Genomic DNA, 63312 nt, shown 5'->3' with positions numbered 1-63312 from the left:
GACATAATCAATATGGAAAAGACAGGTGCGTATCTTGTCAATTTTCATTCCCTCCCAAATGCTCTAAAACAGTGTTCCTCAACCTTGGCAACTTGAAGATGTCTGGACTTCAACTCCCAGAATTCCCCAGCCAGCATGGCTGGCTGGGGAATTCTGGGAGTTGAAGTCCAGACATCTTCAAGTTGCCAAGGTTGAGGAACACTGCTCTAAAATGCCAAGGGAGATCTCTCTGTTCTACTCGAGTGGTTCCTTCATCAGATCAATTCTGTCTCTGAATTTTCAGCTCTAAATGCAGATAAGCCAACCCTCAGATGTTTAACCAAAATACTATGAAAAGTGTGCCACTCATGAATAAGCTGACTTACTTTTTTCATGGTACTTTGGTTAAAAATTCAAGGGTCTACTTGTAGGTGGATGGCCTTATACGTGAGCATGTATGGGAAATACAGTACTTTAAAAAAGTACCATATATACCTGTGGATAAGCCTATCTACAGATAAGCCTAACCTAATTTTTGGGGTGTATTTTGGCACCTAAAATTCTTGGCTTATCTGCGAGTATAGACGGTAAGTGGACCTGTTAAATTTTATAGAATCTGATTCTCACTCAACCCATCTGAGGGTTCCAGGATGAGAAAGAATGTTCAATAATTGTAAGCAAGAGACAAAACCTGGATGTTATATTTTCATATTAGAGTGGGGAGGAATTTTTTTTAAATATTGCATCAAACCCCTTGGAAAGTTCTTGACAAAACACTCATTTCTGTTAGCCCTTTGAGATAGGCTAGGTCACGAAATAGACTGCAAAGACTACTGGAACTATACCTTATGTTAAAGGGTATGATTACAGAATCTTGAAAACCTGCCAGAGAGTCTCTCTCCACCTTCTTATACCAAAGAGAATCAAGGCAGAGCAATCTTGAGTTTCTTTCCCACTCCTTCCTCCCTTCCAGGGCTAAGGTGGTGTTTATGTAATGGTTGTTGAATCTCTTCTTCAGGGCCATCTCTGTACTCCTTTACAATTTCACCTGAAAGTCCCCTAAGTAATCCAATCTAAGGCTAGTTTGTACAACATACTAGACTGGGCTAAAATGAGGTTGATAATAAAATCATAGACTGATCACATCATTGAGTTGGAAGGGACTTCCTTAAATCACTGCAGGATTTACACTAAAATGAGATTGAGAGGCCAGGCAAAAACAAGCCTGGATCATCAGTGATTTATCATATTATAAGGAACCCAGCTATTTTTTTAGAACATATTGTGAATCAGATGATCACTTTAAGCCATCATATATTTGAGCAAAATATGTTATCAGGACACAGTAGTTCTGTTTTGTTGACTTGGGTTTAGTCTGTCAGAAACTAGATGAACTTCTACAGGAAAGGAAGCAGAAATGGAGGAAAGATTTGGAAGTTGAGGGTTTACCAGGTTATGTGAATCCAGCCAAGATATTTGCTGTCCGCTCTCCACTTCCTACAACCTAAATGCAAACTTGCTTCTGTTTTTCTCCTCCTATTACTTCTTAAAAATTATTTTAGTTTACATTCTTGATGAGTTCTTCTCATTCAAAAATTATCTCAATTCTTTTGTGCTCTCAAATCCACTTAGTAATAGCATTGTACTATCCTGAAGAGGATTGTGTTTTTTTCTGGTGAGCTTTTAACTATTTGGGCATTGCATATAAATTACATACTTGGAACTGACCTAGCATACAACCTTAATCTGTTGTGTTTTAATCATTAGCTTTGTATGGCCACCTAAAACTGTTCAGGTCAGAAGAAATGTGGTCGTGTTGGTCCCCATTTTATTGTCCTCCTTGTAGAAGAATACAGAGATAACCTTGAAGAAGGAATTCGAGAGTGGTTATATGAGCATCAGCTTAGCCTTGAAAGAGAGGAGGGGATGAAAGAGAAATTCAAGACTACCCTACTTTGATGCTCTTTGGGATAAGAAGGATAAAAGAGAAACTCTGTCAAGCTTTCAAGATTCTGTTATTATACCTTATAACAACCTTATCTCCCCATAACAGTGACCTGACCTTCTCAGCACAATCTAGATCATCCCATCAGCTTGAAGACCAGATGCTCCTTTGGCTCCTTGCCTTTGGATTAAGTGTTCCGCCAAGACAACCTCCATACTATCACCCTATACAGTGGCTTATCAATCAGCCCAAAGCAGCTAGTTAAGGCTGCAATGAAACTTGGCTGTATCTGATGAAGTAAAGCCTCCATAGGAGGCAAGCTTAGACCCTGATAAAGTTGTTTAGCCTTGAATGTGCGACCAGACTCCTCTATTTTGTGGCCAAAGACTAACATGGCTCTTTCCCTTCTAAGTCTTTCTGAGTTTCCCTTTAATGCTAATGGCCTACCGAACAAAATCAGTGCAATTGACTTCATCAGAAATTCTACAAGGGTATGATTTGAGATACAACTTGGAACAAGACTTTCTTTGTTCTCCTTGTTCTTCTCCTTATTGCACAGGTTGTCCTTTTGCAAATGCATAAGAATAGGAAACAGTTTGATAAACACTCTCCAGATAAATGTGTTTATCGTTGCTGTTTTTTGGCTCCAGAGCAATATCCTTTGCAATACAGAGAAAAAAGGTCTTTGGTGTTAACTTGAAAACTAAGAAGCAGAGAAAAATGACGCATACTTCCATGGGAAGGGAGTTCCAAAGATCTGCAGTCACTGCCAAATAAGCTCTTGATTTATAACTCTGGCCTTGTCTTCGCTAAGCTGAGCAGAACAAGAAATCCCCCTTCTGTCTCCTAATGCAAAGACGGAGTCATTTGTCATGGTAAACCAACAAACGGGTCACATTACAATATTCTGAGGGATGTTGCAATGCAAGAAATTGGGGGGAAGTAAAAAATTTCCTGCAAAGAAAATGTTTTGAAGAATTCTGGCTGCCTTCTCTTTCTTGTAGAGCTTCCAGTTTTGTGAGTGCACATTGCTAAATGCAGCTAATTAACCGAGGGATCTTTGGGAAGGGAGGAAAGTAATTAGCCATGTTTATTTACCGAAGATTCAATTCATACTGGAAAACAGGCATTCGTAGCTGCATTCCTGCTAATCTGGTGATGTGGTGCAAGAAGGCAATTTCCCCAAGATTAGGAGTCACAACTCCGAATTCCTTGGAGCAGGCCCTCACAGTAGCAAAGAGGTGCAATGCTCATGTGTGCAAAAAGTCCAAAGCATTTCCCCCCCCCCCAGCATTTCCAAACTATGCACCCCCCTAATCTGGGTCCTGTATGATACAGTCCTGGGGCTGCCAGTGAGGAGAGGCTGGAACTTTGTATTTTTTGGGGTTGCAATTCTATTAACAAGGTGCATTTGGCCAACCCAGATTGTGAAACCAATGATTTCATAGAACTCCATCCTCAAAATCAATTCACACACCTGCCTGGGATATGGGATGGAAGTGATCACAAATGCATGCCAAATTGAAAAGCTGTTCTTTAATAAAGGCATGTGGCTTTATCTCTGGTGCTTGAACACACACACACACAACACACACCACACACATTCTGTTGCCTGACTAATTAGGATTCTGCCTGCTTTAGTCTCCTTGCCAAGCAAATGACATTTGTTTGAGAATATTGCAAATCCACCCGCATTTCAATAAAGTTCTCTTTAAAAACTTCATTAATATTTATCCAGGGTTTATGGAAAGCTATTCTGCCAGTTAACCAAAGAGAGCTCAGCGTGAAAAAGCATAGCAACAGCAGGTTTGCTGGGGCTTATTCAGCAGTTAGCAACTAAGTCCCACCATGTATTTTTTTTAAAACATGGTCCTTAGTAGTGCCACTTGGTGGCAACTCCTAGTTGACCTTGGCTGAACTTGAAAACACTAAGTAGGGTCCAACCTGATTAGTCTTTGGAGGGACGACTACAAAGAAATGCCTAGAACTGTGCGCTAGACGTGAGCATTGAAAAAGCATCTTGAAAGGAAGCTTTTCTGTATTGTTTCCAAGCAAACTACTTGAAATATCCAAGAAGACACCAAGAATTGAGTTTAACTTGAAGGAGACGTTGTTTTACCTACTGGTCAACTTCTAGAGATAATGGTCAATATATACCCTTAATTGAATGTCATGTGGAAAAGGAGTTAGAGGCCTCATTCAGTTTTGGAAGTTATAGAGCAAAAAGAATTGATCATAATTCCATCTATAATCATAACAATTGCAGATAAGATTAGGCATCTAGTTTCTTTTCCCTAATATGTATTTATGTTCAGTCATAAACTCACAGCACATCTTGCTCCACATGATTCGTTTTTCTTCCTCGTTTTACTGAAATCTTCATCAGCTTATTATCTCTTCAATAAGGTGAATGGATACGGTGTTCTGTTAGACAATTCTGTGGAGGATAAACTTTGAACATAGGGGTATCAGCAGTGTCCTCCAAGGTCCTGGGAAACCTGCAGAGGAGGAACAGAATAATTCAAAATTGGCAGGTAGGAATGGCCAGATAGTTTAATTTTGGGCAAATCCAAGTGATACAAACATTTGAGACCACCATTCATGGCCTTTGCAGGGACATTTTGGGTCCCTCAATAATAATTCATTCTGAGGATCATCTGTCCAAGCAGCTGCATAATTTGGGGTCTTTGAGTCTTAATGTAACTGCAGAAGTTTTGTGTGCACCCCCTCCCCCAACTGTCTTATCCACAGCATGTACTTTTCAGTGCCAAAGGTTTAGCAAATTAGAACATCTGTGACCAGTAGAGCCACCTTATGAACTATTTAATTTTAATAAAATGTAAACTTGAACAGAATCACCAATGTCATTTTTGGCCCTGGCTCCACCCATCACTTCTTGAGCCTGCAACTCCAAGGCCAGTGGTGGCTTTTTAGCAGTCCTGTGCCAGAAAGAAGAGGTGAGAAGAAGTGCAATTGGATATCATCTCCATTTCTAGAGCCACCAGGTTTGGGCTGCACGATTCCAGATGGCCACTGGAGGCCACTAAAGAGATACAAACACATTCTTGACTCTTTGCTGACATCTAGAGGTTGACTGGAATTTGCAGCTCAGATCTGATAGCCCTTCTTGTGACCAGCTCTGGGTTTGAGAGAGATCCCAGCAAACTGGCCCGTAATGCAAGTCCACTTTATGGAAGTGATCCTCCTCGGGGAGTGGTAACCAAGGGCCCAGACCAACATCTAGAACAAGCCACTATTTTGATTTCCCATAGTGCCATGGACTATTGTGTGGTTTAAACACAGAGGTCAGCCTCTGCTATCCCTCATGACACATCCAGGAAGTGTTCTTCTCCAGTCACTGCTTTCAAGGCCCTAATTAAGACTCCAGCTACTGAGGGTCATCTGTCTAAGCAACTGCATAATGTGGGGGGTTTCAGTCAATGCAACTGCAGAAGTTTTGTGTGCACCCCCTCCCCCCGTTGTCTTTTCCACAGCAAAAAGCACAGCACATGTGCGAAAGATTAGAACATCAGCACATTAGAACATCTGTGACCAGCACTGCCTTCTCATCCTCTTCTGACTCAGAGGGACCGCTAAACAAATTCTGATTCACATTCTGCTTCAAAAAAGCCCACTCGGGTGCTCCATTTTGGCTTACAAAATCTGTTTTGGATGTACCCCTTTCATGTATAAGGCATCTATATATTGATTTTAAGCTTTGTGGGGAGGAGCAGTAGCGTCAATCCATCCTTCAAAGCAAATGAAATTAGGAAGTCAGACTCCCAGTGGCAGGGCCTGATTCCCAAATCCGCAAGAAAAAACAAGAAAATAAAATAAAGCCAGTTAACAGAGACCAGTGGACATTTTCTGTACTCTTTTATGATGCCCTTGGTTCATATGGCTGTTAGATGACCTAGCATACAATTCACTTTCCTGTATTCATCCCCCTCAACATTTCCTTTTGGCTTATCATTCTTTTCCATTGCTCCAGCCGCTCCACATTATTAACTAGACTTTTTTGATGCGCGGCTCAGAGTAAAACAAAGACAGCCACGTGGTGATGCCTGCTGCATGCTCAAAGATCTGCTTATACAAGCTTCGCTGCCGGGAATGTCTTGAAAGCAGAGCAACTGAGACTCCCTTTCACCTCTGGCAAGAGGTGGACAGAACATCTGTTTGTTTCAAGCACCCTTGAAAAAGACTCTTAGCAGTTTAGAAATGGGAGGAGGAGAGGTTGCTGGCCTTAGGCTGGAGTCACAGAGGCATGGCAAATGAAGAAAAGTTCTGTTTTTTTAAGCTACTCTTCTCAGTTAAGGTGGTTCCTACTCCAAAAAGGGAAAATGAGAGAGACAGACAGAGAGAGGGAGGGAGGAGAGAGGGGTGTGTTTAGCTAATGTAAAATAATTTTCCTATTTTAAATTGTTTGGGGAGAAAACATCTTTCTTTCAGGAAAAGATTGTAGTCATCTCTACTCAGCCATTCAACTGGCCCAAGGTTTTCTTTTTTCTTTCCACCTAATGTACTTTTCAGGTTTGTTCTCATCTCATTCAATGAGGCCAGGAGAAAAAACTTGCCAAGAAATTTCTCTCCCTGGCACTAATCTGATCTCCCCATGATCAACATACAACCATGGAATTGGGCTTCTGGGGACTTCTAGCCATAAACTTCTAGCTTAAGACTTTGGATCTCAGTTATATACACAGGGGCTCTTTTATCTGCTGTTTCCATCCTATCTTCTTTTCTGGCACATTGTGAAATATTGGGGATGAATTTATGGGTTCTGGTCCTTCATATTATTATCCCATGCAAGCACGCTAAGTAGAAATGCATGTATGATTAGGCAAGATGAAGAATTTATGACTTATGAACCTTAACCTAGCCTTACCTGGCCACGGGGATGGATGGCCATGTCAAGACATATGTCCATGTCCAGTGGTTATGATCAGAGAAAATTAATTTTAATTTGTTTCTCTCTAAAGACAGTCCCGTCAGCCAGACATAGCGTGTTACTATATGTAACATGGATTTCATTGGTCTTCAGGGAGGGGGGGCAGAATCAGTTCAACAATGGTTCAACAGAGTCCTGTGAATGGCTATGCTAAATTTTTGTGAGCAATGCTTCCTACAGCACAGAAGAGATGGGTCAGAGACGGGCTGGCCCCAGAACTCTGTTGTTCAGCAATTGTCAAGTCAAGTTTCCTTCAAGCCAAACTTGTGGGAACTAAATGGGCATAGTCTAAAGATCGGCTGGAATTCATTCTTGCTGAAATGTTGCAGGCCATTCTTTCAGGATTTCCCATTTAAGTCTAGAAGGGCAGTCCATCTTTTCTTAAGAACTCAGAGCAGAGAGATACAAGGGTTGCATGATGTCATGTCCCCATGTATGGGGTTTCATGTGACTTCCACACTCCCTCTTGTGCGGGTGGGGGTGGATTTCTCTAGTCTTACACAGTGTATGTCCTACAAGGCATTTTCAGTTGCACGGACCACCAGGAGGCACCACAGCACCGGTTTCATCCTTACTGGGATTCTTCAGAGATGGGTAGCCAGATGTTATTCTATGAGATTCAAACACTCTACCAGGAATGGAACATACAGACCTTCGTGTTTTAGATCAGTGTTTCTCAACTTCAGCAACTTTAAGATGTGTGGACTTCAGCTTCAAGTCCACACACCTTGAAGTTGCCGAGGTTGAGAAACACTGTTTTAGATTATTATATGTAGTGTATTAGTTTTAGCAGACATCCAGATCTTGGTGTTCCTCAACTGCAGAAAGAGATATCTTGAAACGCTATCAGAATGATACATAGAGTGCACCTTCCCTTAAGTATTCAGAGGTTAATGGTAAAGGTGCTACATCATGTCATGCCCCCATGTATGGGGTTGTATATGACTTCCACACAAAGAAATGCCTTTGGGGAGAGAAAATGCATTTAAAAGTATATCTCTGGAGAGAGAAAAAGTGTCTTCAGATGATTAAATACAAATGTTCATGCATATATTTTTTAATGCAGGTTCATAAAGAAAGTATGTAAGGATGAACTCCATTAGAACTTTGGTTCCCATCACCACCGTCTTCTCCCTTTCTTTGCAATGAAACTTTTATGTTTGACAGGTGTGTAGTAAACAATGGTTTGATGCACATTATGCTGGAACATTAAACTGACATGAACCACTTAAGATCATGTTGGTTTTTTTAGTAAATGATTGACTTAATTTATCAAATTCCTTTGCCATTCTTCAACTGCAGGGAGTTCTAATAAGAGCCTTTTTCTCCAAACCATCTTGACCATCTCCTTCAAAAGAGATGCCAGTGGGATTCTACAAAGCCAACTAGCAAATAATGATGCAAGTATTTCTTTTTTTAAAAAAAACTGCAAAAAATAGTGTTAATTTGCTAATGTCTCATAGGGGCAATGCAAATGGAACTTCCCAGCAAAGCAAAACAGCAGCAGCCTTGGAACACTGTGGATTTTTACAAGCAATTATTGATTCAATAGCACAATCAAAAATCGAAGATAATTGTATTTTAAGAAGTGGTAATAAATGGAATCAGCCAGCTGGACTCTTACATTATAGCTTTTGGAAATGGAAAGTCTCTGTCAATGATTGCTTCTGATTGTTTATTTCCCCATCTGTTTTTTATTTTTGTTTTAGTGTGTTCCCTGTTCTGCCCAGCGTGGAAATCACACATCTCATGAACTTTGAATCTGCAGAGGTGATCGTTCTAGGACCATCTTTTGAAGTCTGGAAATCAAATGTGACCCAGGGTTGGAGGCCTGAAAATATCATGAGGTCAGAATCCAAAAGAAGAAAGAGGAGTGATGTAGTCGCAACTCACAGAAAGTCTCTTCAGAAGTAGCTGATCTACCTGGGAGCAAGTCCTTGTTTGTAGCTGGTCCTTCAGGCTGATGAGCTCTTGATAGGCAGATCGTCAGCCTGAAGGTCCTCTGCAGATCACCTCTGCAGATTCAAAGTTCGTGGGATGTGTGATTTCCAAGCTGGACAGAATAGGGACAGCAGAGATAGGAAAGCTTTCATCTGGAAGCAGGCAAGTGCTGGAAGAAGATCTCCATGTGTTCTCCTGATGTGACCTCATTGTGCAGTGGTGGATCTTAGCCTACAAGTCTAGTTCAATAGCTTAGTATGGTTATCTAGTGATTGTCTTATGTCTGTTGCTATGGCTTGTTCCTGGCACTGGCGGCAATTGCCTGAAACCGATGGTCAATGCAATTGACCCCATTTGCGCTGAAACATAAGCTAACAAGGGAGGCTTCATCTGCACAGCATCCTCATTAAAAGGTGGTTGGCTAGTTTGTAGTTTGGTATTGTCAGCTCTTCAGGGTAGGCCAGGTCAAGAAACAGGCATAGCAGGAATGGTCTTTATTGTAGAAAAGTAGGACAGCAGCATCTTGAACACTGGTTCAAGTTTCTCTCTGTCCCATCTTATACTGAACAAAACCAAGGCAAGGTTATTCTGAATTTCTTTCTCATGCTTCCCCCTATAATGTCTTGTCCAAGTCCCTTCTTACTGGGTCACTCCTTCTTCCTCTCTTGATGACTTTCTCATGCCTTCCCCAAAGTCAGCCTTGCATTCCTTTATAAGAATGTTATACAAATACTGCTTGTGATTTATGGCGTGCAGCCTCCATAGGATAGGACATCAATCCAACCAGGCATTTGGATTGGGGTTAGTTTTTTCTCCCATAGCTTTAGGGATGACCCCCTCTCTTTTTGCTATGTTTAGTAAGACATCCTCTATGCACTGAGAGAGGAGTTTGGGCTAGCAACCGTGCCTATCAATCATCTGCCATGCTTCTTGACAACTCACACGGCTTTGGGACCCCTTTTATCCCCAAAAGTTCTTGCTGGGTTGATTTACAAGTTGATGGGATTGGGGTGAGGGCTTCCATGTGCTCAGGCCCAACTTCCTTTTTTTTTTGGTTCAGGTCCTTTTTTCCCCCCTTAAGGACTTGCTTCCTTCTTATCTACCTCCCTGAAGGGATCTCATAGATAAGTTTCCTGGCTTTTGTCCTCTCTGCTTACGTGTGCCTGCTTCATCTTTAGGTTATGGCAGCTTCAGATTAGCAGCATTGTGGCTTAGCATGAGGCATCCCGTTTATGACTGAGGGACCTAATACAACCATGGTGCTGTAATTCTTCCTGGTTGACTGGTAGTGATTGCAGGCCATCTATGGTATCATCGATGGTTTTTCTGGGACAATGGTTTTTCTTCAGCATCTTTTTCATCCCTCTCCTCACCATAAAGAACAAGACCTGGACAAGCCTTGGTGGTCTTCACAATTAGGATTTCTAGAAACTGAAATCTACCAAGAGCAATAAATCAAAACAAAAACATTCATTCCAAAAAGAAAGAAAAGAGCAGAGAAGTAGGTCAGCTGTGCATTTTCATGCCACCTAAATGCAAGAGATACTTGCTAGCTTTTTAGCAAGTTGGATAGGTCCACCCGTATGTCCACCCAGAGGACCTGCTTAAGAGATTAAATGAGGTGAAATGTCTCTGAAATAAGGTATGGGGAATGGGTAGGGGACAAAACCTGAGTAGTGTCTTAATTATGGAAGCATAGCACTGAATGAAATTATATGGTTCCAGAGGTGATGTTCTCCCTTCAGGTAGCTTGGCCATCCAAATGGTGGAAGATGTTCATTTGTTTCTATTTTTTCAATATTATTATTTTGTGGATCTCCTTTGTTAAAGCATATTTCTATCCTTTCAAAAAACCTCAGGAGAAACATGGACCTGATGGAAAGGCACATGGAAAGAAAGACTGTGACATCTTGCTGACCCCCCAAAATGTGAGACAAAGCACAGCAAGTATTGCTCCTCATCGTGCTAAAGTGAAACGTTTGAGAGTAAGCTGGAATTGTGGCTTGTGAAAAAGGTTCACTGTTCCAGCAGTGAACTACCTCAAGCGTCTTCTTTACCTACGAAAGATCCTTGATTCAAATTCCCTGAATCGAAATCTCTGTGTAGGAGGACCAGGGAGCAAGTATAAGAAACCCTAAACTAGATTGGGAAAACAGAATTGCAGTGTTCTTGCTATGCCCTACATCCAAGAAACCAGATTATGATTTAGCATCATGCCTTGGTTCATACAACATACCAAGACAAGAGCTGGACTTTTCCAACAGACTGAACCCCAAACTGCCCCACTCATTTCAGCCTAGTCTAGCAAAACCAACTCCTGTATAATTAATTGTTTTTCCCTCTGTCAGATTGAGTACAGATAATACTGCAGCAATTTCTGAGAAGCTCTGAAAGCCACATTCAAGATTTTCATGGACTTTCAAAGGAGCTTACAGGCCTCCTCGCTGTTAAATGAGGACACCATCGTTTTCCCCCACCACGATTTCTGTCGGCATGCCAAAGCGTTTGGCACCTGGATAATGCTATTCCCACGCTAATGCAATTTGCGGAATAACTCTTTCCAATGAAGACAAGAACAATGTTTTCTTCTCCCAGACCCCATGTCTTGGAATTGTACCATTCAAATTCAGCATGTCCAGCCCATTTTGAGAAACTGTTGATGAATGGGTGGGAGATTTTTAATCTTCTACTCGTGCTGATCAGTGCCACATCTCTGAAACATTGAATTTCATCATAATTATTGGAAGCTCTCCATCGATCATCCTTTAGCCAGCCTCTGCCACCAGCTGCTTAAAAATAATACCCCGCAACCTCCTTTTCACATTTAATTATCTCCTGTGAAGTTTTCCCGGGCATTCCATAGAGGGAAGAATTCAACTTTCATTCCTGCAGCAAAGACTTGCCAGACTGGAGTTTTTACCCAATTGGAATAGGGAAATGAAATATTCAGGGATTGGAGATGCTGTAAATGTGGGTGTTCACTAGGAAATACTAGGCTGGGGAAATAAAATAAAAAGGAAGTTGGTCTGCTAGAGAGAATTGAAAAAGAGGACTGGGTTAAGGTGAGTGCACTGAGAATTGCAGGCTTTTGGCTAAATTCCTTGGGTTAGAATGCTAAACTTATCTTCCCAGTATGCTATAGTATTCAAACAAGGACAGAAGGGAAACAGCTGATTTTTAGTTCCAGTAGTTATGGAAGATTCTGGGGGGTGTAAAAGAAACGCTTGAAAATCACATGAAGTTTTGGGGGTGATGTTTGCCCAATGGCAGCCACATCTAAGGTGCCATAGGTCGTCCTCCCCCTCCCCCTCCCCCTCCCTTCAACTGTTATGTGTGCCCTTAGAGACAGCAGCTGAGATGAACGATGGAGTCATCGACATCTTGGTCATTGCTCTGAACCAAGCAGGACTTTGCCTCACTGCTGTTGCACCATTCCCCTGATGGTCAGTTCACTCTTTCCCTTTTTCCCTTTAAAAAAACTCCAGCCCCTGGACACAGATCAGGATGAAAAGAGCACAGCTGAAAGTCTTGGGCAGCTGATGTGAGAAGACGAATCAACCCAAGTCTTCCCTTCCACTCCTAGAATTCTGGAGGCTGGTAAGTTCAAGAGAACGTTCTGCTTTTGTAGTAAAACCAGGATATTCTTCAAAACAGGCCTGGAGGTCATGCCAGCTTTCCCCTTGCCCTCAGTTCATGGACATTTGAGGGCATAAATTGAGTGAGATACTGTTTGGATTTTTTTCTCATTGCTCCTCAAGCTTCCTTTAAAGAAAAGGGACTGTCGCTCAGAGGTAATCTGTGGGTTTCAGGCAGAAAGGCCCCCGTTTTAATTCCTGGTAACTTCATTCCAAAAGATCAGCTAACAACTGATGGGAAAATCCTCTTTTTACAGCAACAGAAATCCACTCCTCGTGCAGTCAGCAATCCTGGAGTAGATGAACAAGTCAGGTGCTATAATGTATTGTCGAAGGCTTTCACGGCCGGCATATAACTTCCTAGATTTGGTGCTATAACTTCCTAGATTTGGTGGGCTAATCAGGCAACGGGGTTAAGACCCAGCAGTAGAGAACTGCAGTCCACCCGTGCCAGTGTCAACTGCTGCTTTGAAAGGAACCTCAAAAGCCACTTCTGTTTATCAAACTGAGTAAGAACCAGTAGGAGAAAGAATATATGTGTGTCTCAATTTCTTTGCTACACACTACCTTGCAAGGAGCTGAAATTTTCTGGAATTACAGAAGCAGTTATGAAAAGGTGCAAAAGCATGTTGAAGGGGGATATTAAATATGCATGGGGAGAAATACGCGCTGAATTTTTTTTTCTGAGTATGGATCCTTCCTAGAAACACAGGAAGCATTTCCCCAGAGTAAGCCTTTTTTTGGCCCAACCTGGAGGTGGGGAATCAAACTGACCTTCTCCATTCAGGATGGGAGCACCATCACCAAAGATGGACTGTCCCTAACTCCCTGTGTAATAGTTCTTGAGCTGCAGCCCTCATGCAAATTGCTCTTGTGCCTTTGTTCTTCCAGATTCTCCAGGAGACAGTTGGTTCTTCTAATCTAAAAGGAACAAAGAGGAGGAAATTCTGAGAAAAGGTAAAGCTGTTCCCTGCATTGGTTTCAGTATGGACCTGTGTGGCAAAGCGCCATCTAGTGGGGCCTTTAGGAAACAGCTTGACTTTTGAACCATCCTTCTGAATTTTTGGCCGCTAAGGGCTGCCGTGAATTTTGCCTGGGGGGATGAGGAACACAAACTGTACATTCCCATTTCTGGGGAGTTTGTTTTTCCCCTTTGTATTTAACCATGATACATTGAGGGTTTACTCTACCATTTGCATCATGATTACTGAAAAAATAATTTCACAGCTGCTTTCTTAAAGAGGGAAACAGATGCAAATGGTAGAGTAAACCCTCAATCTATCATGGTTAAAATACAAAGGGGAGCCCAAGTTGCTGGAGCACCCGTGGTGATTCCCATCCAAGTGCCAGCCCTGCAAGGTGGACCAGGTCAGGGAATTAACTCTTTCCCTGTTCCTCTTGCAGTGTTTCTCAACCTTGGCGTTTTTAAGAATTCTGGGCGTTGAAGTCCAACACATCTTAAATTTGCTGAGGTTGAGAAACAGTGGTCTATGGTTTAGAAACCCAGTCTCCCATTGTCCTAACCTGGATGATGAAGCAATAAAAATAAGAAAGACTATCTATTATGAAATTTCAGGTCCAGAGGAGTCATAAGATTGGGGGTAGTTGTGCAAGCTTTGTTCTGCTCCCTACAACTTCAGAGGTCTGTGTGTGAATGTGTGAATGCAGCTCTCCCAAAACCTTCATTATAGATTTCCAGTGGCTGTTACAAAATTGTAACCTTCACTGTGATGTGGGAAAATTAAGAACTATAGAAAGTTTTCAGTTACATCTCTGTGTAAATGTAAAGAAATGAATGGGTGTTTTTCTCCTGACTGTTTAAAGGCCTTTACCCCAGAAAGGTGTTGTGTAATAGGCTGGTATTTAGTACAAAATTCAGTTCAACATTTCATTGAATCCTCAGAAGAATTCATGTCATCAAATCAAATCGATCTATTTCAGGTCAATCTGACCATTTGCATACGAGTAATAGGCCATATTTCCCAATGGAATCAAACTGAAAGGGACTTCTTGCTCCCATTAATTGAGATAAGTTGTTGTTTATAATATACAGTAACGAATCAAAACAATTTGAATGGAAGTAGGGTTGCCCCTCTTGCTCTACGTGGACTCCAGTGAAGATGAACCCAGTAAATTTATTCCACCCACCCACTCAACTTCTCCCCTTGCCTAAAATTATGACTGTCACAGAATGGAAGCAAAAAATAGATTTGGGCAAAACGTACTAATAGGTATCAACCTCCATAGAGATGCTGAAGACCAGCATCAACCTATAAGCGGCAGAGATGGCGCGTTCACAGCGAAATAAGCTATTTTGTGTACAATGAAGCTGCAGGCTAAGAAACTGAGCTTTTCATCACTTTATCAGGAGCGTTTTTAAGACAAGCAATAAGTCAGTATGTTGGAGATCCCATTGAGCATCTTTGTTTTACTAAAACTCCTGTAGCTTTATAAAGATCTCAGGGTTCCCTCCCCTTCCCTGTTCTTTCAGGAAAACAAGCCATTGATCACTGATTCCCAAGCTGGTGTAATGAAGCACCTAGTGAAATGCTTTGGGGGTCTGCAGTCTCCTTGGGTGTTACTTCAACAAGCAAAGAGATGCACAGCTTCTTTGATCCCCTCATATTATGAAGCTGTTATTCGGGGCGAACAGGAAGTGCCCGAGTACTTCAACTTTGCAAGCGATGTGGTGGACAAGTGGAGCCAAGAGGAGAAGGTAACATTTTCCATTCCTTTGGGGAAAGGACCACAACTAGGTAGGAAATGAAGTTATTGTTGGAAGCATGCAAGCTTTGATGTCCTCTTTGGGTCACCGAGGGGTGGGTTGCTCCCCAGCTATGATAGTTTCTTTGCTTCCTGGTTAGCTGTTCTTTTCTTTTGTTAACAAGATGCCCTTTGCATTAGGGTACATTTCATCTACCCCTCCTTGTATTTTAACTCCTTGAGTTGTCCATTAGGATGGGAAGAGATCTCACAACCCAGCCTTCTGGTGGGTCAACAGTCAGAACAAAGAGGTGAAGTGGAGCTTTGAGGAGCTGGCTTTCTTGTCCCGAAAAGCTGCCAACGTCCTCTCTGGTCCGTGTGGCTTGCAAAGAGGTGACAGGATTATGGCAGTTCTGCCCCGTATTCCAGAGTGGTGGTTACTAATTCTGGCTTGTATACGAACAGGTTAGTAAATGTTACGGGAAGAAAATTCTCATCCTTTGCTTCCTAAGAGTGCCAACAGACATTCTTACCTATCTATCTCACAAGGATCCTGTAGGGTAGGGTAGGCTGAGTGACATTGGGAGGCTCAAATTCATCCCATGAGCTTAGCAATTAAGGATTTGCAACTAGTTTTTTCTGTATCGGCATTTCCCAACCAGAGAAAGGCCCAGTCACCTAGATACGTTGGACCAAACTCTCATCATCCCTGTCCGACATGGCCATGTTGGGAAATCCAGGACATTACCTGGCACCAGATAGAGCAGTGTTTCTCAACCTTGGCAGCTTTCAGATCTGTGCACTTCAACTCCTAGAATTCCCCAGCCAGCCTACATTAACTTCACTTTTGTATACTACCCATAGCATGGACCTTCCAGATTGGTTTCTCTGATCGCTTTCTTCCCTGCTTCTTTTCTAGGGGTTATTTTTATTCCCGGAACTTCTCAGTTAACAGCTAAAGACATTTCCTATAGAATGGAAGCTTCCAGAGCCAAATGCATTGTTGTCACTGATACTGCAGCTGTTGCAGTAGATTCGATCCTATCTGAATGCAAATTTCTGAAAACCAAACTCATTGTGTCCGACAGAGGCAGAGATGGCTGGCTGAACTTCAGTGACTTATTCCAGTACGTATTCCATTAGAAATCACAAATGCATCACCGCTTTATGGGTTGGAGTCTTATTTTATGAGCTATTTTTCATTGGACAATATAAGAACCAGGATTGGTTCCTTTATTAAGCAGCTGTCCCACATTTCTAAGTTCTGGTTGTAAATATCTGCATCGCATTCTTGGCTAAGATGCTCTGAATTTGTTGGAAGAGTTACAAACGCTGAACTCCAGATGTTGAGAAACTTCCCAAAATCCCATTTATGAGATATATAAATCACAATAGTGAAAGACACTCCTCCCCCCAAAAAATGTCCCACTCCAATCATTGCACATCAATACCAACCTGATTGTTTTTAAGAGCAGCCTCTGGTGACCATGACTGTGTCAAGACAAGAAGCGAGGAGTCAATGCTGATCTACTTTACAAGTGGAAGCACTGGGTCGCCCAAAATGGTGGAGCACTCCCACTCCAGTTATGGCATTGGATTTACCTCCAGTGGCAGGTAATATCATTGCATGTTTTTGAAGTCCTGGATGATTCCAGAACAAGGCTTTAATTGCACAGTTGCTCTGCTTAATGACAAAATTTTCCAAGGTTCCAGAGTCTTTTTCTTCTTTCACTTCTTTTCCCCCAAAAAGGCCTATGAAGAAAGATAAGATAGAAGGCCTTTTGGTCGGTGAAGTTAGGAAATCTCTCTATGGAAGCATCTTAGATGATAGCAAATATGGAGTTACATGAGAGATTCATTTGTATTAGGGTATGAAGAACCTTGAGGGATGGGAAAAACTGAACTGATATGAGACTAGGTCAAGGAGAAAGGATCTGGAACCCATGCTGCAACATTTAGCTGTCAATATCCAGTCTGTGAAGCAAAGTCTAACTGTATGGGTCTACAGAATGAAAATTGGAGATTGGGAGGATGGGATGAGGACAGGAAATGTAGGCCTAAAACTCTGGAGAAACAATCCAACCTATTTGAATCTGAAGGTCTGGACAGGGCTTTTGGTGAGCAGCAAATGGAGAGACGTTTGTCATACACAGAACGATACTTCTTTGCATTCAACTTCGAACTGTACTTTTATTACAGTGGTCCTATCTGTGGAGGAAGAATCTTTAATCTAACAACTTTCCAAGAGAATTCTGGCCCACAGAATTCTGGAGCTGTCATCCCAAGGTCTCTGGTGGGAACTAGATTGGGAGAATGCCAAATAACTGATACATTATTTTCTTTTGAGCAGGCACTGGATGAATTTGTCTCCTTCAGCTGTGTTCTGGAACACTTCAGATCCAGGATGGGTAAAGACTGTGTGGAGCAACTTATTTGCCCCATGGATTCATGGGTCATGTGCCTTTGTACATCATCTGCCACAGTTTGAACCTACGGTCATATTAAATGTAAGCACGCCCATTTATATGCAAATTACCTGGAAGTATATAGAAGTGATACAAAACCAGAGGTCCTCCAGATGTTGCTCAACCACAATTCATTACACTCCCAGCCATCATGGCCTATAGAGATGAATGCTGGGAACTGTAGTTCACCAATACCTGGAGGACAACAAATACCTTAACTCTGACGTTTATTGTATACACTTACCTGGGAGTATTAATCTCAATAGGAAAGTTGGCAAAAAAAAGTTCTGGAGTATTTATAGAGAAATATCCAAAAGAAACCTATGGTAGAAGACATCAAAATAAAAGATAAGTGCTTTACCTAACTTGGTCCCAACTTACTAGAAATAGCAAATTCATTGTTCCAGATTTGATTCTGTGTGATTCGCCCAGTTAAAGTCACCCTGACAGGGTTCACATCACATACTAGAAGGGGCTAGATAGTTTATGGTTCAGTGGGTTGTAGACATGTAGGCATTGTCTAAGCATCTTGTGTGAACCAGGCCAACATTGCTGGGTATAGAATTTTATGCAGATGTAGCAACTGTTCCTAAACCTGACTTTAGGATTTAGCATGTTGTATGAACCCAGCCTTGTCTATCTTAAACTTCAAGATGGGTCATTTCCATCTTGCAGTACCATGTGTCAAGGATATTAGCTTGACTGCATATTCATTTTCTCCATCTAGACACTGGTAAAGTATCCAATCACCACTTTCTGCACGGCTCCTACTGCATATAGGATGTTGGTTCAGCACAATGCCTCCAGGTATTTTTTTACACAACACTTGAAAAATGAGGGCAAGAATGTCAACCTGAAAATGAAAAGTCAGAAAATTTGATGGAATTGTATAGGTTTTTTCCCCCTGTTGCTCAGGGACAGTGTTCCTATTTCCATGACCTTGCATGGGACAGTCCTTATTTTCTCACTCATTTCCCAACTTTGAAGGATTGTGCTCTTAACATTTGGGTAGTATGATTTCCTAGCATTGCCTTCTTGCACAACGGAATGTGTGTCCCATGTAGTGGATATATCTTGAGTTATGAAGGAGGTGTAAATTTAAGGGTTATTTCCATTGCTGGACCCCTTTAACTGAGATGTGCATTTTAAAGCCAGATCAATAGGTGACATTCAAGCTATCTTTAGCTGCTCTCAGATAAATGTAAATCTTCATGTTGAGCTCCATTCCTGGTGATGCAGCAACAGTATGGAGATTGATGATTATCTTCTTCAGGCAGCAGAGGTCATATTTCCTTCCAAATCAACCCACTGGAGAAAAAAAAAAGGAATCCAAAGCTGAATTATTGATTGTCTTCATTTCTTATCAAGCTATAAATTCAGAAACCTGAAGCACTGTGTGACTGGTGGAGAACCTCTCAATCCTGAAGTGTTTCAGCAGTGGAAGAGTCAGACTGGGTTGGATCTCCATGAAGGATACGGACAAACTGAAACGGTATATTCATTTTCATTTCCTCAAAGGGTGGGTCTGATACCATCTCTTTGATGTGACCATGTTTGATGGTACGTGGGAAAGACCTTTGGAGATGGGGAAAGAGATGTTGCCAAGGGAACAGTCAGATAAGAGACAGCATAGCCTGCAGCTGGATAGTGGGGGGGACAAGAGGCTCAGAAGAGACCCTCCCTAATTCCTTGGGCTGTAAAGAATTGTACTTTCAGAATTGCAAGATTGATGTCAGCCTCTGTGATGGAATGGACTTATGAAGGCCAAGCTCAGGGAGATAAGCGTGTTCTTAGCCCCCAACAGGAGCGTGGGAAGTTCAAGAAGATGAGGCTGGCACCTCCCTAAGGAATTCACGGTGTTGTGGCTGGCTGGCTTGGGAACTAGGGTTCAATCTGGGGAGGTTTCTGTCTTGAGGTTGGAGCTAATAAATGCAACAGAACTGTATTTGCATTGTCTCTTGGAGTTCTTTGGGCTGAACCTGACAGCCTCGCGGTGCAAACCAGGTAGAAATCGTAACCAAATGAGCTAATTCTTCTTTATTGTAAAGCTACATTAATAGAACCTTGCAAGTCTGAAAGTACAATCCTCCCCCATCCCCATCTCCTTTACAGTCTGAGAGAGTAGGGAGGATCTCTTCTGAGCCTCTCGCTCCACCCACTATCAAGCTGTGGGCTATGCTGTCTCTTATCCAACCTTATCCTTGGCAGCATCTCTTGGCCCAGTCTCCCAAGGTCTTTCCCGCATACCATCATATCATGGTCCTGACAGGCTGTATTTCATCCTCCTCTCTCTTACAGGTAACAATCTGTGCTAATGCCAAAGGAATGAAAATTAAGCCAGGCTCAATGGGGAAAGCATCTTCACCCTATGATGTCCAGGTAGAAGGATGTTCAGTACAATACAATACCATTTTTAAACATAGGCTGTTTTTATGTTGTGGTTGTTAATGGTATGGGCTCTATGTTTTTACTTTATGATGGTCATAACCAAAGCAAAAATAATGGGCTGTGTTGCAAATGTCCTGGACTGGTGATACAGAGGATGGGTACATTCAGAGGATCTTGAGGGTACATCTTGAAGGGGTACAGATTCTTACCCCATGGTTATTTTTCTGATACCGGGAATACCATGGCTATAACGGGATTTCTTGTAGGTAGAAAAACGTGTATATATTCATTTAATTGATTCAATTTAGGCACCACCTAAGTCCACCCAACTCTGGGCGTGTTCAGTAAAACCAAACAAGAATATGAAGTATAGTACAAATATAATACAAAAGAATAAGAAAGGAAACAAATGTATACAGCACCCCCCTTTCCTCTAAGCCAATAATGCCCAAACTGAGCGCATCATTATTGTTATATCATAGAAGGTAACTGGAGCCTCCATAGAACTTAATGGGAGCCATTTAGTACTCAACGAACCTTCACTTGACTCATCCCATCTCCATCTCCATCTCCATTTTTAAGTTTTAGCTTCCATTTCTTAGAATAATACCGCATAGTTACAAAAACCTTGGAACAAGCTTATCTGTTTTGTTATATTATCTTTGTGTCCCAACAAGCTGCTGCGGACGATTCTAACCTCTAAAACATGATCGTTGGTTTCTATCATGAACGTATGGTGTGTTGGCCATAGCAATAAATGAATTTGAAAAAAAAAATCTTTGCTTTTGTTCCCGAAGATTGTGGATGAGCACGGAAATATTCAGCCACCAGGCAAAGAAGGAGATGTTGCTATCAGAATCAAACCCAAACAACCATTTTGTCTTTTCTCGAAGTACATAGTAAGTATTATTTGTAGTGCGCACTTCAGTAAACCTACTTAGTATGCATTTATTCAAAATTTTACTTTATACCTTTGCTGGTGAGGTTGGCTGGATTTCTCTCAAGGTTTTGATTTCTGCTATGAAAAAGGTTCTTCTGTGGCAGGCCGAATAATTTGTCCAGACTGTATTTAATTCTTGCTAATTTCTGATGGTCGCTTTTGAAAACAGAGGGTGGCATCAGAAATTGGAACTGTTGGGCTCTTTTTAACATTTGTATTCTTCAGGGAACCCAGCACCTTCCTATTTCAACTCTTTTGCTGTGACTTAGACTTAATGATCTTGAGGATTCCTTGGACGTATTATGTGTCCTGCTTCAAAATAGAGCAAGCCAACTGTGCTGTATTTGTAGAACTTCCTGTTCATTCTTCCAAGCAGAACTTTGGACGCTGGCCTCAGATTCCTCCTTTGACGTCAGTGGCTGTCCTCTTAGTTCTCCTGCCATTTTTTGGAACAAGTGGGCAGTGCCAGTCAATGTGGAAATAGAGCTGCAGAATCTTTCCTTTCTCCTGTCCTCTCCCTTTACAATGAGGGGGATTGGGCTGGGTGGACAGTACTGGTTAAAAGAAATAAAAATATCTAGTTTAATGTCCACCAGATGATGATGATGATAATGATGATGATGATGATTTATTCAATTTTATGGCTGCCCGTCTCATCTAAGTGACTCTGGGCAGCTCACAACAGGTAAAAACAGTCTGATAAAAGCAAGTTACAAACCAATATATAAACATGTAAAAACTATCCAAAATCAATTAAAAAAACAGAAAATCGTGATCAGCGGCAGAATTCATCCTACTTCAGCTCAACACAGCCATCATAAGAGCTCCCCACCATTGCCAGACTCCCAGGCACAGCAGGCAAGCCATGTCTTTGGGGCCTTCCTAATGGCTGGGTGGATCAGGCCCAATCTAAGGTCCAAGGGAATGATGTTCCACAGGGTGGGCACCATGGCAGAAAACGCTGTCTTCCTGCGTCCCGCCAGATGACACTCAAAGATGGGACCCATAATATGTCTCTTCTCCTGGTCCTGATGGAATGGGTAGATGTAACTGGGGAAAAAGTGGTCCCTCACATAACCTGGTCCCATGCCATATAGTATAATAATATATAAGTATAAGTATACAATATATCACCATCCTGAAGCAAGACACCTGCTATTGGAAAACCATTGTCCAAACAGAAGGATCAGCAGGGATACATTACGTGTTTCTCAACCTTGACAACTTTAAGATGTGTGGATTTCAACTCCCAGAATTCCCCAGCCAGCATAGAGTTAAAATTGCCTAGGTTGAGAAACACTGCATTAGATCAATCTTTCCATAACTCAGTGCCTTTCAGATACGAAAACTCTCCGAATTTTCAGCAATGGCCACACTAGCTGAGGAATTCTCAGAATTGTAGTCCCCAAACTGAAAATTGAAACTGGAAATGTTTGTTAGATGTTGTTGAATCATGGTTGGTTCTTTCCAGGATGACCCTGAGAAAACTGCAGCCACCATACGTGGGAATTTTTATATCACTGGAGACAGAGCGGTAAAAGATAAAGAAGGCTATTTTTGGTTTGTTGGGCGGGCAGATGATGTCATCAACTCTTCCGGGTAGGTTCCCTTCTCTCGGGCTTGGTTGGTTTCCTTCCTTGATATTTATTCACAGAAGGGTTAGGAACAACAACTTCTCTCTTAGATATCGCATCGGCCCTTTTGAAGTGGAGAGCGCTTTGATGGAACACCCAGCAGTAGTCGAATCAGCTGTTGTCAGTAGCCCAGATCCCATCAGGGGAGAGGTAAGCATTGCCCTTATTCAGCAAATTATGTTAGGCATGCAAAGAAATACTGTGGGAGGAGGGAGGGAGGGAGGGAGGAAGGAAGGAAGGAAGGAAGGAAGGAAGGAAGGAAGGAAGGAAGGAAGGAAGGAAGGAAGGAAGGAAGGAAGGAAAGATACATAAATTACAACCCAAAACTGCAAATTGCAACAAGATTGTACAAAACTTTACAAAAACATTAGAATGATTAATACATAGGCTAGGGTATAACCTTGAGACCTTGCACCTTGCAATAATTGATGCCTCATTTTCACTGCTGCTACACGATATTTGCGGATTCATTCCCACATACGTTTGTCCCCGTACAGGTGGTGAAAGCCTTTATCATCTTGTCTCCTGCTTTTTTATCCCGCGATCCCGAGGACTTAATCCGAGAACTCCAGGATCATGTGAAAAAATCTACAGCTCCCTACAAATATCCCAGGAAGGCAAGTCTGAGTGGGAAAGTGGCAGAAGAGAAGGATTGGACTTGGGGAATTGAGCACAGCTGAGGAGTGTTTACCTCTGAGTTGATGAGTTTATGCTTGGCTGTTTCGGAAAATGCAGCATGGGTGGGATGTCCGCAGGGTACGGTGTCAGCCTTCAAGGTAGACCAGACTAGGAAACCAGTCACATAGGCTAATACTACAGTACTTTTATTATAAGGTCATAGGAACAGAATCTTGCAAGTCTGAAAGTGCCTCCCCCCTTCCTCCCTTCATCTTCAAGTTAATAAGAGGTGTCCTGTCTGAGACGCTTTCTCAAATTACATTTCTGTCCCGGATTCAAATTGCTTTTATCTGACTCTTGTCTTGGTTGTGGCTCTTCCTCCTGTTCCTCAAGGTTATTCCTTCTGCCCATTGCATATGGTCAAAAAAGTCAAGATGGTGGCCGCAGTGGTGCAATCCAAGCTAGGAGCTTCAATCCACTGTTGAGGCCACCCTCTCGACTCTTTGACCACACCCTGCACACTCCTGCAGCATAGGATTACATAAGCCTATAGGGTGGTCCAGTTTGTAGGTTATGGGATTTGGGAGTCTGGTTTATAAGACTTTCCCTACAGTTGAAAGGCCACTCTTGCAATCTAGTTATGTCTCAGAATTGGTAAACCAAGATGCCCTCAAGTTGAGGATGATTTATGAGGACTGAATCTAGGCTGGTTTCTTGGCAGTGTTACCAAAGTAATTTCCCATTGCCATCTTCAATTTTTTTTTAACTTCCCTGTCAAGCCACCAGCCCTGGGATTTCCATGTGGTCCCCTACCCAAACATCACCAAGGTTCAGTGCTGCCACCAAGGGACAAAAAAAAAAGTTGTTTTTTTTTTTAATTTTCCCAAACAGATTGAGTTTGTCCAAGAACTGCCCAAAACAGCAGCTGGAAAAATTCAAAGGAATATCTTGCGGAAACGAGAATGGGGGAAAGTCAAGCATCCATATGACCTTCACAAATAAAACACATTTCCATCCTCCGCTGTTCCGTATTCATTCATTCATTCATTCATTCATTCATTCATTCATTCATTCACCCGCTCACTCACTCACTCACTCACTCACTCAATTATTCCAAGTAAAGCGATTCCATGCAAGAAGGTTTTAAGCCATCTCAAGGCTTGGGGGCCTTGGGGGGGGGGGTTAACATGTTGTCTGAACCCCACCCAGTTGATCCATGCATGCACTGGGCAAATGGAAGCCATTGGTGAATTCAGTGAAAGCAACAGCCACTCTTCGATGGCGTTCACACAATGACAGTCTGCATTAACGTCACTGATTGCAAACCTCCACGGTGAGGTGGGACGGGGGCAAATCTCCCAAGCCCTCTTTGGCAAACGGGGGAGAGGGGGCCGAGCTCTGGTTTTTCCAGCCCACCACTTGTTTGCCCTCCACTCTGCTTAGCCCGCTCCTCTTCAGCTTTGGGTATTAGGTCCCGTTGAGAAGCCGCACTGCCTCCCTTTCATACAGGAGCTCAAGGCACAGGAAGCTCTCCTCCCATTTTTCCCCAACAACAGCCTTGTGAGGTAGGCTGGGCAGAGAGGGAGGGGCTGGCCTAAAGTCCCCCAGGGATCTTCTGCGGCTGAGGGGGAACTAGAACTTGAGTCTTCCTGTTCCTCATCCAGCAGAGGTGGCTGGCTCAACTTCAATAACCTATTCCAGAAGGTATTCTCCTAGATGTACCTGTGGTATCAAAGAATGGTATGATTCTCCTCTTCCATGACCAAGACCTCCTTTTAGTACTATTAATCAGTAGCTGTTGATTATGGTCTAACAGTCACAGTAATACCCAATCCATCTTGTCATTAATGGGATATCTTGCAATGTTGCTGGGAAGATAAAGCTCACTGCATTCCCTCAATCTACAAGTTCACTAACTCTCTTTTTGAATAAGGGGGTAACAGTCAACCCTTGCTGGTTTCTAAAAATATGTGTGTTATCTTTTATACTACTTCAGTCCTTTTTAATGGGAGAAGAGGAGGAAATTATTAAATGCCCAACTGGACAGGAATTATATATATAGTTTTATTTAAATATAAATGTGAATAAAATGAAGTTAATTGAACTGAATGTTTTCTTGGCTCCGCCCACTATTCTCTGGCATGTCACTCAAAGGATCAGTGTGGCCCTCAGCCCTGGAAAAGTAATCCCCCTTTTTCTAGATACTCACAGTCTGACAATGTAATAATCTCTTTAAAAAGTGAATGTTGATCTTCCTTCCCACCTCCTTGTAAGATGTGGACAATGCTTCCTATTTCTAATCCTTTGAAAGTTTAGACCTGTCTTCTGAAATGGGATGCTGTCCAGTTGTGTGGGTTTCAACTCCCACAATTCTGTGCAATGGTTAAGTTGGCTGGGGAATTCTGGGAGTTGATATCCATCCTTCTTGATACTTCACCCTTGAATTGGAGAAGGCAGGTCTCATCCGCCATTCTGTGAACTAGTCTTTCTTGGTGGACCATACGGGAACCAGGTATGACCTGCTCATAACTCTGCATGATCCATCCATTGGGCAAGAAACTGTGATGACCATCAGCAGCTCTGTAGATTTTGGGCAACAACCACTACATTGGGATTTCAGCCACTGAAAAACTTGCCAGGGTCTAGTCTGGTGTTGTCAGTAGCCCAGATCCATCAGAGGAGAGGTACATACTACAGTTGTATGAACAACAGCCCAAGAGCAGGTCCAAAAAATCATTATGTTGCCCTAAAAGCCTATAGCTTCTCCCATCTTTTATCCAAAAGCAATGAGTTACAAATACCAGTTGTGAGATAGTCCCTACCCTTCAGGTCTACCAGATAAAAGATATAACCTACAAAGAAAAGGAAAGGAGGGAGAAGGAGAATGGTTTGTTCTTATGATAACTGGCTGAAACGGAAAGAGTGGCATGATTGATTGCTTTACATGACAGAGAACAGCAGCAGCGTCCAGCCCATTGTCTTTCTGGCAAGGGTTTAATTATTCATTTTTGACACTCCTTTTTCTCATGCGAAATCTATACGCTGAATAGTTTGATTCGCTACGGCCTGCCTAACAGCCAATACAAAATAAACGATTCATCTGTCTGAACTAAACACCATGTATTATCTTGGATACCCAACACTCCAAATGAGTGTCCTAGAAGAACTTGGAGATGCACAAAGTTCGTGGAAGTGGGACAAGTATTAGGAACGAGCCCAGCTCCACAAATACCTGAGTTTGTGTATTTAGAATGGGTGCTAATTAGGTGTTGGGAGACAAACATACTCACCCAAAGTGGAAGAGAGAATATCCTGGAAAAAGCTAGGCTACAACATTTTGTGCAAGACCCGTGCAAATCCTGCTCTATAGAAGCCTTTTTCCCTCTTTTCTGAATCTCTCTCTCTCTCTCTCTCTCTCTCTCTCACACACACACACACACACACACACACATATATTTGGCATTTTATAAGTGGTGAAAGCAGTTGTTACTTTGGCTCCTGCTTTTTTATCTCATGATTCAGAAAAATTAATCAAGGAACTCTAAATCACATGGAAAACTCCCCAGCTCCCCAGAAATACCCTAGAAAGTAAATTGCTTTTCAAGAATGAATCTGAGAATTGCAGTCAGTGAGTGTGAATCGTCAAAATCTTTGGAAATTAAGCCTGCTTGCGTATTGGATCGGTGATATCTGCAGCCCGGGAGCCTTTTTGTGCCAATGCCCTTAGATGCGAGGAGATGTTGTAGAAGAAAGGTGAGCAATATTGAGCCCAGGGATGGATCTCTGCGCCCCAGCCCCACCCTGAAGTCCTGAGTGCAGCCTTCCAGATCTTCCCAATGTTTCCATTGCGTTAATCACTTGACGTGACAGGAAAATTATTAAATCCTTGGGGAGGAATCGGTTTACTTTTAATTTAAAAACACATTTAAACACATTTATATTTGGAGCTGCCTTCCCATTTCTTTTTTCAACTGATCCCAGCTACTTTTCCTTCCTTCCTTCCTTCCTTCCTTCCTTCCTCCCTCCCTCCCTCCCTCCCTGCCTCCCTCTCTCCCTGCCTCCCTCTCATTTCCATCTCCTTCCTTCCTTCCTTCCGTCCTTCCTTCCTTCCTTCCTTCCTTCCTTCCTTCCTTCCTTCCTTCCTCCCTCCCTCTCTTTTCCATCTCCTTCCTTCCTTCCTTCCTTCCTTCCTTCCTTCCTTCCTTCCTTCCTCCCTTCCTCCCTTCCTCCCTTCCTCTCATTTCCATCTCCTTCCTCCCTCCCTCCCTCTCATTTCCATCTCCTTCCTTCCTTCCTTCCTTCCTTCCTTCCTTCCTTCCTTCCTTCCTTCCTTCCTTCCTTCCTTCCTTCCTTCCTTTCATTTCCATCTCCTTCCTCCCTCCCTCCCTCCCTCCCTCTCATTTCCATCTCCTTCCTTCCTTCCTTCCTTCCTTCCTTCCTTCCTTCCTTCCTTCCTTCCTTCCTTCCTTCCTTCCTTCCTTCCTTCCTTCCTTCCTCTCATTTCCATCTCCTTCCTCCCTCCCTCCCTCTCATTTCCATCTCCTTCCTTCCTTCCTTCCTTCCTTCCTTCCTTCCTTCCTTCCTTCCTTCCTTCCTTCCTTCCTTCCTTCCTTCCTTCCTTCCTCTGCCTTTCCACACCAAAGACAAATGTGCCCTTCCCCTGAAAAAAAGTTTTCACTCTCATTCTAGAATGGCAAACTCCAGCCATGGTGTCAATTTAGACTCTCTTGGAAGAAAATCACTTCAGATGCAAACAGTCGTCAATAATCCCAAGGGGCCCACAGTGGGCCAGATGTATGTTTCATCCAAGGGACCATATATTTATTTTTGAGGCTTGTTTGAAGATGTTTCCACGTGATAACTTATTCACCTTTGCTGTTAACTATAAGACCTGGCTGGGTGCTCTGTTAGCGTTAGGTGAACCAATAGTAACGCAATTGAATTCATACAAAGCTACAAAAAACTGATGAAAGAAATTCTTTTTATTCTTCCAACACAAATTGAGTTTGTTCAAGAATTGACAAAAACTGCTACTGGGACAATTCAATTAAATGTATTAAGACAAGTAGCTTCAGCTAAACATGCACAAATGTTTATCTCTCTTCAGCCTATCTCCCCTTCCATAATAATTGATTATTCTAGAATTTGAAACAAAATGATTCAGAAAACTAGACTTCCCAGATTTGGAACTTCTGAATTATTCATTCTTACTTCCAGAGAAGAACTAATCAGGCTGCCTTTTTAAAAATCTCTACGTAACTCTAAAATAATAATTATTGCATTCATATGAACACATTTTTTAAATTTCATGAATTTCTCCTACCAATTTTATCTCCTGTTCAATAGCTTTTGAATCATGAATGTCATCATCCATGTTTTGGGTTGTATTTTTAGTTCGTTTGGGTTTTTTTCACTGTATTGGGTTATATGCTAGTTTTAATTTTTTTTCCCCCCTGATTTTTATTGGCTTGTTTTAGTATAATTCCATGATATTGCAAACAGTTGTGACTTTTTTGACTGCAGCAGGTAGAAATGGAATAAATGAACTTTATATGCAGCTCTATAACAGAGTACTTTTTTTTTTAATTAAGCAACTGCTATTACTCCTACTGAACATATTGCTTGAGCAATAGACTGAACGCCTGTTTAACCTTCTGTCCTGCCACTACCTTATCTTCAATGTCTTGCTTGCAAAAATTTAACTTTTTTAGCAAGGATCAGATGTACTCAGATCAGAATAATCAGTCTTAGATGCAATGGGAGACTTCAATAAAGATTGAAGGGATCTTGTCCCACCATCCAGGTTATCAGTGCTATGGAAGACATCACCTTGAGGTGTCTGGATTAAATCATAGCTTAATTTAGTGTTCTGACCATAGCAATAAGAAAGCATGAAAGGGGCAGGAGGGAAGAGAAAGATCGGTTGAATGACTGTGAGACCCAAGATCCCAAATGACCTAGTTACATTGCTGAATAGGAAAATCAAGCTTCAAAGAAAGACGGTTGTCCAGTTTGTGGAGTCCACAGGACTAACTCAAATCCCAAAGACATATAACCCTTGGACGCAGGGGTTGGCGTAAGAAAAGAATCAAGATAATAATAAATCTGTGCACTGTTTGCCATGGTTATTCATATCCCAGAGTTCATAGTTTCCTCCTTTACAATGTGGCTGGATTAGAAGGAAGAGACAATTTTAGGGTAATCTTTTACAACCATGTCAGTTATTAAAGGAAAGAAACAGTCAACTGACTCAATGTATGTTTTGGTCTGCATCATATCCCTCAGCTATGGAAGCACACCTCAGGGGCACGTTGTCTGTATAGTTTTCTCCAGGGAAAGCTGACGTGCATTTTTGAACCACCAGACAACTTGAAAGGGCAACCAGCATAGCAACGAAGTTCTTTTTTCACCAGTTTTGGGTTCTTCATCCAGCTTCTTCACTAGCACAACTTGCAGGTCAGTCTATGTGCAGACCAGCCTCATGTTCCATTTTCAATTTGAACCAAACGTGTTCCATTTAGTATCATTTTCCAGCCTGTGATTTAAGTTACGGTGGGTTAGTAGAACTATTGCCTCTGGGGAGTACTAGCTTCCTGAGTTAGATGTTCATTCCCCAGATTGCTCCCAAATCATCAACAGGATATTGACAACTTTAGCTGAAATTGATTGATTACGTGCCATCAAGTTGTTGCTGACTCTTAGTGACCACATAGATAGATCTTTTCCAGATGATGTGTCCCTAACCTGGTTCTTCAGCTTTTCTAACAGTGCACTCGTTTAGCTGAAACGGTGAATATAAAAATTGCAACAAGAAATACATGTGAAGAACTTTGATTTCCCCCCTGATTTCTTTACTAATTATTTATGATCTTGCCATTTTTAATCTCCCCCATTCTTGTAGACTATGTCTCTAGAGGTTAATATTTACTAACTCCACTGCATTTTTTTTCTTTTTTCCCAGCCATGAGAACTTCACTTTCTTTCTTCACGATATGGAAACAAATCCCTAGATTATTTCCCAGATACTCGAGGCATCTCAGCTCTCCCATATGTGCACAGTATGAAGCTGTAAGCCATGGACAGCACCAGTTACCAGATTATTTCAACTTTGCAAGCGATGTACTGGACAGATGGTCACAAATGGAAAAGGTAAAGTGTTTTTCTTTAAAATTAGGACTCTGTCTTTCTTTGCTTCTAAAGTATCACCATCACTCTGAATGGGCTTTGTGACACCAACACTTAATCCTATCCTTTTGCTCTGTAATGGCACTTGATATAGCTATCCCACCTATGTGATTTCATGGTGAGTTGGGATCAAGCAGCAGCTCCAAGGAATCACATCCCCATTTGAAAAAGGGAAAGGGAACCTTGAATAAACCAAGCTAGCAGACCAGAGTCAGGTGCAGAACGATGCATGAGTTTCTGTCTGACAGGCTGTGCTCACATAAAAAAAATTAATTTACCCCCATATCATGAAGTTCCAAGAGAAGACCAAATATTTATCTCTCTCTTTTGTTGGATTCATTTTGTAGGATGGAAAAAGATCGTCCAACCCAGCCCTGTGGTGGATAAATGGAAGAGGAGGTGAGGTGAGGTGGAGCTTTGAAGAGCTGGGATTCCAATCCAGGAAAGTGGCCAACATACTCACAGACCGATGTGGACTACGCCAAGGCGACAGAATCCTGGTCATTCTATCCCGGATTCCAGAATGGTGGCTGGTGATGGCAGCTTGCATTAGGACAGGTCAATAAAAAAAAAGACATTACAATCAGCAAAGTAGGACAGAGAATGACCCAAGGAAGCAATTGTGGTCAGACCAACTTTTGAAGTCAGCTTTCAATTCTTGATCTGGCCAGGCTTCCACCTGCTTCCAAAACTTCCAAAACAAAAAGTGATAGAACTTCTAAAACAAGCATAGGCTCATCTCTGACAACCAATTAATATTATCAACCTTGCAGGAATTGTCATCATCCCTGCAACATCTCAATTAACTGCTAAGGACATAGAGTACAGACTCCAAGCTTCGGAAGCCAAATGTCTCATCACTACAGATGCCTTAATACCTGTGGTGGATTCCATTGCCCCAAAGTGTAACTTCCTGAGAACCAAACTGATGGTATCTTCTGAAGGCAAGCGAGAAGGATGGTTGAACTTTGGTGAATTGCTTAGGTGAGTAGCTTGGATAGCTTATTTTCCCAAGATGCATAGTTGCAAATTCATGAGAGATATCATTCCTCACACAGCGATCTTTCCTTGTGGTGGGACATGAAAGAAACACACCTTGAAGGCAGTTTGGTTTCAGCATTGCTGTCTAAACATTTTTCCCAAGCTTGATTCAAGATGCTGATTTTTAAGGTCAAATTAGATTCACACTGGAGTATATCAAGAACTGCATTCTCAGATGGAAATATACTGAAGGAGAGAAGCCAAAATTGGAACCCCTGTTTTCTATGCAGAAAGTTCAAGGTTCATCTCACAGCATCTCTAAATAAGATTCAGTAAGCCTTAGTTAGAAGAGATAATCTGTCTAAAAACAAACAGTATCTTCAAGCCAGAATACAAATAGGGGGATGGATGGATGAATACTGTGACCTGATATTAAGCAATATTAATGTCATATGGGGCTTGAACTTGATTGCTTCAATAATCTGTCTTTCTAACTTTTTCAACTGGTGGGATGTTGTTTATTGCACAGAGAAGCGCCTGACAACCACACTTGTGTGAAAACAAAGATGCATGATCCCATGATGGTTTATTTCACCAGTGGAACCACAGGGAATCCCAAGATGGTCGAACACACTCAAGGAAGTCTAGGGTTCAGACCCATCATTGGTAAAAGGTATAAAAGAAACCCCCTCAAAATACCAGTGAAAATTCATAATAGTGAATTCATTGTTAGACATGCTGGATATTAACATAAATAGGCAAATATATGGTCAGTATATTATTATTCTTTATAATTAAGTAATACTGTTATATTCAGAGGCTGTATGTTACCTGACTTAATATGACTGCTTAAAAAGCAAATGTTAAAATGTTGGCTTTAGATGTAAGGGTATGAAATCCAATGGGAAACATGGGCTGATCACTACCCGTCAACCTAACCCAGCATACAAGGTTATTGTGATGGTTAAGGTGGGGAAGCAAGCAACCACTGAACTCTCCAAAAGACAATCTAGAGAAAAATGTAATGCATGAAAAAAGTGCAAGTAGCTAAGACATCAACCATCAACATCCTTGAATACGACTTATCAATCATTGAGTCAAACTCATCACGTCGAATGTCTCTGAACTATTTAGTTGACTTTAATGCCAAATGTGTCTTAATTAAGTATAATTTATCAGTCAGTTCCATTCCATCAGTTCCATCAAACATTTCCATTTCATCCATTCCATTCAGGGTAATTTTCAATGATCAGCTTTGTGGACCATCAGATTGCTCATCGCAATTTAATGTTCTTTGTTTGATCAGATACTGGCTGGATGCAACCCCTTTGGACGTGGTATGGAGCACAGCAGATACTGGCTGGCTGGTTGCTATCTTGGGCTCATTTTTTGATCCATGGGTTTCTGGATCATGCGTCTTCATCCATAGCCTACCACAATTTGAGACAAAGACCATCCTAAGTGTAAGATGACATTTCTTGGGCAAATTTGCTCATGCTTATTTATTTATTGACGGAGCCAATATGGCTGCCTATCTCATATAATGAACCTAGGTGGCTCACAAGAAATATTTGAAGATTATTTATCATGTGACTCAATAAATATTTGGGTTTAAATGAAGTGTGGGCAAGAAATAACTAAGGAAAGTAAAGATTTGCTCTAACCTTCCTCAGTTCTTGAGTTGCTTGATATACCCATGTAATTTTACTTAGATGGTAGACCACCAGCAAATACCAGAACAATAGGCTAGATTAGGGAGTTAAAAAAAATAATAAAGGAAGATAATGGTAAGTCATTGTTGTACTGTACCACTGCCAAGAAAACTGCATGCTGCAGAAGTCAAGCTACACTCATGAGTGTCTTCCTATCTCTCCAGCAGAGAAGATGTACAGATACATCTTCTGGTAGGTTAGATGAAGAACCTTCAACCTCACCTTAGTGTCTTATCATTTCTGTGCATCAGCTCATTTGTGTCAGAGCCCAACACAATTAACCTAAAGCTGAATATATCAACCATTGGGTTAGTTCAGTGTGTAATTGATACACCACCTTTGCTTGGCTTCTTTTTATAATCTTGTATTTCTTTTTAGACCCTCTCCCAATTTCCAATCACCATTTTTGTGAGTCCTCCTACCTCGTTTCGCATGTTCTTGAAGGAAGATCTCACCAGGTACGCTGGGAAGCAACTTTAAAAAAAAAAAGGTTTTGTAAGGATTTACCTCCTTTCAGAATCCATTTTGAAGCTTGCAATTCTAACCTGCTCCGGAGGTTCTCAGAAAGGTTAAGCTTAGGTTGTCTTCTGTGTTAAGCCGTAGGTTGATTTTCTTGGTATTGGCTTAGTGTGTTCTACAAATCCAGCCATAGTTGCTTGTAAATCATGTTTTCTAGTTGAGCTTGAGGAGAAAACTCAGTTGGTTGTGATTTATTTAAAAAACAGTAATAAAAGATCCATGGCTTAACACAAAGTGAGCTTGGCTTAACACTCCAAATATGACCAAATAGAAGTTCAGTGAGAAGATGGCGATTTGAAGGTTCTATGTTGAAGCTTCCACCAAGAGTGGTTTCTTTCTTCACTGGTGCAGTTGTCCCCTCCTTATCCTTGTTAATGTTTCCTAGAATGAGCCTCATTCTTAATAATGGCTCTAGCAGAAATCTTTTGATGGTTTTTTTATAACCTGCCCCAGAATATTAGTGTCCTTTTCTCTTCTTTTATACATTCTCATTAAGATACAAATTCATGAGCCTGCAATACTGTATAAGTGGAGGAGAACCATTAAACCCTGAAGTGATGGAACAGTGGAAAAACAAGACAGGAGTGGACATCTATGAAATATATGGACAGACAGAAGCAGTAAGTTCTATTTAATTTATCATGACATTCTCACAATTATTTTAAAACACTGTAAAACTCCCAGATATGTCTAGAGCAGTGTTCCTCAACCTCAGCAACTTTAAGATATGTGGACTTCAACTCCCAGAATTCCTCAGCCAGCATTCTGGGAGTTGAAGTCCATACCACTTAAAATTGCTGAGGTTGAGAAACACTGGTTTAGAAAATGGATTACTGGTTTACTGTTAGAAGAAGGGAAAAGAAGAAAATTTACATTTGACATATCTATAGTAGTTTGGTGGATTTTGGCTTTCAATGTTTTAAATACTTCCTATTCAGAAGATATTTTATATTTTGGGGCACAAACTCTAGGCACTACTGAGAAAAAAATAGTCAAGGTAAGTAGGAATCCAGTTTTAATTGATTTAAAATGATTTCTTGACCAAAGTATATGTCACAATTAAACTCTTGAGAATGTGTGACGGGGTGGAGGGCAATCCTCTACATAACCCTTTATGAGTAAGCTTATTGAAATCACTAAGACTTCTCTGTGAATATGTGTGGGCCAAGTTGTATGTGCTCCCAAAACCATGGAGAAAATGAGAATGCCATGTCTGTCTATCTGTCTGTCTCTGTGTATATATTTCTTATAAAGTCATCTTTTTCATACAGGGCGTAATTTGTTCAGTTTCCAAAAAAATGAAAATTAAGCCCGGCTCAATGGGAAAGGCAGCTACACCTTATGATGTTCAGGTTGGTACTTTCAATCTTCTTCTTTGTATTAGTTTTCAAATTAAATACATTCAGCACACCAAAATGGATTATATCAAAATGAAGGCTGGTGGTTGAGTGGCTTTCTTCTTTTCTAGATTGTAGACCAAGAAGGAAATATTTTATCTCCTGGGGAAGAAGGTGAAATAGCTGTCAGAGTGAAGCCCAAAAGACCACTTGGTCTGTTCACTCAGTACATTGTAAGTAAACTCTCTTGTAGCCTTGGAGAATCCCAGTAACTCTTTAAGGCTTGGGAAGATCCCTTATTTAATAGAAATTGGTGAATCTGTCACAAACTTCCTTAATTTTGCTCAAGTTTTTTCGAGTTCTTTTTATCTCTCCCTGCAAAAAAAAAAAAAAAATCAGATAAGTCTTGAGAGTAAATTAGACAATATGTGGAAATTTGTATGGGAGATCCATTTTACTGACACATCACAGTGGGCCAATGGTACTCTCTCGATTCACTACAGTTGAAATGATAGTTAAATGGCTAACTGCATCTTTCTAAAATGTTCTCATTAGAATGCTCCCAAAAAAGCAGCTATGTCAGAACAAGAGGACTTTTTTCTCACTGGAGACCGAGGAGTGATGGATGAAGATGGATACTTTTGGTTTATAGGACGAGCTGACGATATCATCAACTCTTCTGGGTCAGTTTCCTTTCTGTGGTTGTTCATAGCTTCACCCTCCAGAGTTAAGAGAGCAGCTTACAATTTTGCAAAAATAAAGCGATAAGGCGAACATCAACATGTCACCTACAAATCAATGCTCTCTTTGAAGAACAGCTAAACCTGGGTTCCCTTCAGCACCATGATCAACTGGTGAGGTCTACCCAGATTTTCCTTCCATTTGTTCTTTCTCATGGAGTTTCCGTTGAGATCAGACCCCGAATGAGAACTTGAATAGGTGATCTGAGTTGAGATTGAACATTGCGATAGACCTGCAGGTCATTAGCCCACACCAGTGGTCTCCTACTCCAGTAATCTGAGCTTCTGAGAAGAAAATGCAACAATCTGCTTAGCAGGATAGGAAATACTCCTGCAGGCTTGTAACTTTTCTGGGTTGATCTACAAGGCGGTATTGGAGTGCTGATTGAAGAGTCACTAGATACTTTATGCCCCAAAACCCAGCATCCTCTTTCATCTCCCTAGCAAAACCAATGCAGATTTTAGAACCATTTGCCTCCTAGTTTATACATTTCCCCAGTATTAATTGCTTTGGATTCTTTTTTCCTAGGTATCGTATCGGACCATTTGAAGTAGAAAGTGCGCTCTTGAAGCACCCAGCAGTAGCTGAAGTAGCCGCTGTCAGCAGTCCAGATCCAATCAGAGGAGAGGTAATAAGACCCATTCCAGCAATAATCTCTAGATCAGTATTTCTCAACCACGGCAACTTTAAGATTTGTGGACTTCAACTCCCAGCATGCTGGCTGGGGAATTCTGGGAGTTGAAGTCCACACACCTTAAAGTTGCCAAGGTTGAAAAACACTGCTCTCTACACTAAAATTAAGAGAGGGTGGATTGGAATCACCACTCATTCGTTCATTCACTTTATTTATGCACCACCAAAAATGTAAGGGACTCCCAGCATTTATAGTCATAGATGAACAATTAAAACCTCCATGGCAGGTGGTAAACAATGGTTAAAACATCCACCATAATAACATCATAATCAGTAACAAATTAATATCAGTCAGATGATGATGACAGAGCAAATCAGAACCTAAATGACAAATAACGGAAAATAATAGAAATATGATTTGCATTAGATTAGCAAGGTTTCCACTCTGTAGGGTTAGCATGATTGGTAGGGATTTTCAACAAGGGAACATGGTTCTAAATGAATAATTGTTTGTAAGAAACCACAGAGATGCATTTGAAACCCCCATGACCTTATTTCTGCTATTGCAAACCTTGGTTCAAAATGTGCTCCAAAGTATGTTACCCCTTCATTTTAGCTATAGCTTGTTAGCCCTGGGCTCTTCTGCTAACGTTGCATTGATACTTAACAGATATTTGAAAAATGCATTGATTAAACCAGCCAAAATGATGCCAAAGAGAATGCAAGCTTTTTGGAATTCTTTGTTGGGCATGGTGGGGAAAAAGCAAAAAAGCCAACATTAGCCCAGATTTACATTTCAAACTCAGCCTTTTTAAAATGTATGTGTTCATTTATTCATTAGATTTATCTTCCACCTTTCCCCCAGAAGCTCAAGGTAGCAAACATAATACTCTTTCCTCCTATTTTTTCCCCCAAACCACCCTTCCTGATAGGTGAGGCTAAAAGAGAATGAAAGACCCAAAGTCACCCAGTAAGGTTTCATGGTTGAAGTTGAAGTTGAACCCAAGTCTCACTGCTCCTGGTCCAACCCCTTAAACACTGCACCACTCTGGCCCCCAGTCTTGATGGAGGTTGTAATACTGAACACATTTGTAGGATCAGCTGAAATTGGAAAGTTTGTCCCTCCGTGCCAGGAGAAAACTGACATTGATTGAAAAAGACTTCCATCTTTTTTAGTCATTAAGAAATAAACTGAACTGAACTTGGTGAAGCTGGTTTCTAGATCATGTGCTTAGGATTGTCCTGTAAGGTTGATCTGAGGTGAAATCATGTACTTTTCAATCTTCCACCTTTGGAAGAAAGATGGACTAAATAGAAGACCCCATCTTCATTACATTCTTCTATTGATGTACTCTGAAATTTAGCTTTGGAGAACTTTAGAAAGTTTCAGAAGTGATAGGAAACTTTAAGAAAGGAATCTTATTGTTTTGGTGTACATTGGCATTTTCCATCTCTGCTTTTTAGGTAGTAAAGGTGTTTGTGGAGTTGTCTACGAGCTATTCAACGCAAGACAAGGAGAAATTAACCCTGGAGCTACAGGAACATGTGAAAAAAATGACTGCTCCATACAAATACCCAAGAAAGGCAAGTATCTATTCCTCTATTGGAAGTATGCTGAGAGGCAGCTGAAGACATAAGTAGTAACTTGAACGTCCTTATTTATAAAATCACACCCAAACATAAAACACCCAAAGGCAGCAGAATGAAATGTCAAGAGTCGTATCTTCTAAATGATTGTTCTACCAGTGACCTCAAACTCAAGGAAAATATGTCACTTCTTGGGAAACCTGGTCACCTTACATATTTTCTGGTTTGACAGATGCTTCAAAAAAGAAATTATGCTATCCAGTTCTTAACAATAGGGAGTCCCTTGTCTCTTCTCAGCAACCAAATTTGGGTGTCTGGGGAAAAAAGGAATATCCTTCTTTTGGTAATGCTAGCTAGAAATCTTGGCACTGATGTCCCAACACATTAAGAGGGCACTGAACTGGAAATGGAGTCCAGGGTATTAGTAACTTATTAGTAATCAAGGTTGCAAAGATAATCTCATAACTCATCAAAGATCCACGTGCCCCCTTGTTTTGCACATTTCTGTCTTTGATAGGTGGAATTTGTCCAGGAGTTGCCAAAAACCCAGACGGGGAAGATCCGACGGAATGAATTAAGAGACCAAGAATGGGGTCGAATTTAAATCCACAGAAAGCGTGCTTTATCTCAACAGTTTTCAGTAGATGTCATTCAGATCTGTTACTGTTGAAGTGACCTGTTCTTTGGCTGGGCTTTGAGTATTTCTGCTGAAACCTACAGATGTCATACATTAAAAGCAGTCTTCCTTGAAACCATGCAGCAAGAAGTCGTGGATGCCAGAATGAAAGAGAAATCTAGAGGGCAAGTGGGGTGTGGTGGTTAAGGTGCTGAACATTTTGACTGGGGAGAACCAGGTTCAAATCACCCTCAGTCCTAGAAATTCATTGGGTTCCTCTTTCTCAGCCCAGAGATTCTCGCAAGATTGTTGTTGTGGAGGTAAAATAAAGGAGATCCCTGTGTAAGTTGCCTTGAGCTCCCGGAGAAAAGGCAGAAGATAAATCTAACATATCAATATTTCTCCCAATTCAAAATCTATTTCCCCCAATGGGTGTTACAGTCCATTTTTTAAAGAAGGAATACAGCACAACCAGGCAAATAAATGAATAGAAAATGAGATAATTGCAAAGATGTTGACCCTGTAAGCATCTGGGCTATCATCACTCGGAACTCATGGTATTCCTATTTACCATCATTCAAAGTTAGTCAGAATTACATTAACCATGAAATTGTAGGAGGACAACCATGTTAGTCTACGGTGGCTAAAAATCAGGAGGAGTCTGATAGCATCTTTTCCAGCTAACAAATTTTATTCAGACGTCAGCTGCAGCTCACAAAAAGGTACGACCACATACCTTCTGATTTATTAACCCTGAATGTTATTTAGCAGGAAGCATAAATAACAGAACTTGCTTTCTTATGGTCTGAAATCACCGAGACATTTCTATCTCGATTCACAAGCCTCCATTTTCGATACCTCGGCTGACCCTTTCCATTCTGTGGCGAAATGTTCTGCCTTTTTACAAATGGGACCAACTGATTGGACCTCATGCTAGGTGATGACACACTAACACTTGATTCACAAAAGATGAAACTATTGGTCCTGATGTTTAGACGCCAACTGTTCCAAATGTGAACAAGGCTGGGTTAATAATCATGCTGTAGTTGAGTTCAAAAGAATGCTGACTCACAAGATTAAGTATTTAAAAAGGTTTACTGTCAATGAAGTATTAAAAAAGGTTAGCTCAGCGCAATCAAGAGCCCAAATGCAAGATCTGCTTACCAGGTTCAGCGCTGTGTTATGCTGGACAGCTGAATATCTGCCACAGCTAAGAGAAAAATAAAATTCAATGCAATCAGCAAGGCCGCTTAAAGCTTCTTTCCAGACAGCCCTCAATCTGACAAAGGAATTAACTCTACATGCAAATCTAGAGATTAATTTGCAACCGATACAGCTGTTGTCTAATTCTGCATTCTGGTCTAGCAGTGACAGATAATAGCATGCCTTTCTGGCCAAATCTCTCCTTGAGGATCTTTCCAAACTTTGCCACTAATTGTAATTTTTCATAGGGTTGGAGGAGTAAATTAATCAAGAGTGGTTGTATTGTGGCCAATCCAAGGTGAAGACTGGGCAGATGCCTTCCTAGAGGCTAACCATGGTTACGGTTCAGGTGGTTGATGTTTTGGGTCCTTAGTTACATGGTGTCATAAGATCAGAAGCCCACTTGCATGACACAAGACTAATGGCTGATGAGCCCATTTTCACTAATTCTAATACGATTCCATATGGTTGGGTATAAGGAATGTATCTCCACCAAGCATTTAGGATGATAGTTCTGAGATATTCTCCACTCTTCATACGGTGTCAAGTGATGGGTGCAATTCAGGAGGGGGTTGTGATAGAATTCACAGAGCTCAGGAACAAACATGGCTATTTCCAGAACATTTTAGAACAAGAACAGATGGATCTTTTTGTGGTATCAATTAAGTTATTCGTGCCTTCCCCATTAAACCAAGACACGGTTAGAAAGAAGACCAAAGAAGTACTCACTGAAAAATGAGGCCTAAGGCACACTTACCCAGTTTTCAAGATTTTTCAACCTAATCCCTTTTTCCTTACAATAAACCTGCCTGTGCAGATTACGTGAGAATCATGTTTCCTTGCTTGTGAGTTGCTATTAGCAGGGTGACATTTCTATTTCTATTGCCTTTCCTAACTGAACCTCTATACATGCATTCCTATGTCCTTGCAACAAACCGAATAGCATCCTACTCAGACTAAATTAACTAATCTTTATCCTCACTCTCAGGGAAGTTTCCCCCAATATTTCCTTTGTTTCCCACCTGAGCAATGGAGTAAAGATCAGAATAAGTTAAAGGAGTGTGGGAGACATATTAAATAAGATCCCAAAGATCCGATTATAGAGTTCTTTTTCAGATTATGTCTGATGAAAGAGGTTATTTCCCAACAGCAGTCATTGGCCTCAGGCACCCAAAATCTATGCAAGCACAGGGGTCTACCCTATAATTTTCAAACCAAGCTCTTCCCACTTTCCTTTTTTGGCTTCCTCCCATTTTTCTGGCCCCATTCCTGAGTTTTCCAAAGCAAGTGTCCATATCTTGGTCCATCCCTACCTAAGGTAACTGAGTTTAGGAGGTATTATTTAACCAACACAGTTAGTACAATGGCATGATCCCATGAGGTCCAAAGTACAAGAACTGCAACATATAGTTGCATTATGGGGATCTCCTTTCCCTTCCTTCTTCCACCCTGCCAACACTGTGTAGTTATATAGTTTTTGAGTCTAGATTGAATGAATTGAAAGGGACATTTTTCCTCTTCAAATGGCCTAGTGCATTAACTCACTTATTTCGAAATGTGATGAATCAGCTCTACACCGTTTAGAACAGCCTGATTCCTTGTTCCACTGCACGAGCAGTTGGCCCCCAAACAATCATGACTCATACAGTGTTCATCTTAGGCTACTAGTATGCTGAGCATAGAATATCCATGAGATTCAAAGGGTATGCTTGAAAAAGATGTCACAAAAAGAAAGGTGAGGTTGCTTTGACCTTCGTTTCTTCTCACTGCATCCTTCATGAAATGAAGATGTCCAGAACTATGTATCTACTCCTAATTTTGGGTGTCTTCATTTCATGATAGTAGGCTACAACTGTAATAACCTTTAACTAAAATTGCATATAAACAATTTAAAACCTAAACACAGTAAGCCACTTTAAAACGTGCAAATGGATGTTAAGCATCCATCAAAACAAGGGATGTGAGTTGTAGCTGGGTGGCTCCAAGTCCTGGTTGAGATTAGTCCCATCACCTAAGCTCATGGCCATTTGGCATGCAAATTGATTTTCAAACCATTTTTGTAATCCTTTGGGATATGCTGTCAATGGCATGACTCTTAGGGTTGGGTGGTGGATTTCTACTGCTCATCCAAAATATCCCTAAAAAAGGCATCAGAGTCTGATCTTTCACATAGGCAAAAGATGACCAGCAGGTAAGTGGTCAGGGGGTAGTCCAAGACCACAGTGGCAAGGCTAATCGGAGATCACTGACACCGAACATGTTACGGCAAGGTGCCTCTCCCATTTGCATCAATGTTGTAGTGAGACAGATAATTTTGCATGAGGAGCAGAGCACATAAACCAACTGTATGGCTGACCTTAAGGTACAGGGAGATACTTGCTCACCTAAGTGTCCCTGGGCATCCTTGCCCTGGGGCAAGGAGGCTATGTGGACATGCCCTATCCCTTCTAAGGTCTAATTCAGTTCAGTTCTTTCAAAAGGATCAATAGTCATCCAATAGTGTTAAGGAGGCAAGAGTTCCTAGGTTAAGGATCCATTTGGACCAGGATCTAAGGTGGCATGGCCTCATTCAGCCACAAGAGGAGGTAGCCAAACTCTAGGTGTAGCGAAGTGTTAGGTACACATTGAGGCACTCTATTTATAGATCTTAAAAACTGGAGTGGATCCTCTGTTAATATATTATTCTCCAAGGAACATTGATTGATTGATTGATTGATTGATTGATTGATTGATTGATTGATTGATTATGTACCATCAAGTCGTTTTTGACTCCTAGAGACCACATAGATAGATTTTCTCCATGATGATCTGTCCCTAAGCTGGTCTTTCAGGTCTTCCAATGGTACACTCATCACCACTGTAACTGAGACCATCCACTTTGCTGCTGTCATCCTCTTCTCTTTCCTTCCATCTTTCCCACCATCAGAATATTCTCCAAAGAGCTGCGTCTTCACATAACGTGTCTGAAGTAGGATCATTTGAGCCTGGTCATTTGTGCCTCAAGTGAAAATTCTGGGTTGATTTGTTCAATTTGTTTGTTTTCTTGACTGTCCACAATATTCTCAGGAGTCTTCTCCAACACCAGATAACTACATTTGCCAGTGACTGGAAACCCTTTATGGACTTTTTGCTGAAAACAGAAAAAAATGGACTTTTGATTTATGGGTTTCATGATTAGAAAGATAGAATATGGAAAGAAGGGAGCCATGATGTAACCTTAGAGAAGGAGAATATAAGTGCATTTATAACAGCTGTAAAGAAGATTGGAAGCCACTTCTTTATATCCTTTTTTCTTTTTCTTTCTTTCTTTGCTTATCACCTTTCTTGTATGTCCCTTTTTCTTTAAATTTGTATTGTTTTTACTTTGTAAAAAAGTCTTTAATAAAAATTAATTTAAAAAAGGAAACTTCTCCAACATCAGAGTTCAAAGGCATCATCCTATCTTGCCAAAGTTCAAATGACTTTTTGGATTATCATTTTAATGTATTTACTTTTGTGGGGTTGAATAGAAAATGCTCCATCCTTCTCATCATTTCAAATATGGAACCATATTTGGACATGACAGTAGGAAGATTGGGAGCTGAAGAATAAAAATCTTGACAACTTTTGATTGACACCGCCCTTCTTCTAGACTTCCTTTATCTGGAAGGAAGATAAAGGTCAATCATTCACAGTCAGTTTAGAAAAGGAGGGGAAAAAAGAGTTTTGCATTGTGCTGATTAATTAAAAAGAAACTTTTCACATGAGTGAAATAGTCTAAGATTAACATTCAATTACAGTTCAGGAACATGTAACCACCTTTCACCTTCACAAGACGTTCTGATTCAGAGTTAAACATTAATCATAATTTATCCTTCGAGTATTAAAACATCCAGTTTTTTCATGTGCATTTCCTCTGCGGAACTTGCTTTCTAATGAGGAGGCCTTTAAAACCATCTACACAGGTATATATTCTATTTTTTTATTATTATTTTGTAGTCTGAAAACATTTGCAAACTCCAGATGAAGTTTTTTTTAAGTGAGCATCTAAGAGAATAATTTGGATTTGATCTAGATACACGTGTGTAGGGGTGAGAGTAGGACGTAATCTATCCAAACATACCTAGAACTCCATGTCTTGTTAAAGATGGTCACAAAACGAATGAGACTGAAATTAATTGTGACTTTATGGGTACTTTTCCCAGGTGTTTCAAGAAGAGATTGAATTTATAAATTTTGCTGGTTCCCATCAGATATAATTTAAACTATACTTAAAGAAAATCATATTCTTTAGAGAAGGGTCTCTAACATTAATTTTTGGATTGATTGATTGATTATGTGACATCAAGTTGCTGTCAATGCCTAGCAACCACATAGATAGATTTTCTCTGTGATGATCTGTCCCTAACCTGGTCTTTCAAGTCTGTCCCTAACCTGATCTTTCAAATGGTAAACTCATCACCGCTGTAATTGAATCCATCCTCCTTGTTACTGGTTGTCTTCTTCTCTTTCCTTCCACCTTTCCCAGCATTAGAGCCTTCTCCAGAGTGCTAAGCCTTTGAATAATATGTCCAAAGTAAGATGAACCTGGTCATTTGTGCCTCATGTGAGAACTCTGGGTTGATTTGTCTGAGGATCTATTTGCATGTCCTCTTGGCTGTCCATGGTATTCTCAGGAGTCTTCTCCAACACCAAAGTTCAAACGCATTAATACTCTTGCTGTCCTCTTCCTAACCTGCTTCTTCAAAATCCTTTTGCTGAGTATCACAGGGAAGACCACGGCTTGCATGATTCTGATCTCTGTAAGTATAGACACATCACAGCATTTGAATATCTTTTCCAAGGCCTTCATGGCTGCTCTACCAAGTGCTAATCTGTGGCATATTTCTTGACTGCTGGTTCCTTTACTGTTGATGATTGATTCTAAAAGACAGAAGCTCTCCACCACTTCAATAACTTTATTGTCAATTCTAGGGCTGGTTGTTCTATCTTTTGTTATTAGCTTGGTCTTCTTTATATTTAATTTTCGGCCCATTGTTTTCACTGTGCTCCATGACTTTTATTAATACAACTTGCAGATCCTTTGCATTTTCAGCTTTCAGGGTTGCGCCATCAGCATAGCACAGGTTATCGATCTTCTTCCTCTAGTTTTAAAACCACACTCATCTTCTTCCAATTCACCTTCCCTTAATATATATTCAGCATATAGGTTGAATAAATAAGGGGAGAGTATACATCCTTGTCACACTCCTTTGCCAACCTGGAGTCAGTCTGTTTCACCATGTTCTGTCCATACTGTGGCTTCCTAACCTGTATATAAGTTTCTCATGAGGACATTGAGATGTTCTGGGATTCCCATTTTTCTGAGCACATTCCACAGCTTGACATGATCGACACAATCAAAGAGCTTTCTATAATCGATGAAGCACTTAGTGACTGCTGTTTGATACTCTTTGGCATTCTCAATTATCCAGTGTGCATCATCAATAATGTCTTGTGTTCCTGGCCTTTTCTAAAGCCAGCTTGAACATCTGGCATCTCTTTTGCCACGTAAGGCTGCAGTCTGTGTTGGATCATTCTGCATTGGAAGATCCCAAGCATTGTTTTGCTGGAATGTGAGATGTCAATTTGTAGTTGTTTCATTTCATCTTTCACTGTGTTGAGCTTCCCTGTGTTCATGTTCCTTACGTGCCATGTTCCTACAGTAATTCTAGCTTTGCAGCTTTGGATTTTTTTTTTCCTGTACGGCAACATTAGCAACTAGATGTCCCAAAGGCTGTCATGTAGCCACATCACAAGCACCCTTAGTACTCCAAAAGATCCTCAGTGCTTCCTCAGTAGCACGTTGAGTGCCATCCAACCTGAGGCCATCACCTGGCACTGTATCGTCAATCATTTAATATTTTCTAACCATGTGATTTTTTTGGTAAAATACAGGAGTGGTCTTCTCCTGCCCAGTGTGAATGGATGCCTTTGTCATTGTCACTAAAGTGGTCATCTGTTTCCAGCATCTTCCTCTATGGCTGCTGTCCCACAATAGATACCTGCTTACTTTAGCTGGGCAGCTGGGATGACCTTCATGCCTTGGGGGTCCCTGCTGGGAGTATATACTCTTGGCATACACTCCTGATGTTCATCGTTCATCCCTCCCAGGAACACCCTCACACCATAGTAAGGCAGCACAGAAGGACTCAACTTACTCCTTTTTTTTAACTTTACCTAGACGGAGATATTCCTCATGGCCGGTGCTATGAAGTTTCTCCCCAGGCTTCCTGGGTTCAAGTCTGCCAGCACTCCTAAATTCCCTTGTAGATTCAACAGTCAGGCCACTCTTGGATTTTCACCTCTGGCCACCACAGATAATGAACCTCAATACAAAGATGTGCCAGAATATTTTAATTTTGCAAGTGATGTCCTTGATAAATGGAGCCAAAAAGAAAAGGTAAGATAGTGCTGAATTTCTTTCTAGGATTCTCTGATGGCGTATGGAGAAAGAAATAAACTTTACAGGCAATTAATCTGTCTCTGTTAATTCAGGCTGTTAACTTAATCCTAATAGAGTGAGTTAAGGTATCTCAGTTGGTGATATGTGAGTTTCATGTGGCTTTCATGCAGACCACTAGAGAGGAAAGGAAAATAACTATCAAAAGGGGCTTTTATAGGGTATGCTACAAGACATGGCCTCATTCCCACAACACACTTAACTAGATCAAGGATGGGGTGGGGATAGTGTTTTGGTGCTCTGGGGACACCAAAACTCTGTCAAACCTCCATTCTGCTTACTTAGTCTTCCCAGAAAATTTGCTAGAAAGAAAGAACAGCTGGAAAAAAAAGCTTTTCATTACAGAGCTCATGGCCAAGACCTGCCAACAAGAGAACTCACCTCGCAAACACTGATACACCACTGCATCAGGGAAGGGACTCTTGTCAGTGAGCTCATGCATACTAGGCACTTCCTGGAGAAAGTGGGTATGGAAGATGCATTCCCAAAACGGTGATCTTGAAGTAGTGAATTGATTTATTATTCCATTGTGAGTGAAGAGCTGTGGGCCTCGCAGGGTAAACCAGATAGGAATCACAACCAGATGAGCTAATTCTACATTATTGTAAGGCTACATTAACAGAATCTTGCAAGTCTGGAAATACAATTCTCCCCCATCTCCTTTACAGCCCAAGAAACTAGGGAGGGTCCCTTCTGAGCATCTTGCCCTGCCCATTATCCAGCTGCAGGCTATGCTGTCTCTTATCTGACCGTTCTCTTGGCAGCATCTCTTGGCCCAGTCTTCCAAGGTCTTTCCCACGTACCGATACAAGAGCAGACTTGGAAACTGGGCATTTGTGAGAAAGAACTTCCTGATTTCCTGCAGAAGGTCTCAGGTTTCTCCTTTTAAAAGAAGAGTCACTGCCAAAGTAGACAAAACTGAGTTCATTGGAGAAATTATCCAGCCAAGAGAAAGGCATTTTCCTATATCCACAAGTTGCCTAGCATGGAATATCTATCAGTACCACTCTACAACCAAGTAGTCCAGTAAGGTTTACTGCTAAGTCAGACTTCAGGAGCCGGAGGCAGTTCTATTTCTGAGGTTGCCCATATCCTTTCTCCTATTACTGTATGACAGGAGGGGAAGAGGCCTTCCAATCCAGCTCTCTGGTGGGTTGGGGAGAATGGTGAAGAGGTGCAGTGGAACTTCCAGCAGCTAAGCTCCTTATCTAGGAAAGTTGCCAACGTGCTCTCAGAGGCCTGTAATCTGTACAAGGGAGATCGAATCCTCATGATACTTCCTAGGGTCCCTGAGTGGTGGCTGATCAGCTTGGCCTGCATCAGAACAGGTCAGTCAAAAGGGTGCTCCTGCCCCAGAGATCCAGACTGTTTCCTTCTCTTGCGGGGAGGTTCTCACAGTCCTTTGTTCTGCTTTGCCAGGCATTGTCTTCATTCCAGCTACAATCCTCTTGACTGCTGCAGACATATTATACAGACTCCAGCAATCCAAAGCCTGTTGTATTGTTGCCAACGAGGCTCTTGCACCATTAGTAGATGCTGTGGGGTCTGAATGCAGCTGGCTGAGAACTCGGATCCTGGTTTCTGAAAGCAGCAAAAGAGAAGGTTGGCTGAACTTCCATGATTTACTACAGTGAGTATCCCTCCTGCTTCAAGAGATATGTGATATGTGATGTTATATATATAAAATGAAAATCCTGGCATCTGTGCCTATCAGTGTCTAGACTCACATGCCTTAAGCTTTGTTATGAGTTTCACTTGAAGGCTGCCAAGACTTGACTTTGGGGCAAAGTCTGGGGTCTTGTTCAGCAGAACAGACAGGTGAGACCCCAAATGTAGCTAAACTGGCCATTTCTACTCCAACCCAGAGATTTCTTGGGCTAAGCTCCATACATCGCTTGGCCACTGACTCTGCTAACCTTGCTTCTTCTCTTTCAAAGAGCTGCATTTGACAAGCATCAACCAATTCAAACAAAGAGTCTTGATCCAATGACCATCTACTTTACCAGCGGGACCTCAGGCTATCCCAAAATGGTGCAACATACCCACGGCAGTTTGGGGTTTGGGCTGGGAATTGCTGCAAGGTAGTTCTGTGTGTCTACATTTGATCCATCTCTACTTATTTCTTCATTGATTGATTGATTGTTTATGTGCCATCAAGTCGTTTTCTACTCCTAGTAACCACATAATGATTTTTTCATTACCAAAAATGAAGAAGTGGTTTGGGGTCCTTTAAAACAGGGAGGGGGGAGTAGGATAGGACTACCATCTGGAACCCCACTCAGGTGAATGAGCAGTTGATCCCAAATGCATCAGAGAAAGTTCTTCATGTTTTGAAGCAAAGCGATATACATTTCTCCTTCTTAACATTATTAAGATCAGAATCTACAGTTACTCATTTGTGATGGTAATCTATAAAAGGTTAGCATTCCACTGTAGCATTCATCAAACCACACCTTACTATAATACAATACAACATTGTTATTTCAATCTTTGACTAGCAAAAAGTAAAAACATTGAGATTATCAAATTGAGAACTATAACACTAATAACCAATGTGGTTCAGTGGTGAAGGGGCTGGACAAAGAGTGGGGAGAGCCAGGTTCTAGTCCCTCCTTAGCCCCAGAAGCTCATTGGTTGACTTTGGGCCAGTCCCTCCCTCTCAGCCCAAGAGCCAGTCAGGTGTAGTGGGGAAGAGGCTGGACCAGGAGAGGGGAGACCCAGGCTCTAGTCCACCTCAGCCCCAGAACTTCCCTGGGGGACTTTGGGCAGCCATTCTTTTTTGACCCAACCTGTCCTCAGAGGGATTTTGTGGGGGGAAATGGGAGGAATGTGTGCTCCTAATGCTGTCTTGAGCTGTTGGAGGGAAGGTGGGATATTAATCTAATCAATCAGAATTTTATATTACACTGGAAATGGACCAACATGCAGTGCAGGGTTTAAATCTGCTAGGAAGCATGCCTTAAGTCCATTCCCTTTTAGCATTTGGGGTCCTGGACAGTCTTCAAGGGCAGCCTTCAAACCACACACTGCAGTAGCCTAATCTGTAAGATGTTAGAGAATGGATCATTGCAGCTAACTCTCTGCAGGGTTAGCTGCAGAGAGGAGAAAAAATATATAGCAATTTCTAAGGGAAAGGTTTTAATAAACCCATCTTGCAGCTTCTGTGATCTGACCCTTTTCACGCTTGTTCACCCCTATGTTGGCTGCTATGTTCTGAATCTTAATGTCACCAACATTTCTCGTGTCTTTCTTATCAACAGATCATGGATGTATCTGACTTCTTCAGACGTTGTGTGGGGTCTTTCTGATCCTGGCTGGATAAAATTTGCCTTTGGAGGCTTCTACTGTTCTTGGACACAAGGATCGTGCATATTTGCACATAGTTTGTCCCAGTTTGATCCAAAAGTTGTTCTGGAGGTAAGAACCCAGATGCCTTATTTGGAAGGTCCCACACAGAGAGGCAATGATATTTGCTAAAGAGTCACCTTGTGTGAGATGGGCAGCTATATAAATATGATAAATAAATAAATATGAATAAATAAATAATAAATACATACGACCACTAATTCAACCCTCCAAACTCTCTGAAACATTTTTGCACCTCATCCAGTACAATTCTAACTTGGGAAAGTGCAAAAATCAGTATCTACTCAATGTCCCCCTTTCCTCTCCTTAGTTTAAGCTTCTATCCTCACCTTACCAGGTGTGTTTTGAGATTAAAAAAAGAAGCCAGACCTTCAGCTCAGTTTAAACCAGAGGAGATGATGACAAGGTATTACAGCACGAGTATGAAAAGGCAGAACTTGATGAGATAGGAGCCAAAGATTCTCAGACCAGAAAGAATTGCTATGTAAACATGGAGGAGATGTCTCTGTCTCTTAAGGTCAGGAAAAGAACAGCCAAAAATCCATTGATTCAAACTGGCAAAAAAAGCCTAGGGTTTAAACCCTGTGGGATGACAAATATTCATTTCCATGTTTTGCGCTAAGCAACTCTTCTGCATATTTTACATACAGAGTATACCTAAAATCAGACACCCCCCCCCCATAGACAAAATCAGGCCCATTGGACAATTTATCATATAAATTAACATTAAATGTTTGAATTGGTTCTTCCTTACTTGTTTGACTAATAATAATACTAATAATAATACTAATACTAATAATAATAATTGCAAATGGCAGCTTTACTTGGAACAGCTTATATCCTGCGACGATACCTTTAACACCATCAAACTACAACATCTTCCTATCCCAGGTCCTTGGGAAGGACTCGATAGGTGGAGAAAAATGCCAAATCCAGTCTAAACATCTGACTGACTGTGTAATCAACCATATAAATAAATAAAAGAATAAATAAGAAAGAAAGAAAAATAAAGTGGCAAAAGAAAACAGATAGTACCAATAGTAATAGGCGCCTTGGGTGCAATTCCAAAACATCTGGAGCACCACTTGAACACCACTGGCATTGACAAAATCAGTCAGTTGCAAAAAGCAGCTTCACTTGGGACAGCTTACATCCTTTAACACTATCAAACAACAACATCTGCCTAGCCCAGGCTCTTTGGAAGGACTCAATATGTGGACAAAAATACCAAATTCAGTCTAAACATCTGGCTGACTCTATGATGAACCATAATAATTTATTACATTTATATGCCAGCAACACATGACTTTTGAACATTCCTAAGTACAGTAACTGAAAAAGATATCAATTCATAAAACATATTACAATTGACCTTTGGGGCCTGACTTTTGATACCCCTTGTATATCCTTTTTGTCTGTAATAAGGTAACTTTTCCAGACATATTGGAGGGTGGAGAATAGAAACATTATTCATCTTGCACAAAAATATTTTTAAGATTAGAGTTGTAGGGGGAACCCTACCAGATTTAGTTGTTTGTTTTATGTATTACTCATTTTATTAATTACTCATTGCTTTTCTGTATTGCCGGCTGCCAAATCTCACTCAATGGTATTAAAAATTGCTTCTCCCCCACCCCCCAGTCTTTTGTCAAGTATCCAGTGACAACTTTCTGTGGCACGCCAACTATTTTTCGGATGCTCCTCCAACACAATGTTAGCAGGTACGACTAATTTGTATAAGAACAGGACCATGCTGTGGTATTTTATCTCTGTGTAATTTTGGAAGACATGATGGGCTGGGTTGGGGACAGATTAGCTTAGAGAAGGTCTATCTATGTAGTTGCTAAGAGCTGACACCAACTGAACGGCATATAATCAAGCAAACAATCCGTTTTTCATACTTTGGAGCCCGCTGCTTCCTTGAAGAACCCTTCTTTGAAGAACGTTGCTTTCTTCTTATCCTGATTCAGGTATAAGTTCAAGAGTCTGCAGACCTGCGTGAGCGGTGGAGAACCAGCTAATCTAGAAGTGCTCAAGCAGTGGAAAACAGAGACTGGGTTGGATATCCTTGAAGGTTATGGGCAGACAGAATCTGTATGTTTGCACCCAGTTGTGCCTTTAATAAATGCTTGGGGTGAAAATGTTCAAAACATAAAATGCATAGAACTTTTCCAGACCTACTCAGCTGAGACTCTGACTTCATTCCACAAAGCCAGAATGTGATGTAGTCGATAAGTGTTGGGCCAGGACTAGAAACAACCAGATTCAACTCCACTTGACCATGGAGTTCCCTGGCTGGCTATGGGCCAGTCCTTTTTGCTCAGCCCAACCTATTTCAAAAGGTTCTTGAAATCTGGTATCTTTGTACTAATGGAGACATCCAAATCTCAGGGTGTAAGTTGAAGGCACAACCATTTCCCCCAACTTTGTGCTATCCAAATATGTTGGATGACAATCCCCAACACTTCCAATCCACGTGGCCATGCGTGAATCTTGAAATATTAGTTGGTTAAAGTCAACTAAGCAGCCTTCAAGGTTTGTTTGTTTACTATTATTTTTATTTATTAATTAAACAAATTTATTTATTAAGCAAATTTCTATCAGAAGAAACTCTGGGCGGTGAGCAAAATAAATACTCAATACAATAAAACAACTGTTTAAAACAATAAGCAATGTTGAGGTCCCAATAAAACTCATATCCATCCAGCAACCACCCCCTGCCAGTTCAGTCAACATCTTGGCCCCACTGCCTGTTTGATGACCAGATATGTTGAGGGTTTTTAAAGGAGAACAACTTAATTGCACCCCTGTAATTTGTCCTCACAGTCTTTGATATGCTCTACTGCAAAAGGGATGAAAATCAAACCTGGATTTATTGGAAAACCTATTCCTGGCACTGATATCCAGGTAGGTCAATTTTGTAATGGATGTCATTAATATTATAAGGTGGAAGAATTCCTCTGATCGTATAATTTAATACCATAAGAATTGTTCATTACAGTGCTAGGCAGTGAGGTCCTATCACGTAAGCCAAAAGGGAAGCTTGAATAACCACTGACAGGTTCTCTTTCTTTCCAGATCATTGATGAAAATGGCAATCGTCTTCCTCCTGGAGTAGAAGGAGACATTGCAATAAAGATCAAGCCACAAAGGCCTGTGGGTCTTTTCACCGGTTATGTGGTAAGGAAGAAACCCATCAAACAACTGAGCAAATTTCAGGAAGTAGAACTGGTTTTTAAGGTGACATAGCACCAGCCATTACTGCCTTAGCCATAGTAATGATAAGGGAGAAGCTGGAGAGAGGACTAGTGGTGTCCAGCCTCAAAAGAAGCTGCAATACATTCTTCTTCCCAACTCAGAAACTGGAAAGCTACATCAAGGGTGACAATTGTTTAGTGCCCAAAGACCACACCTCTCTAGTTATTTTGGATCACATTGGGTGAAGCAGTGAGGTCACTGTGAGTGTAGCTATAAGGTAAAAGAAGGTAGGGCCAGTAGGAGAAATGGAAAAAAATATATAACATTCGAAAAATGTTAAAACAATCCTAACAATGAGAGGAGAGAGAATTAAAGGTTTGTTTAGACCAGTGTTTCTCAACTTTGGCAACTTTAAGATGACTGGACTTCAATTCCCAGAATTCCCCAGCCAGCATGCTGGCTGGGGAATTCTGGGAGTTGAAGTCCAGATATTTTAAAGTTGCCAAGGTTGAGAAACACTGGTTTAGACTGGAGGTCTTTTAACATCTCTGGCTATGTTGTTTTTTTAAAAAAATACTGTATTATTATTGTATTATGTATTATTTTTTCATCATTAAGTACGGTGGACCAGCTTGTCCAATTGTCAGTTGGATTCCTAAATGGGAGATCTCATTGGATAATTCTGCTGACCAATGGGAAGAGAAGGGGAAAAGAGTTTTGAATTGAGATAATTTGAGAATGTTCTATGTTGTGATCCTGTGGATCTCAGCAAGCTGAAATACAGAGCTAGGACCCACACAGAGCCTATGGGTTTCCCACCCTATGATAGTCTAGTGATGAATCACATTCTCAAGTGTGGCATCATTTGATGTTGCAGCAACCAAGAACGTGCAGGTTGGATTCCCCTGATAGATGCTGGTTCTTTGCTCTTAGGATGATCCTGAGAAAACTGCAGCTACTGAACGTGGGGACTTCTACATCACTGGAGACAGAGGACTCATGGATGAAGATGGATACCTCCAGTTTATTGCAAGAGCAGATGATATCATCTTATCTTCTGGGTAGACTTCCCAATGCTTTGCAAGACATCTAATACACTTAACCCCAACAACGGCAATGCAAAATCTGAGTTCCATTCATAGGCCAAATACTCAATCCTGTACCATCATTGACAGACACCCTCCCCCCAAACACACACCCACACCACACACACATACAGAGATTCCATCAACATGAATAGAATCAAAACTCATGGAAATGCAGTCAAAGATTCCATCAACAGTATTAAAAATTTCCATCAACATAAACTGAATCAAAATGTTGATGTCTTCAAGGTGTGTACTGAGATTAGCTCTTTTGATCCAGTGACCTTCCAATTTCCACTTTCTACCTTTTGTGCATGCTCAAAGGTACTTTTGCTCCTCCACTGAAGTATGCAAGCAAGTTCTATGTACACACTTAGACACAGAGGGATTCACTCTAATAACCTGCCATGATCAAGTGCTTCCTGTTAATTTTGGAAACCAATTAAGCAATTTAATTCCATTTATAGCTTCCAGTATCCCTTCACCTTTGGCCTATATCAACATCTGAGTAGCCACTGATGAGCAGTGACTTTCAGAGATCAAAGTGGAGTTTTTGGCCTGTAGCCTACATACTTTCCCTTGATTTATGGTATTTTCCTATTTAGATATCGCATTGGTCCATTTGAAGTGGAGCACGCTTTGATGAAGCATCCTGCAGTAGCTGAAGCAGCTGTTGTCAGCAGCCCAGATCCCATCAGAGGAGAGGTAAGGTGGCCACAGTGATATGTGTCATGTCCTCAGGGTCAAGACCCCAACAAGGCACTGAACAGGGTTTGGAATATGATCACCCCAGGTCACCCCAATTCCAGAGAATCCCTCATCACCCCTTTGTGCCTTCCCAAAGCACAATATAGAAGAAAGGAGGGTTTATCTTTAACCTCAAGCAAATATAGGTCTGGTTTATACACCATGTTAGTCATGGTTCAATGCATAAGTCACATTGTGCCGGCTTGCACAATGTGCTAAATCTTAAGATGTGATCATCTGTGGGCACCCAACATACTCAGCTGAAATCAATCCATTAGAGGGTCACTGAAAGACCAGAACTGTCTTCCTTTTAGTCTGGGACCCCTTCCTTGCTAGGTGAAGACAATGGAAGTGATGGTCAGAGACATCTTGGAGGACACCAGGAGAAAAGTAGTGTAGGTCATGCCAAGCGAGATAGACTAGTAGTCCCAATCAGTAGACAACAGCACTTTCAACACTCCAGGGAACTAATACAAGTTTAATTTGTGGAGTCCTGAAGATGTTACCTAGCTGGGTAACGAAACATTTGCAAGAAAACAACCAAGCTCAGAGAACCCCAAGGACTCCACAGTTCAACCCTGAGCTACATATATTCTCTTCTATTGGCAAGTTTAATTTATTGTTATTATAGTTGGTCGCACAATCAGCCAGATGTTTAGACTGGATTTGGCATTTTTATCCACCTATCGAGTCCTTCCCAAGGACCTGGGATAGACAGACATTGTTTGGTGGTGTTAAAGGTATCGGTGCAGGATGGAAGCTGATCCAGGTAAAGCTGCCTTTTGCAGTTGACTGATGGTGATTTTGTCAACGCCAATGGTCTTCAAGAGGTGCTCCAGATGTTTTGGGATTCCGCCCAAGATACCTATTACTATTGGTACTATCTTTGCTTCCTTTTGCTATAGTCATTTTATTTCTATTCAGAAGTCTTTGTATTTTGTGATATCATCATCATCATCATCATCATCATCATCATCATCATCATCATCCAGTATTCCCATAGCACCAGAAAGCTAACCTTTCACATACATAGAAGCCATTGTTAGTTAAACCTTTGCTCTCATTTGCCTATAGGTTGTGAAAGCTTTTGTCATCCTAACTCCTGCCTACCAGTCGCATGACACAGAGAAATTAATTTTGGAGTTGCAAGGACACGTGAAGAAAATCACAGCTCCATATAAATACCCCAGAAAGGTGAGTCTTTGGCCCAATGGGAGGCTCATGTCTTGTTTGGCTTAAACAAGCAGGACCTTGAAGGTTGCCGAAGTGACCCCATCTCCTAGGGCTGACCTGTGTCCTGCAGCCAGGGTGACGGTGCTAACTCCTGTTCCCAGAGAAGAGATGGAAGCTTTGCATGCAATCAAATCAGAATGAACGTGGTGTAGCATAGAGAGGATTGCCTTCTCAAAGTAGGTCAGGCCAAGTTAGCATCTTCATGTAACTGACATTTCCATGACATTTAGTCCCATTAAAAAGAGGCTCCCTGTTGATTTAAGCATTTCCCCTTTCAGTCATATTAAGAATAATAATTTGGTTTCAGTATAAACATCTCAGGCACTCTTGCTCTTAAATTATATCCCAATGAGGAACAGACAACAAATTAGAGAGATGAAAATAATTCAGCAAAGGAGAACTTAAGCGACACCAGCTCTCATTGTAAGGCTTTGGGCAATTTGAAGGATCAGAGCCCTTCTGTCTCTACAGCTACACATGTAGAAATTCAGCAAGCGATGCTTCTCTGCTTGTCACTTAGATTGTAATGGCAGAGGGACCCTGACACCCTGCCCCCTTCTCTTGAGGCTTATGAATAAATTCACAAATGCATCTGCTAAAGCTTTTCATAGGATTATAGAATAGAGTTATTAATGCTGTAACCCTGATAGGTTGTAAAATCAGCCACCACCCTGCAAGGTTATCATTCCCCAGAGTCTGCAAGGATGTCTCCCATTCAACCGATTCAAACCACAGGACTTTTGCTGAGTACAGGAGAGGATAGTGACCCCTCTCTTTTGTTTCTTTTCTCCCTTCTCTCAAGGGATCTCTGCTCTTTATGAAACAAAAGAGAGCTTTCAAAATGAATGAATTAATTAATTGATTAATGCCAAAGTGGATGAGGTCTGTGAGAATGTCCTTGAGAGACAGGAGGAGGAGGAGGAAGGGGAGGAGGAGGAGGAAGAGGAGGAGGAGGAGAGCCGAAGACTAGGCCACAGTTAGATAAGAGGCAGCTGAGCCCGCAGAAGGAATGGGCGTGTAGAAAGCATCTCAGAAGGGACCCTCCCTAGTTTCTTGACTGTAAAGGTGGGGAGAGGAGAGATGTATTTTCAGACTTGCAAGATTCTGTTACTGTAACCTTACAATAAAGGTAGTGTTAGTACTCCTGGTTGGTGCTTCTTGTCTGGACTACCTCGAAGGGCTGACAGCCTTTTCCTCTTTTTTAAAATACAATTCATTCTGTTTTCATTAGATTGAGTTTGTTCAACACCTACCCAAGACTATTTCTGGAAAAATCCAAAAGAATGTGCTGAAAAAAAAAGAATGGAAAAAGGCCTAGTGGACTTGGGAGCTAACGAGGGACTGGAGGAGACGGGTATCGTTTGTCGTAGCAAAATCAGCCGACTTCCTCAGCGGATGTACTGTATGTTGGGAAACCTAGTTCTGCAGATTAGAGAAAAAAGAGAGTTATGATGTAACTTTAGAGAGAGGGGTTAAATATAATTGTATTTATAACTGCTGTGAAGACTATCGGAAGCTACTTCTTTATACCTTTATATCTTTCTTGATATCTTTCTCTTTTTTTCCTACTTTCTTCTACTCTTTTTTCTTACTACACTTTTAGCTTTTCCTGTTATTTCTCTCTCTTTTTCATTTTCTCTGTTTTAATTCAGTTTGTTTTCATTCTTATTATTGCTCTTAAAACTTATATATACAGTATATATATGAAAAACAGAAATACAGTTCTGCAAAGTTTCCTTTTCACCTCGTGATGGTTGTAAGAGATTGATTCAACTGATTCTCTCACATTATTTCCCAGAAACCCACTTAGAAATGCATTGAAAGCAAATGGGGAGGTTTGCTCCCATATCACACCTTACCCCCAACCTGTTGACGAGGCAAGGGAAAATCTAGAGCGACAGTGAAACCAGCTGGGTTGGTTGAACACAGTTACAGACCGATGCAGTAGGAGCAGGAGAGCGAAGGTCTTTTTTGTTGTATGGTTTTACACTCTATCACTCCATAAAACGCAGAACTTGTCCCTCAGAAAGGTATTTTGCTCCCCTTTGAGTCCTGTCTCTCTTTCTCAGCCTGAAACACACTCGACGGAGCAGATCGCAGCACTCAGGAAACCGATCAAGTTCCAAAGTGGCCTGTTATGTTTTAGCACACACACACAAAAAAAATTAATTGGAGTCAAACAAACACACATCAGTTCCCAAAAGAAACCACACCAGGCGTTGTCTTGCAGGTGGATTTTAAATACCCCAATCCTCTTGGCTTTAGAAGGGAAGAATAGCTGGCTTCTCCAGTGGCTAAGCATTTAATTGCCCTTGAGAAAGAACAGAAGATCACTACTCCTTGTTTGCACCTGGGGGAAAGGATTCTCATTTTCAGGGCAGAAAAATCCTGGCCCCTCTGCTTTCTCTGAAGCAGACAGGTACAAATGAATTTATGGTCTCTCTGTCTCCGTTTTTAAGCATCTAGGCCTCAATCCTGCATGTTCTTTTCTTAAAGCACAGGGACTTTTACACATATTTGGGCGTGCAGCTTTCTCTACTGGACCTGGTTCTGTGCATCGTTCTCAGGCCAAGAACTGCATTGCAGAATTTGGGGAGGAAAAAAGGAGAGGCTCAGGAAGGGAAACACTGTACTGAAGACCTAATAATAATAAAATGCAATTTAACTGAGTTGCTTGAATAGTAGGGAGACGCTACATTCTGCCGGCGTATTTCTATTCTACACAAACAGGAGGCAAAGAGGGTGAGCGAGGAGCAAGACATCACTTTGTGAAGACCAATTTAATTGCAATGTCACCTCTAATGAGTTCCCTGGAGTGCCTGCCTGTTTATCACCCTTAATTGTGCTCTTTTTCTACCAAGGCTGCTGTAGAAACACACAAACATAAAGGAGATATCAGCTGTCGCTATGCAGCCTGTCGAGATCCTATTAGTAGTAATGGTGTATACTAAATTCATTATCTGTTTGCTTAATCAGTGACATCATCAGGTTTCTCCAGAAGTGACGCCATCAGGTTGTGCCAGATATGACGTGCATAACCCTCCTCCCCACGTGATGCCGTGCTCACAAGGTCATAACCCTAACCAGACATGACGTGTTGAACCTAACCCTATCATCAAGAAAGGTGTGATGGTCAACCCTAGGGTGTCTGATTGGCTTAACCCCAAACCTAATTCTATGGGTGTTCAAATCAAAATCTAAGTAAAGTGAATAATTAACAGAACCCTAGGCTGTGCTGTATTTGGGAAGCAAACCCTACTTGGGCCTCGTGAAATAAATAATAGCCTAATGAAACTTTTAATTTTGTGGAGTTTTAAAATCAGCACCTTGAATGCAGGAAAGGGAGATCCATTTCTGAATGCAGCCACAGGCCGCATTTGCCTCCCGCTTTCCTAAAAAGGCCTACCTACATCTGTGCTGGGGTCTTCAGCTGCTAAAGAGCAGTTAGAAGAACTGAAAGAGTCTACAGCTCCTAAGGATGAAACTGCAACTACCCCTGACTCTGTTATGACCACCTCTTTTGGGCCACGGTTTACTGAAACCCCCTCTAGGCCTTGGTGTGATGGAAGGCATGAGCGGGGAGGATTCTGGAATGGAGCTCCAAGGTTACAGGGAGGGGGGAGAGGCATTCCAAGGGAAGCAACTCCTCAGCCCCCAGATGGACTGTGTGAAGGTCAAGAGAAAGAGACCGGCCCCTCCCTAAGGGCACAATGTTATAGTTGCTGTCGTTGGGGGATTAGAGTTAGTCTGGCGAGATTCTGTCTAGTAGGTGCAAGCTAATAAAGAAGCTGAGCTGAATTCTGGACTGTCTCGTGGTGATTCTTGGGTTGAACCTGACATCAATGTCGCCAGACTCCTAGTCCCATCAGGAGGGAGGAATTTTTGAGCATGGCAACGGATCCCCAGGGAGCTAATTTAACACCACAGCTTCTGGTGGCGGCATTATTACAGCACCAACAACAGGTAGATGCCCAGATCAATAATTTACAGGACGCTATGGGCCAAGTGGCACATACCAAAAGAACTTTGACAAATGATCGCACATTGCCTTTAACACATAATTTTAGTGGGAATATAGAGTTCAGAGGGGCATGCTATGCCCTCGGAAAAATACCCCTCATCATCATTGTCGTCATCGTCATCATCACCATCAGAAGAAGAAGAAGGTAAAGTTTCATAACATGCTGTTGTACAGTAAGTTGGCCTTTCTGGGTGACATTCTGTACCCCACAAACCATACCCACAGTCACAAGTAAGCCAATCTTCACTTGAATGACAGCTTTTTAACTTGTGCAAATAGCCTGGCGGTTCTGACAGAGTGGAATCATTGCCACATTCTAGATCAGACAAATCTTCAGAAGATATTTGCCAGCAGCAGTTACCACTGGAATATGAAAGCGAGTTACTTTCAATTGCTCTTTGTCTAGGCGGTGTTAATTCAGATACTGCAAAATATAAAACATAGCTTGTTAGTGTGCTGTCTGCTCCACCAGCATGTACGTAGCAATAATTAATACCTGTTACTTACCCTCTCCGTGTCCTTTGATGCACGCTAAAGATGGCCCATGCCCCATTGCTATTACAGACTATGCCCTCTGTCTTCTGCTGTTCCTCATCACTAAAATTACAACACGGCTTATAACAGGTCTGAAGTAATTATTTTCTCTATCATAACCCCGGCAACAGCTTGTGGTGCATTCTGTTGGCAGAGGTCTTAAGTCAACCCATGTGCCGGTGGGTTTCTCTAATAGTTTAAAAAGGTCTGCAGAATCTTTATTCTTTGGACATAAAGAAGCCAGGTTTTCTTCTTTCTTCACCTCTTTGGAATCTGTGGCTGCCATATTATTTTCAAATCCAAGCCAGCTTAAACCGTTGAACTTCACAGCGGCCTGTAGCTGACATGTCAACGACTCGGCACACGGGCAAAATCACGGGGACTAACGAGCCCAAACATGCGTACGTCCCTCCCATCCATTCCAAACACGCCTATGCAGATGGACAATCTCACGTCATTGAGTTATGTGCTTAGAACACGTTTGGACATGCATATATCCCCTCCCGTCCATCGCAAGCACACCTGCGCGTGCCCAGAATCATGGCTCTGACATGTCTAGACGTATCAATAACGAGTATCACTGTGGAACACCTGCTACTTCGTTGGCTGCTGCTTGGGTGAGTATTTGGCTCCGCCGTTAAATTTTCCTGGCTTTGCTGGAGGGAGAGGGGTGGAAATAAAATTTTGTTAAGTTCATGCTTCAAACTGTTTACATGTATGTGTGCATTTGTGTTATTGGTTAAATTTGCAAATGTGTGTGTGTGTGTGTGTGCACACGCACTCATGCATGCACAGGCCTGTTTATTTCAGGTTAACATTTGCAAGCTATGTATCTTTAGCTTTTACAAAAGGTAAAGCTGTCTGTAATTTTGACTTCCCTTAGGATATGGGTTGGGGTTAGGGTTAGGTTAATCCTTCTGGGGCTGCTGTGGTTTAAAAACTGGTTTTTCCTGCATTTGAGGAGGTGGTTTTAAGACTGCATAGAAATAAAGACGTTTTTAGGAAAGCAGGAGGCAAATGCAGCCTGTGGCTGCATTCTGAAATGGATCTCCCTTTCCTGCATTCAAGGTGCTGATTTTAAACCTCCACAAAATTAAAAGCTTCATTAGGCTAGTATTTTTTTCACAAGGCCCAAATAGGGTTTGCTTCCCAAATACAGCACAGCCTACGGTTCTGTTAATTATTCACTTTACTTAGTTTTTGATTTGAACGCCCATAGAATTAGGTTTGGGGTTAAGCCAATCAGACACCCTAGGGTTGACCATCACACCTTTCTTGATGATAGGGTTAGGTTCAACCCGTCATGTCTGGTTAGGGTTATGACCTTGTGAGCACGGCATCACGTGGGGAGGAGGGTTACGCACATCACATCCCGGGGAGGGTTAGGGTTACGCATGTCATATTCGGCACAACCTGATGGCCTCACTTCTGGAGCAACCTGATGACGTCACTGATTAAACAAACAGATAAATTCCCATTGAATTTAGTAAAGTCTATTTACTACTTGTGAAGGAATGGTTTGATGAAGGCCGCACTTGGGGAGATAAGCATTCCCTTAGCTCCCAACAGGAGCATGGGAAGGTTAAGAAGATGAGACTGGCACCACCCTAAGGAATTCACGGTGTTTTGGCTTGCTGGCTTGGGAAGTTAGATTCAGTCTGGAGAGATTCTGTCTTGAGGTGGAAGCTAATAAACGCAACAGAACTGTATCTGCACTGTCTCGTGGAGTTCTTTGGGCTGAACCTGACACTACTCCTATTATTTCTCTGTTGGATACTGTCCACGTGGAGGAATAGCAGTGTTCCGCTTGTTGGTCACCTGGAATGATTATTCTTTAGCTTCAGTTTTTTTTTTTCCCCCAGGTCCATAAAGATAAAGCATGTGGACCATAAAATCCAATGAGCTTCAGTGAGATCCTGAATTTCAGTGCGGGATGTTATGAGCACATCCTAGTTCCTCCTTAAATTGCTCACAAAACAAAGGGTCCCCAATCTTTTTGACCTGGTAGGCACATCTGGAATTTGAGAGCATGTCCAGGTGACATCACAACGTAACTGCTGTGGGAGGTGGGGCCAGTCACAAAAATCTATTTACAAACTAGAAGGCAAAATAATGATTCATCTTCTCCTCTAGCTTCCCAAGATGGTCTCCATTACATCTATCTTTCTCTTTCTTTTTTTCCTGGGTACACATTTCCAGATCAAGTGCTGGGTTGCAGATACGCACCATTTTTTATGTACTAAAAATGCCTCTGTGGAACTTAGACGTAGTTATGAAGTAAAGGTTTTGCTAGAAGTTGATGCCCACTGGTTTTCTTCCCCCAAACCTGATGTTTTTTAAAAAATAGGATCTGGGGCTCGATGCTTGATGTGTTAGCTAAGTTTGAGAGTTTTTGACTCTCCTCAGTTCGGATTCAGTCTGGCAGAAGATCAGACATGAAAATACCAGCTGAGATTTTCAAGTTTTATTGAAAGCTTGCCAACAGAGTCAGCTGGGTCTCCCCTTAAGACAGAAAAGAAACCCGGTCACACCCAAAGAAGACGAGTTTATACATGTTTCTTAAAAAGAGGTACAGAAATTAAATGATTGGCTGAAATTGGCATAAGTCTTGGATCCTCCTTATTATTGGGGGAAACTTATCTTCCTGATGGCCTACTGGTTGCTAGTCAGAGTTCAGGGGCACCCCCCTCTGATCTTCTGAATTTTATTGTTTCCTAGAATGCAGATTGGGGTCACTTCCTCCCATATCTTTATGGCCTCGACACTTAAGGAGGCAGGATGTCTGCCTAAAGCCTTTCAACTAACAGAGATGAGGGAAATGTGTGAAGGTTCATGAACCTCAGTTTCCTTGTTATCCCTTTGGCTTTCAAATGTAAGAAAATAAAGGTGAAGGAAACTGAGAGCCCTTATTCATAAGGTTTCAGATGGACACCAAGA

At 41.5% G+C, this 63312-nt stretch overlaps 3 protein-coding genes across 3 annotated transcripts; all 3 read left to right on the top strand.

Annotated features, from left to right (window-relative positions):
- Positions 1–12262: 12262 nt before the first annotated feature.
- On the top strand, positions 12263–24213 carry LOC103051903 (acyl-coenzyme A synthetase ACSM4, mitochondrial-like). The gene is made up of 15 exons (XM_025171430.2): positions 12263–12410; positions 13340–13405; positions 14940–15164; positions 15406–15616; positions 16071–16278; positions 16622–16765; positions 17502–17658; positions 18344–18423; positions 18985–19108; positions 19915–19995; positions 20802–20903; positions 22416–22543; positions 22629–22728; positions 23076–23195; positions 24088–24213. Exons 3-15 carry the CDS (start codon positions 14979–14981, stop codon positions 24196–24198), a joined length of 1752 nt encoding a protein of 583 aa, XP_025027198.2. The 5' UTR covers positions 12263–12410; positions 13340–13405; positions 14940–14978; the 3' UTR covers positions 24199–24213.
- A 3995-nt stretch (positions 24214–28208) lies between these two features.
- LOC103052141 (acyl-coenzyme A synthetase ACSM4, mitochondrial) lies at positions 28209–38648 on the top strand. The gene is made up of 14 exons (XM_015889359.3): positions 28209–29652; positions 30158–30345; positions 30729–30939; positions 31155–31365; positions 31892–32035; positions 32669–32825; positions 33453–33532; positions 34090–34213; positions 34865–34945; positions 35062–35163; positions 35486–35613; positions 36200–36299; positions 37769–37888; positions 38409–38648. Exons 2-14 carry the CDS (start codon positions 30160–30162, stop codon positions 38493–38495), a joined length of 1731 nt encoding a protein of 576 aa, XP_015744845.3. The 5' UTR covers positions 28209–29652; positions 30158–30159; the 3' UTR covers positions 38496–38648.
- A 4957-nt stretch (positions 38649–43605) lies between these two features.
- Positions 43606–57568, top strand: LOC103052383 (acyl-coenzyme A synthetase ACSM3, mitochondrial-like). The gene is made up of 14 exons (XM_088148103.1): positions 43606–43654; positions 45913–46131; positions 47309–47519; positions 47611–47821; positions 48129–48272; positions 49452–49608; positions 51199–51278; positions 51528–51651; positions 52384–52464; positions 52636–52737; positions 53689–53816; positions 54446–54545; positions 55662–55781; positions 57052–57568. The coding sequence occupies exons 1-14, from the start codon at positions 43625–43627 to the stop codon at positions 57136–57138; spliced, it is 1794 nt and encodes a 597-aa protein (XP_088004229.1). The 5' UTR covers positions 43606–43624; the 3' UTR covers positions 57139–57568.
- The last annotated feature ends 5744 nt before the right edge of the window (positions 57569–63312 follow it).

Source organism: Python bivittatus, unplaced genomic scaffold, assembly GCF_059951505.1.
Source record: "Python bivittatus isolate LINGU-HERP-01145 unplaced genomic scaffold, Pbiv_v1 ctg000560_np1212, whole genome shotgun sequence".
Lineage (NCBI taxonomy): Eukaryota > Metazoa > Chordata > Lepidosauria > Squamata > Pythonidae > Python > Python bivittatus.
Note: the sequence above shows the minus strand (reverse complement) of the source record. Positions and strands in the feature narration are given on the sequence as shown.

Bases quoted from the DNA above. Each gene is read 5' to 3' on its own strand.
- LOC103051903 (XM_025171430.2), top strand. From the start codon at position 14,979: ATGAAGCACCTAGTGAAATGCTTTGGGGGTCTGCAGTCTCCTTGGGTG. The intron at 16,766-17,501 runs GTAATATCATTG...TCTTTTGAGCAG, and splicing joins GGATTTACCTCCAGTGGCAG to GCACTGGATGAATTTGTCTC. The intron at 22,544-22,628 runs GTAGGTTCCCTT...CTTCTCTCTTAG, and splicing joins GATGTCATCAACTCTTCCGG to ATATCGCATCGGCCCTTTTG.
- LOC103052141 (XM_015889359.3), top strand. From the start codon at position 30,160: ATGAGAACTTCACTTTCTTTCTTCACGATATGGAAACAAATCCCTAGA. The intron at 32,036-32,668 runs GTATAAAAGAAA...TTGTTTGATCAG, and splicing joins AGACCCATCATTGGTAAAAG to ATACTGGCTGGATGCAACCC. The intron at 32,826-33,452 runs GTAAGATGACAT...ATTTCTTTTTAG, and splicing joins AGACAAAGACCATCCTAAGT to ACCCTCTCCCAATTTCCAAT.
- LOC103052383 (XM_088148103.1), top strand. From the start codon at position 43,625: ATGAGGAGGCCTTTAAAACCATCTACACAG. The intron at 51,279-51,527 runs GTACGACTAATT...ATCCTGATTCAG, and splicing joins CTCCAACACAATGTTAGCAG to GTATAAGTTCAAGAGTCTGC. The intron at 52,738-53,688 runs GTAAGGAAGAAA...CTTTGCTCTTAG, and splicing joins GTCTTTTCACCGGTTATGTG to GATGATCCTGAGAAAACTGC.